Source organism: Callithrix jacchus, chromosome 1 (assembly GCF_049354715.1).
Source record: "Callithrix jacchus isolate 240 chromosome 1, calJac240_pri, whole genome shotgun sequence".
Classification (NCBI taxonomy): Eukaryota; Metazoa; Chordata; class Mammalia; order Primates; family Cebidae; genus Callithrix; species Callithrix jacchus.
Window position 1 is genome coordinate 5,289,887 of NC_133502.1, and position 72,089 is coordinate 5,361,975.

A 72,089-nucleotide genomic window follows, 5' to 3' on the forward strand; every position below is an offset into this window, starting at 1 on the left:
TTTTTAAAAGTCCCTGACAGATAGATGGATGGATGGATGGATAGATACATACATACATACATAAGTACATACATACATACATATGGGAGAGAGAGAGAAAGAGAGAGAGAGAGAGAGAGAGAGGAGATAGACGAGGTAGACAGAAAATGCTCCTAAAATGATAAATGGTCGAAATGCAGAACAAACTAGTAGTTGTCAGAAATTAAGTTGGAGGAATGTAGAAAGATGAGTGAATATGGCTATAAAAGGGAAAAGGAAACATTTTTGTGGTGATGAAAATGTTCTCTATCTTGACTATTTCAATGTCATGTCTTGATTGTGATATTGTACTACAGTTTACTAAGATGTTGTCATTATGGGAACCTGGAAAAAGGGTCCACAGGATCTCTGTGTTATATATAACAACTGCCCTACTAAATTATTTTTAAAAATATCTGTACCTTAACCATTTTTAAAAGAAAAAGCAAAGGAATGAAGAATACAAAGAAGGAAGAAATAGAAGCAAAGAAAGGCAAACTTACTACACCTCTCTGAAAAGCTTGTTGATGTTGAGCACTTGGACTTGACCCACAAATCAATTTCCCAGAGATACTTTCATAGCCACTTACTTTATTACATTTTCTTCTATCTATACACCCTCATAGCAGGCCGTTGCTGTCTTTCTTTACATTTGAAAAGAAATATTCTTACATATTTCTATATATCTAGCTTTTCCTTTAGAGTGCAAATTGTTTGAATGCAGGCACATATTGATTTTATGCTCTCTTATCTGATATCTAGAATGATATCTAGTTACAAAATAGATCAGTGTTGCTCTATAGAAATAAAATATTACTTTAAATTTTCCAAAATTAACATTTTTTCAAAAAGTAGAATAAAGACAGATGAAAATAATTTTAACAATACATGTTTTTTAATCTAATATGTCCAGAATATGAGTAGTTAAAAGTATTAATATTCTATTTCATTCCATTTTTTATATATCTTTGAAATGCAGTATGCATATTAGATTTATGACAGCTTGCAATCTGAGTAATCCACACTTGATGGGGTCAGTAGACATAAGTGGCCACTAGGTACTGTATTGGAGTGTATGGAAATAGATGCTTTGTGTATACTTATTGAAGAGACAATTGGAGAGTGGAGGGAAATGAAAGGGAGGATAAGAGAAAGAAAAGGAATATTTAGAAAGTGAAGGAGATAGCAGAGATTATAATTTAATACTTCTTCCTAAAAATACTGATCACAAGGATCAATTATAGGGCCTTTCAGAGACAAAAGATCTCGGTATTAAGGTGATTGCTTATGTGAATTTTAATTCTAATTTATATAATAATATAAATAATGCCAATTTTTTTTTTTGTTGTATGAATAGCATTTACAAAGAACCTAGCATAAGGATGTATAATATAATGACCTCTAAATTAATATTGACCATTATATATGAAAAGAATATATATTTATACTACTTTATTGCATTTTCTTTGCCATTCCTTCTCTCTATCCGTTAGAATGGGCAGATTTGCCTATATTTTTTTCTGTGACACAAAGGAACACGTATCAAGGAAAGAAAATATGTTGTGCCTTTACCCTGCACAAATTCACAGTCATATATTCATATGACCCACATTTCCAGTATTGAATTTTAAATTTACTGAGTTTTATTTGTTATTAAGCATAGGTTTAATGCCTTGAAAACATCTTTCTCTCAATATCTTCTAAATAATACCTTCATGTTTTTATGCTGTTCAATAAGCCAGATTGTGTGTTTATTTTGGATCAAACTTACCTGTTTGAATTACGGGTTAAAATGTACCAGTTCTACAATTTTTCTCAGTGTACTTCATCTTATTATCTCAGCTTTCCTAATAAGAGATGGTAACAATAGCAATGCAAAAACATCCCTAGCAAGACTCACAATCTAGTAGCAACATAAAAATTGATAGCTATTATAAATTGCATAATTGTTTTTCAAGTATCAATCTTAATTGAACTGCTTTATTATTCCATCGCTCTGTGTTCTTACAGTCTTTCTTCATGATGGATTCTTTCAGGGCTAGGTGGTGTGTGTGTGTGTGTGTGTGTGTGTGTGTGTGTGTGTGTGTGTGTTTAAGAGAGGGAGACAGTGAAAAAGGGTGTGAAAAAATAGATGTTTTCTGCTTTTGTTTAAAGTAGCTCTCTTCCTTCTACAGTCAAATGTATGTTAAATTTCATTTCCCTCTCACCACCATGCACATTGTTGATGGACATATTACTTATCACTTTTTGTTCATATTTATAAAATGAACAAAGTGTAGTTTATGAATACAGACTTTCTGAGACTGTCATAAATTGGTGTAGGAACTAACAGGATTCATTGATGAAAGGAATACAAAAGCATTGATTAAATAAAAATCCTAGTACTTGACTCTTCAGCAATCAATTTACAAGAGAGTGAGGTTATGTGCATTTTTTCAGCTTATAAAATGTGTTTATTAATGTCAGCAGTGATGCTCCCATTACAGATGAAAGAAGGTCAGAGCTAAAGTCCTGTGATGCTTTGAGTTAAAGTAGTCCAGGCACATCAAATCTTGCTCTTCACTAAACATGCTGAGTACCCATATCCAGAAAAAAATTAAAGGTTAAAGCTATTTATGTTACAATTTCAGCAAGTTACATTTTGCTGTCTTTGCTATGGGCTTGATATTGGCCATTTTAATTAACTTTGTATCTCTTTATTGCGCTTTCTGCCCATTGTTGTTAGAAGTATATGTTGCCAAATCATCTTGCATATTTAATGAGGAGGAATTATAAGTTCCTTAGAATATCAAAGTATTCAGTAGCTTTGAATTTTCAACATCACAATGTTTTCTTATCTTCTGCAAAATAAATTTAAAAAATTATTTGCAAACTATTATATATATGAGGTTTAATATTTTACAGTACACATCCATTTAGGTACACTCACGTACATGTAATAGGAAACATTTTAGTTCTCATAATCATACCTTTTAAGATTCTGCTACATGTTTCAGAAAAACTTTTGCATATTTGTTTTCTCTTGCTTTAGTTGTAATTAATATTTCAGTCATCACCTACAAATGAGAAAATAAAACAGAGATAAACAATATATACTGTTTTATGCAATCCCATTAAATACCAAGTAACTTCATAATAAGCTGTCCAAAGTCTTAGAGAAATTTCAATAGAGAAATGGAGTTGAAGAATTGATTCAGAAAAGAATACAGAAATGTAGAGGCATACTCCAATAATCTCTGCCATAGATAACATATTGCAATTATTTTGCAAACTATATATACAGACAGCTTGTACTGCATAATATATTGCATACTATATAAAATTATATATAGTGTTTACTATATATATAATTATATATGAAAATTGTATATACAAATTTTTTTTGGAGATGGAGTCCCGCTCTGTTGCCTTAGCTGGAGTGCAGTGGCATGATCTCAATTCACTGCAACCTTTGCCTCCTGGGTTCAAATGATTCTCCCACCTCAGCCTCCCAAGTATCTGGGACTACAGGTGCACACCACCATGTCTGGCTAATCACTATTTAAAAAATAATGATATATTACTTCGCATGAGCATTCTTAACTCATTTTTATATATGGTTTTATATTTGTTCATATTTAAGTTAGAATATACTAAAAATATTGGTCAACAAAGATTGGAAACCTCCCTGTGGTTTTAACGTGCTTGTCATGTAGCCCTGCTCAAGGTGAGACATATCTAGACAGCAGTGCATGCAAGTTAAAGGATGTCAGAAATATCATTCTAAGATGGAGGAGAAAATATTTATTATTTAAATATAAAATCTGAAGAAATCTGCAGATATAAGAAGTTAATTGAGAAAATTTCAGAACTGTTATTCTTAATTTTTCTTTGAAAGACAGATGACCAAGTGACAAAGGCAGAATGTAGCTTTTTTTGGTCAAGGATCAGACAATAAATATTTCAGTTACTGCGGGCCACAGATAGTATTTTGTTTTTTTACTTCAATTGTTTTAAAAATAAAAAATAATTCGTAAGAACCATAAGAAAAGCTAGTAGGCCAAATTTGGCCTGAGGACTATATTATACCTACCCCAGATTCTAGACATACAGAGTACAAAATAAATGTTTGGAACAGTTACTAAGGAGTAAGATTACAAATCTTTGATAATTTAACAAAAAGGATTAATGAAGAATAAGAGATTAAAAACATGAACTTGTGAGGATAGTTCAGTTACTGAAGCAGGAGGCCTCAAAATTTCTAATTCACCAGTGTAATTGTACTCACGTTTTATGGTATAGTAAACTCTATCTTAAATGCTTCTTTTAAAAAAAAAAAGCAGCCTTTAAAATTTGGGTAAAATTAGGACAGATCACAAAAGGTGACTTTCAAACAGTAAGATTCACATTTGTTGTAAATATTGATTTATCTTTATATAATAATTAGAGTTGATATTTGATGTGTGTGATTCATATGTAAGGAATTATATATTATTTTTGTTAACTATTAATATATAAATTATTGTACCGAAAGATGCATTAGCAGTTATCACATGAACAATAAATATGAAGAACAGATCAAAATTAATAAGAATTCATATTAAAATAAAGCCTCTAGAGAATTTGACTATCTACACAATCAAGAGTTAGGTAATAGATGTGTTCTCTTTTTTATGTATCTAAATGGTTAAAAAGCAATTTTTTTTAAATTACAAGAATAATGTACATATAAATATACTTACATGTACTATGTAAGTAAAGTAAATAATCTGGATGGGCAAATTGGTTGTTAAAAAATATCATTAATTATAAACTGTCACTGATCTTAGGTAGGTGTAGTTCTTTCCCTGGCCAAAAAAAAAAAAAAGGAAAAAAAAAAAGATTAACTCTTGTGTCTTAAATAAATTCAGGGACAGGAGTTTGGTTGTATAAATTCATTTTAGCTTCTATTGCATTCTTTCCGATTCTGCCCCTTTCTATTTTCATTTCTGTCACTTTGTTTGAACATATGTTTTTATCTGTACCAGGCAAAGCCTGATGATGTATGTTAGCATACAGGTTATTCTGTTCCTTTTCTACCAAAATGTTCCATTTCCCCAATGAACAAATACACAACCAGACTCCATAACTCTTACTAAGCTTGTTTTAAGTCATTAATCAAAAACCAAAAAGGAATTTACCAGAAATCTTCACAAATTTTCGGCTTTAAAATAAATGAAAATACAAAAATTAATGTGCTCTGCAGTCTAAGTAAACATTAATGAAAAGATCATATATCTAGTCCATATCATCACATATCTACAATCACTCATTTCTATAAAGATATCTCTATGGTTAATTTTTTTTGCAGTCAATTTACAATGCAATCATTTTTTAGCATTTTCTTACCATACTAGAAATACAAATCCTATTGTGCTTTGAAAGTGCCTTCCTTCTACATGATGTAGCAGTCATTTGGCATAATTCTCAACCAGTTTTGTAAAAGGAGAGATGTGAAACCTTGAGCACTCTTCCTCAATTTTTCTGGCATTAGACAAGGGGCCTTGGCCTCAGATGATTTTGAACCCTTCCATTTCCCTTGCCACAATCTCCTAACTTGTCACAGGATCTCTGCCTTTGACACGCCTTGTCTCCTGAACATCAGGTGCTGAGGAAGTCTAGCATGTTTTCAATTTTGATTGTCAGCAACCATGTTAAGGAAAGAAAACAGTGACAGTACAGCAAACAGAACAGCACTTATTTGTTTGTTTTTCATATGCTTCCATATGGAAGTTGTTAAATTTGCGTTAGTCGGAATGTCATCACTCCTAACCAAAAAAGGCCATGTCAAAAATGGGTGTGAACAGATCAAATAACTACTGTGAAAACTTCTGCCTCGCTCTTCATGATGGTGTAAACATTTAACTCACTCTGTGCTACATATACTGAGGTGTACCTGATGGTTAATCGTGTTTTCCTGTGGGAAGAAATCATTCACGGGAATACTTATTCCTGTATGATATTCTGAGCAGTAGCCATGTATCTTCTGCAGTTCCTCATTTAGTATCAGTTCACAGATTTTGAGCCTGTGATGTAAGGCAGGCTGTTATTCTTTGTCCAGTTTGAACATTGATTTCTTTTCTAAGCTTCCCTAATGAGAACTGAAAGAGACTGAGTCGAATAGATTGATGAGTAAAGAAAGACTTGTCTATTCCTTGCTTAAGTTGAACCCAGAATGGCGCTTTCACCAAAGTAACCCCTCCCTCCACACTGTACAAGCACACACTGCACATATAATGTTGATGAGAATCAAAAAAAATTAAATGAAGAATATTGTTCATTAAGAAATTTATTTCTCATTATGAAGATGCGATCTCTTTGAGATGTAAGTTTAAGGCCAGGTGTGGTGGTTCACACCTGTAATCCCAGAACTTTGGGAGGCAGAGGCAAGAGGATCATGAGGTCAGAAGATCCAGACTATCCTGGCTAACATGGTGAAACCCCATCTCTACTAAAAATACAAAAAATTAGCAAGGTGTGGTGGCACATGCCTGCAGTCCTAGCTACTTGGGAGGCTGAGGCAGGAGAATCGCTTGAAACCAGGAGGAGGAGGAGGTTTCAGTGAGCTGGAGATGGTGCCACTGCACTCTAGCCTGAGTGACAGAGCAAAACTCGGTTTAAAAAAAAGAGAGATGTAAATTTAAAACCCTCTTCATTTCAAGCTTTAAATTTTACTGAAATTTTCAAACTGATTTCAAGAAGGTGAATTTTTGGATCCATGGTTATTCTTAGAATTCAGAATTGCAATTGCTATGTATGTACCTATGCAACAATCCTGCATGTTCTTTACATGTACCCCAGAACAGAAAGTACAATAAAATATATGTTAAAAAAAGAATTCAGAATTATATATATATATATAGATATATATATATAATAAATTACATTTGATTATAATTATATATACATTTATCTATCTATCTTTTATGGAAGCTATTGATATCTTGCCTGACGAATGTATTAGCTTATCTACAAAATTAAATATGCATCCCTCTAGACTCCTCAGCAGAAACTATTATCCCAGCAGTCTTTGCAGTCCCTTTTTAAAATACTTTCCTACATATCTAGATGTCTATACAGAACTGGACTATTTGTTGTTCTCTAAATATGCCTGGAGGTACAATCCCTCTTAAAACTTTGCTTATGCTCTTTACTCTGCTCATGCTGTGTTTTGCATGCTTCGGTTTACTCCAGCTCTGAACTTATTTATATTTATTTTTCTGAAAGTTTTTCATAGCTGTGACTTCTGGTATTACTGGGAGACACTCCTCAGTAAAACAACAATAACCAGTAAAAATGAGAAAAATCAATCAACTAACAACCATTCGAATTTTTTTGGAAAGGGTCCTAAGACAATACAGCAAATGAGGAATTTATTGAAAATTTCTACTAAATCTCAGTAAGAACAATGAATGTCTATGGCAGTTGAGCCACGATCCCCCTACCTCAGGTCATTATGATGGAAGCCACATTCCAGGTGGTTGCAATGAGTCCAGAAGGATCTCCTTCTCCCCATAAATCCCAGGCAAAGTCAGTAGTACCGCACCAGGGGAAACAGGGTTCCAGCATTTCTCATTCCATCAACTCCATGTTTCAGGAACTAGATGACAGGCAAGAGTGCCTGAGGTCATGGTCTCCCTTCCCCATCCAATCTATATTCATAGGATGAAAGCTCCGTATCAGGCACAGCAGGCCAAAAAAATTAGAAACTGGGACCCCGTTCACCCTCATTTCAGCTCACTTATGGGGTGAAATGTTCACACCCCGAGAAGCAAGCCCAGAAGAATAGAGTCTACTGCTGCTGACCATAACATTGATTATAGGAGTGTTACTCTGAGAAAAGTGGGACCCTGTTTCTACACCTAGATCTAGAGTAGTGTCTTAGAGATTTTTCTTAGGGAGAAGGCCATAACAGACAGAGATCTAAAGCTGTCCCCAGCCCCTTGACTTTATTTGAAATAGAGGGAAGAAAATTCCAGCCTAATGTTGCTCTCAAAATAATAGAGATTTTGGTGGCAGGCAGTTAAGAAGAGGCCAGCAGATAGCTTCATGTCACAAGGCACAATGTCGGCCGATTAATGTAACAGGGAGAACCTGGGGAAAGACTAGTAAGAACAGATTTCCTGAGGTCAGAACAAATCTGAAAGACTGATCTTAACAACTACCAACTTTTCACATATTAAGTAATCAACAACCCATGTTCAGAAGTCCTAGAAGAAATAAATATTTTAACCAATTTAAGCCTCATCTTCTACACTTATACTTGTGTAATTGCCATTTCCTTAAAATCATAGACTTTAAACTTAGTCCCCTAATTACATTTTCTGCTGACAAGATAACACAGATTGTTTACATGTCCAGAAACCAACAAAAAGACATTCATTTGCAGTTACGTGTTAGATATAATAACAATATTTGAAAGGATTTTAAATGTTTGGGAAATAGAAAAAATGAAAACCCATAAATCTGAAATAAAGAATTTGCTTGGGTTTAAATATGAAATATAATAAAATCATTTAGGTTGAAAGTACATGTATAAACTATACTTGCTATGTATAATTAAATTATATTTGTTTTTAATTTATATAAATGAAATAATTTTCTCTATTTTTAGTCAAGGGTTTATAAATTGAAATGATGACACATAGATGTTTTAGTTTTCTAGTTGTTTATATATATATATATATATATATATATATATTTTTTTTTTTTTTTTTTTTTTTTTGAGACTGCATTTCCCTCTTGCGACCCAGGTTGGAGTGCAATGGTGCGATCTTGGCTCGCCACTACCTCCGCCTCCTGGGTTCAAGCAATTCTCTTGCCTTAGCCTCCTGAGGAGTGGGGACTACAGGTGCACACCACCATTCCCAGCTAATTTTTGTATTTTTAGTAGAGATGGGGTTTCACCTTGTTGACCAGGATGGTCTCGATCTCTTGACCTCGTGACCCACCCGCCTTGGCCTCCCAAAGTGGTGGGATTATAGGCGTGAGCCACAGCGTCTGGCCTGTTTATATTTCTAACACTAGAGGAAATATTTTCCAGGAGAAGTGATTGTAATCACATAGATATGCTATATTTAGCAAGGCATTATATGACGGTTTTTATCTGACGAAAAGCATCTGAAGACACAAATTAGCAAAACTTTCAGTTTACTACTTTAGATGATTATATATAAATCTTAATTCATATACCTTCAGCTTATTATGGGACAGAAAGAAATCAAACTACATAAGTAGTTTGTGCCTTTCAAAGGAGATGTGCCTTTGAAAAAGAGATAGTAAAGTAAGAATATTTTCAGGCCTCTTTAAAAGCATTTAAGATGCATTAAAGATACCCATTCTTTGAATTTAACATTTCTTGTTACTTAGAAAATATATGTAAAAATCAAATGTGAAAAAATACAGGTGGCATATGGAAATACAACACAACAGACATATTTAAGTCTGAAAATAAGTAGTAAAATGCATTAACTATTTTCTCAAATATTCTATTCAAAATCAGTACAATTACATTTATAAGTGTCTTGATTCCTCTTCTGTTGCTGATCTCAAACTCTACTTAGATGTGAATATTCATGTATCTCATGGGTAAAGACTGAGATATTCACCATAAGATGGTAATACCTTGGAAACAAAAGCTAATATCTTTTCTACCAGGATGCAAAACAATGTTAAGAGAAGACAAAAATCTCCCATCAACTGTGGTAGGATTGGGATTCAATAATAACCCATCTTCTGCTGAGTAGTCATAGTGAAAACAGACCCTTAGTAGTGGGCTTATGCATAGGCTCTCCTTGTAAGCTGTTGAATACACCAGTCCACATCCGTACTTGCTCCCTGCTGGTTAGGGTACATTGCTACTTTTAATGCATACTTCTTACTATTTTACTTAGATGTGAATATTTTTATATCTCATGGGTGAAGACTGAGATAATTATCATAGCGTAAGATCGTAACACCTTGGAGACAGTTAATGACATCTTTCTGTTGAAGTGAAAAACATTAATATCAGAAGACAAAAATATCCTATCCATTGTGGTAAGAATGGGATTAAGTGATAATGGGCCTTCTATTGTGTAGAGTCATAGTGATGACAGACACTTATTTGTTGGACTATGCACACTCTCTTCTTGTAGGCTAAGTATAGCACTCCATCTCCATATCCATTTTTACCCTCTGCTGTTAGAGAGCATTGCTACTTCTCAATGCATACAGGAGTCTCAGGAGCAAACTGTGAGACAAAATAGGAAACATAAGAATGCACATTTGGATTATAAATCATTCTATTACAAAGACACATGCACACATATGTTCATTGTGGCACTGTTTACAATAGCTAAGACCTGGAACCAACCCAAATGCCCGTCGACGAGACTGGACATGGAAAATGTGGCACAATACACCATGGAATACTATGCAGCCATAAAAAATGAGGAGTTTGTGTCCTTTGTAGGGACATGGATGAATCTGGAAACCATAATTCTCTGCAAACTGACACAAGAACAAAAAATAAAACCCGCATGTTCTCACTCATAGGCAGGTGTTGAACAATGAGAACAAATGGACATAAGGAGGGGAGCATCACATATTGGGGTCTGTTGGGCGGGGCTAGAGGAGGGACAGCAGGGTGTGGGGAGGTTGAGAAGAGGTAATATAGGGAGAAATGCCAGATATAGGTGACGGGGGGGATGGAGGCAGCAAACCATCTTGCCATGTATGTACCTATGCAACAGTCCTGCATGATCTGCACATGTACCACAGAACTTAAAGTACAATTAAAAAAAAAAGAATCTATGTTTGCTCGTTTCTGCTTGCCAGCATAATTTCATAAAGCCCTTACTTTGAGGATGTGTAACTCCCTGGAAAGATACTTTGAAGTCAAAACAGGATAGAGAACTATGCCCTCCCACATCTCTTGCCTGGATTACTATATTCCTTAAAAGACAAATGACACTGGCTCACTCTTTCCCTACACATAAGACAATGCCTGACAGAGTTGGTGATTATTCTTCTGCAATCTACATAACCAAATGTGCTTTAGTGATCTATAAGTAGATGCACTTTTATGCCCTAACTTTTATGTGATTTTGCACATACTGAATCTTCACCACCTGTATGTAAAGTGTGAATTCAAATACTTTGTTGGAATAGTCTTACAGAACTTTTCTTCAGTCTAGGCCTTGGTCTTTTGTCCTCCGTAAGACTTCTGAATAAAACTAGCTTTAATTTTTTAAAAGCTTGACTACTTTTGTTGGTCAACAACAAATAGTACTTGGCCAATACAACAAAGAGCGCTGCGTAAGAGCAAATTTTCCTACTTTGTGAAGGGAACTCCTGTAACTGTGGGTCACAATTTATGGGGTGGACAGTGGAAGAAAGGAATGCAGTGACTAGGGTTATCTGGAAACCACTGAGACACTCATCCAGGTTTTTCTAGTCAATGATCTATCTGCTGTTTGCTTTCTGCATCTCCAATAGATAAGACTTCATCTAACCCCAATTATTCAACAGAATGAGAAGTCCCTCCTTCATCAGGGAAAATGGTACCTTCTCATAGTTCTCAAGGTCCCAGACCAGTACCCGAAAATGCTGGCACACCAATTCTAGACAACCTGTATATGCACCACAGACAAAGCTTATACTATTAAAAAAAGTCATAAAAGGAAGGGGGTCTCCTACAGGGATTGGATTCAGACCTAGACTGGCCCAACAAAAGCCTGAACCCAACATCCTTGTATTCATTTTCTATGCTATAGATTGATTGGCTTAATGCAACCCATTTATTATCTCACAGTTTCCATTGATCAAAAGGCTGGTCATAGCTTAGCTGTGTTCTCTGCTTAAGGCCTCACAAGGGTGACACCAAGGTGTCCAAATAGGCTGCCTTCTCATTTGGAGGCTTCACTAGGGTAAGAGGCACTTCCAAGCTCTCTGAAGTTGTTGGCATAATTATTTTCCTTTGTGCTTTACTCCTAGAGACTACTCCTCTTCATAATTGTTTACAACATGCTGTTTGCTTCTTGAAAGCCACTATTAAAGTGCTTTTCCCTTTCCTCTTTAAAGGCATTACTCCTGATTAAGTCAGGTATACCACAAGCTTACTTTTTATTAACTCCAAAATCAACTTACTTGGGATCTTAATTACATGTGAAAATCCTCTCACCTTTGTCCTATAACACAACCTAATCACTAGAGCAAAAGCATTACATTCACAATCCCCTGGCTCCACCGAAAGTGGAGAGGATTATATGGGTTGTGAGTAGAAGGGAATCTTAGGAGCTGTCTTAAAGGTTGTTCTCCCTCAGTGCTTTCCTGTATATGATAGGTGGACTAGGAGTACTTATATCTTCTATTCTTTAGTTGCCTTTTGGTTTGTGTTTCTCCTTCTTCAATAAACCCTATTTGTTAACCTATTAATTTTAGAATTCAAACAGATGTATATATGCCAAATGGAGAACCATATGGGGCTCATATAGTATAACAAGTTGACAGCTTGCCCAACTGAGAGGTTTACAGTATCTCCCTACTTTGTTTCAAGAGGGGAATATGTATGTATATATGTGTGTGCTAAGAAAAATAATGTTTACAATAGTTTTCTCAACTCCATCTGGCATGTATGTTGGAGAGGTATTAAAGTATAACAAGGCCGATTGTAAATACTGGAATCTGACTGCTTGTATTTGACTGGTCCCTCTACAACTTACTAGTGGGGCAAGTTACTTATATCGTCTGTGTCTTTTTTCTCATTATACAGAAGATCCAGATGCAATACATCCCTCTTACACATGGTTTCACTTCTAGGGATTCATGGTCAACTGTGGTGCAAAAATAGGTGAATATAGTACCATGAAATGCTCTGAGATAGAGACCACATTTGCATAATTTTTATTATAGTACATTGTTGCAATTACTCTACTTTATTAAGTTATGTTTTTAATATCTTATTGTGCCTAACTGATAAATTAAACTTTATTATAGGTATGTATACATAAGAAAAATTGTAGTAAACATAGGGTTTGGTATTATCTACAGATTCAGGCATTCGCTGGGGTACTTGGAACATATCCCCCATGGATAAGTGAGAACAACTGTGGTATGTTCCTCAGACAGTGGTAATGATGCAAAATTGATTGATGTTTGTGTAAATGGAAGTGTTCATTTATGTCAGTGTTTCCATAAGTAGTTAGTTAGAAAAATTAGAAGAAAATGTTTCTAGGCTTGCTAACAGGGTAATTTGAAACAGGAAATTCCAGTTCAAAATATTTGAAAAAAAAAAAAAAAAAAAAAAAGCCTGGGCAACATAGCAAACCTGTTTCAACAACAAAAAAATAGAATTTTAAAAATTAACCAGGCATAGTGGCAAACAGCTATAGTCCTAGCTACTCAGGAGGTTGAGATGAAAGGATCATTTGAGCCCAGAAGTTCAGTGCTACAATGAGATATGGTTACATTACTGCACTCCAGCATGGGTGACAAAGTAACGCAGACAAGGTAAGTGCCTCTTACCCTAGTCTATCTCTAATAAAAAAAAAAAAAACAAAAACAGAACTATAATATTTTAGCTAAATTAAAATGATCATAAATACAATTCTATATTCTGTGCTTTATTTGAATACATCAGAATTTTCATGAACCCAGACTTTAATCTTTACTTAAAGTATCACTTTTCCATATTCCTTTACTCTTCTTCACTAAATTGTACTTTTCCATGAATTATCCTATTATATAAAGCATGTTTATATAAGAGGTTTGTCTAGGAGAAGCAAACTGCAGTTGTACCAGCGTCATTAATCAGAGAGCCTCATGTACTGGTCTTTAATACACTTTTATACAATGGAAGAGAACTTTATGTGAGATTAGCAGCGGTAGATCTTCATTAAAGATTATTGTTCTTCTTTTATTTATTTTACTTTAAGTTCTGGGGTACGTGTGCAGATCATGCAGGTTTGTTGCATAGGTATACATGTGCCATGGTGGTGCTTTGCTGCATCCATTGCCCTATCATCTACATTAGGTATTTTTTCAAATTTGTACACATATTGTTATGCTAGAAAAACAGCAGTGGTAAGGCATATTATCTTGTTTTGTTGATGGGTGTATGAAACTGTTGTAATTAAAAGAAGAAAATAATGTTTGGTCTCTTTTCAACAGTTAAGAGAGTTAAATACAAAAGTAATTTTTATAACTCTTGTCTTTTAATTAGTGTCTGTGATATTACTAGAGAATTTTAATAATGTTTTTAAGATTTTTGGATCTTACATTAAAAGTAATTTTAATTAACTGCTTTTCATAAAACCTCCTCAATGTGTCTTTCAAAATGTTATTGCAGTTTATTTTAAATCGTTTGAATTTTGTTTGGCAGGACTTCCAGACAAATCAGACAGCAGTCACTTTTCAATCCAAAAATGTTTATATATTCTACATAGTCAAAGTTTTCAAGCCATATTTTTTTACTCACATGGTCGTGTTATCAGTCATCAACTTCCTTTGGTCTAAAACTATCCTGAACCTACTTGTATCCGTACCAATGCCACTGCTGCTATTACTATTACCAACAATAAAAAATAATTTTTACAGTATTTTCAAATCTTACTCTGGCCATGACATATGCCCATGTACATTTGACCTGTACTTTTATATTTCATATTGATGATATGTTGTATGATAGATGTTTTTATTATTCATATTTTACATATGGGAAATTGTAACTGCCCACATTCACACAGATAATAAGTGATTTAAAATCAGTAGTTGCACTTATATTATCATGGAAATCACCTGTCTAGTGCTTGTATATTTGCCTTTTTCAGTATTTGTATGATTCCATTTTAAAAATGTAGATTCCTGATCCATTTCAGATTTAACTTTGCATTCAGCATGACATATGAATCCAATTTTATCTTTTCTCCCAAAGAACTTTCCAGTTATCTGAACATCATGTATTCTAGTTCATTATTTCTCCACTAATTTGAGATGCTACTTTTATCCCACATTAAATTTCCAAATGAAATGTTCCCACATCTACATTTTCTACTGTGTTTCAATGACTATTCATACTCTCATAATTTACTTTTTAAAATATACAAGTTTCATCATAAAGTTCAGTATCCAATAGGCCTGCATATCACACAGGATTCAATTGGAGAAGCAGAACTTTTATGTGTAATATCGCAAAGATTTGGCTTCATGTAACTATGAAAGATGAATTTAAAAACCCTAAACATATTTTTTATGCTAAACCTTGAAGTATGAAAGGCAGGTAATGAAGAAGAAAAGGTAGATATAAAATTGGAGAGAACAAAGGCAGATTGTGATAAACCACATAAAGATTGGAAGACATGTTAGTTTCTCACCACTTCCAACTTTGATCATGGTTTTGTCTCCTGAGGTAAGTTGGCAAACTTCACCATGAACCTAAACATGCATTTAGTTAAATTGTTGGAGAAGGTGGAATAGCTTCTGGCAAGCTGCTGCACCACGCCAACAAGGTGAGTCAGCAGATGAATATCAACGTGTGTGAGCTGAAACAGCACCTGGTGCTTCTTCACCAACCTTCTGATTATAAAATCAAGGTGGATGCTGCTTCATGCTCACATTCCAAATTTCACACAAAACATCTCTTATGGCCAACTTTAGCCAGAAAGTATGGACCAGGGAATGTTAGAAAACATAGAGCTAAATTGAATATAATTTAGAGCTAAATGACACATGTACTCTTTAAGACCCAATATATTTATTATATATGTAGTACATTGCTATATACTACATATATAATAAATTATATCTGTAGTGCATTGCTAAAATGCTAGGTGTTCTGTCTAGGCCCTGTTGCTCACAACAGAGAAAGCCAATCAGAGTGATAACAAGTATTTCCAGAGAAGAAAATGTTTTATTTTCAGCCAAGGCGAATGGGCGATCAATCTCATATCTGTCTCCCCAACTGACTAAATTAGGGAGTTTACATAGTAGGGAAGGGAGGTAGCTACATACAGGAAAACAGGAATTAGAGAAGAATAAGGAAGCAGTCATGATGAGTGAGAGGTCTGGCATCTCATTGACTGGATGAGGTGATCTGGTGAGTTTCAGTCCCTTGATTCAGGTTAACACTGTGATGGTTAACACTGAGTGTAACTTGATTAGACTGAAAGAAGCAAAGTGTAGTTCCTGGGTGCATCTGTGATGGTGTTGCTAAAGGAGATTAACATTTGAATCCGTGGACTGAGAGGAGCAGACCTACCCTCAATCTTGATGGTCTCCATCTAATCAGCTGCCAGTGCACCTAAAATAAAGCAGGCAGAAGAAAATGGAATGAGCTGACTCAGTCTTCTGGCCTCCATCTAAATTCCCGCCCTTGAACATCAGACCCCAAGTTCTTTAGCTTTTTGACTCCTGGACTTAACACCAGTGGTTTGCCAGGGACTCTCAGGCCTTCAGCCACAGACTGAAGACTGCACTAAAAGTCGGCTTTCCTACTTTTGAGGTTTTGGGACTTGGACTGATTTCCTTGCTCCTCAGCTTGCAGACAGCCTGTTGTGGAACTTATCGCTGTGACTGTGTGACTCCATTCTCCTAATGAATTCCCCTTTGTATATACATGTATCCTAATAGTTCTGCCCCTTTAGAGAACCCTGACTAATACAGCTTGTTTCCTGAAGAAGGAATTCATGAAAGAAATGTAAGTTCCAAGTTTTAAAACTTGGAAGGTCAGTTTCTATACTTATTCACAAACCAGTAAATAGCATTTTTATGGGGAAATTCAGCTGGCTATTTATATATGTGTGCACACACATACATTTATATGTATGCATACATATATGTATACATATGTATGTATATGTGTATGTATATATATGTGTGCACATAGATACCATGTGTGTATATATCATGTGTATGTACATGGGTATATGTGTATGAGTACATATATGTATATATACACACCATGTGTGTATGCATATATATATATATACACATTACACACACACATATGTGTGTGTGTGCACATAAACATCATGGTATATATACACTCATGGTTTTCAAGAATAAGTATCTATATGTATGTATAATAAAGCCACCTCAATAAAATTCTCATAAACTCTGCACCCAAACAGGACTCGAAAAACCCTATATAACTTCTAAATAGAGACAAAGACAATGATGTAGTCATGTTTCCACCAGACATGAGGCAGCTACTGCACATGCAACTGAAAACAAACTTACTCTTTCCCTAAAAAAAGATAATAAATACATTTTCTGTTTCTGCGTGATGTTCATTATTCTGCTACCTGAGTCATATTACACTCTTTATAATTTAAATCCTGAGATACAAAGTTAACTGCTATTAATGTGCTTTATTCTAGTTGGCACTAGAATAATAAAGGGGAAGTTCTTAAATATACATTCATACACAAGCAAAAATATTTACATTACAATAGGAAAAGAACTGTTCATAACTATTGCAGTTTTATTTCTGTAGCTTTTCTCATAGTTGTAGATGATATTTATAACTACCTCCCTTCACTACCTATTCTCTCTTTTACCTTAGGAAGTAGCTCAATTAGCTGTGGTTCATTGAGTAATTGTAGTCATTCACTGACTTCAGTCACAGAAAATAGGAGTACTAAGTAGCATCCTAAGAGATTTCCTGCATTACAGACATACTCCTCCTTACCCTTCCGGCATGTCAGTAACCCAAATTCTGCCTTACATTTCAAAATCAGTCACCAGTACAGTAACCTTTTCTTTGTCCATTGATTTACTAACATGGAAAACCCAAAGTGGCAGCGTCAACATTTGTATAAATGGAACGACAGTTGTGTACCATGGTGGAAATAAGAATTCCATACAACCGAAGCTCAAAGGATAGGAAACAAAAATTTTTCCAGTTGACTACACTAAGGGTAGTAGGGTGAAGAGGAACCCAATTTTGATCTCTTGACTTCCAGAACCATGAATTGTGGCTATGAGAGAATTACAATCTTACATTGGTCACTAATTTATAGCATATATTCCATCTTGCACAAAAATAACCCAAGATCCAAAGCTGTCACTTTTACTAAGTCTCCAAAGTGCCATTTCATAATTCTTTTGGGTAAGCTGCTTGAGGATGATGATCATGGTCCGACATGTGAATTCCATGAGTATGAGCCTATTTTCATAACTCATTTGCTGTGAAATGATCTCCATGGTCAGAAGCAATGCTGACAGGGAATAAGTTAGTCTGTATGTCCAGAAATAGTCATTTTGACAGAAGCGTTGGAGGCAAAGGAGGAACATTCATATCCAAAGTGTGTATTTCACATGACTCAAAAATGTGTCTAGAGTAGTTGCTACTTCCTGTTCATCAGATCCAATCAGCATCATTAGAAAATTGTGCTGACCCATGGTATAGAAAGGCAACCCATGCCCTATGGACTTGACTTTAACATAGGGCTAGATATTTGATATAGCTTTAGACATAGAACAGTGAAGGTATGTTTCTGGCCCTTTAAGATGCAAATTATTTGCTTTTGCTAGTCATTACTAGTAGGTAAAATTTTTACAAATGTATTTTCCAGATCAATAGTTGCAAAAGAGGTCCACTGGATATGGTGATGCATCCTATCACTTCTGAAAAATCAGATACAATAATTCACCATCTAACAGTTAAATTAATCCATAAGTTTCCAAGATCTGATTCAGCACAGGTCAAATAGGTGATTAAACAGGTATATAATAGGAGTCATCTTTCCTACATCTTCCAAGTTCTTGAGGCAGGCACTGATCCCTTGAATCCCTCTAAGAATCTCTCTAAGAATAATTGTTTTCTGTTTACTGTTTGAAAAGTATCAGCAGTTATGGTTGTTTCCATGTGGCTTTTGCTATTATAAAAATCCATGCATCCCTCACTCCATGGCTTAAAAAAGCAATATGGAAATGCTGCCAGTTTCTGCATATATGTATCTGAATATCTCTATCTGAATATATTTATCTGAATATATCTAATTATGCACTCTAAAACTGTGAAAAACCATGGGATAATTGGGAAACTCCTGGGCCAATAATAATACAAACCAGGGCAAAAAAAAACCCAGTGATCGTTTCTAATCCTTCTCTGATGTGTAGACCACAAAGACATTTGGAGCTTCAAGAATTATTGTAGCCCTGTCATATAGTTTGAAGTTCGATAACATGATACCTCTTGCTTTGTTCTTTTTGCTTAAGACTGACTTAGCTATTCAGGCTCCCTTTTTGTTTCCATATACATTTCAAAATAATTTTCTTTAGTTCTGTGAAGAATTTCAGTGATAGTTTAATGGGGATAGCATTGAATCTGTAAATTACTTTTGGCCGTTTTAATAATATTGATTCTTCCTATCCATGAGTATGTAATGTTTTTCCATTTATTTGTGGCATGTCTGATTTCTCAGAACAGTGGTTTATAGTTCTATCTTTCACCTCCCTTGTTAGCTGTATTCCTAGGTATTTTATTATTTTTGTACAGTAGCCGAAACAGCACAGTATTGGAACAAGTACAGACACATAGACCACTAGAACAGAGCAGAGTACCCAGAAACAAGACTGCACACATACAACTATCTGATCTTTGACTAACCTGACAAACAAGAAGCAATAGGGAAAGGTTCCCATATTCAATAAATTGTTCTGGGATAACTGGTTAGCCATATGCAGAAAATTGAAACTGGACCCTTCCTTCCTTACACCACATAAAAAACTAACTCAAGATGGATTAAAGACTTACGGGTAAAACCCAGAACTGGGAAACTGCTGGAAGGCAACCTAGGCAATACCATTCAGGACATAGGCACGGGCAAAGATTTTATAACCAAGATGCCAAAAGCAATTAGCAATAAGAGTGAAAATTGACAAACAGCATCTAATTAAACTAAAGAGCTTCTTTACTGTTAAAAAGAAACTATCAACAGAGTAAACAGACAACCTATAGAATGGCAGAAAATATTTGAAAACTATGCATCTGACAAAGGTCTAATATCCAGCACCTATAAGAAACTCAAATAAATATACAAGAAAAAAACAACCCCATTAAAAGTGGACAAAGGATATAAATGGACACTTCACAGAAGAAGACATTCATGCAGCCAACAATCATATGAGAAAAGTTCAACATTACTGATTATTAGAGAAATTCAAATCAAAACCACAATGAGATGCCATCTCACACCAGTAGGAATGGCTATTAAAAAGTTAAAAATAGCAGATGCTAGTGAGGTCATAAAGAAAAAAGAATACTTATACACTGTCAGTGGGACATAAATTTGTTCAATTACTGTGGAAGACCTTGTGGCATTTGCTCAAAGACCTAAATACAGAAATCCATCAACCCCATTACTGGGTATATACCCAAAGGAATATAAATTGTTCTATCATAAAGACACATGCATGTGTATGTTCATTGAAACACTATTCGCAATAGCAAAGACTTGGAATTAACCTAAATGCCCATCAATGATAGTCTGGATAAAGAAAATGTGGTACATATATGCCATGGAACACTATGCAGGCATAGAACCATGTGAGATCATGTCTTTTGGAAGAACATGGATGGAGCTGGAGGCCATTATCCTTAGCAAACTAATGCAGGAAGAGAAAACCAAATACCACATGTTCTCACTTATAAGTGGGAGCTAAATGATGAAAACACATGGACACATAGAGGGGAACAACACACACTGGGATCTATTGAAGTTTGGGAAGTAGAAGGAGGAAGAGGACCAGGAAAAATAACTAATGGATAGTGGGCTTAATACCTGGGTGATGAAATAATCTGTGTAACAAATCCTTATAACACGTTTACCTATGTAACAAAGCTGCACATACTGCACATGCAGGAAGAAGTAAAAAAAAAGAATTCAGAGTCAGTGCCCAGTTACCCTTCTCTAATTCATTGTCATCTTTAGCAAATGGTCCCAGGCACCTTGTGAATGACTGGGAGGAATATTAGCAATACAAGCCTTTTACACTGTAGCAGGCTCCTTCGGCAAGAAGTCTAAGCCTCCTCTTCATTCACAGGGCATATAATTTGTGAACTGGCTCAAGTTGAGAAATTGACTGAGGAACCCTGACTCTCTAATAAGGTCATTTGAGACATATGTGTGTTCTCTGGACCTACAAGTTTTTTGCTTATAAATATCAAGTAAGACTATCAGAAATAGCCATCTATTTCTCATCTAGGGATAGTATTATCAACTAGACAACACCGAAGATCTCTGAGTCAGATTACTCTGATTATGGCTGTGAAAGTGAAGTCCATTACAATGATGCTCACTTTTTGTTATCACTTGGCTCTGATATACTGAATTTGAGAGTGCAGTCCCATGGTAGCAATTCCCACTAACGTGCCTGGCCTACAGGCAGAGCACCGGTAAAACTCTTCAAGGATATTTGGGCGTCCTTCTTGAGTATGTTTCTCACAACAGTGGTGAAATGACCTTTCATCTTGACATAGTGAAGAGGCCTTACATGATCAATTAAATCTATTAATATAGTCTCCCGAGGCTGTTGGATACCTTCCTTTACAGTATTCAAGGTTTCAGCATAACAATTTCATTTAAATTAGACTATATTTGGATTTAAGTTTCAGCTAGCAAATGTTAGAACCATTTCCAGTCCAGATTGTTCGTTTCCAGTAAAAAAACTAACACTTTGATTTTAGCATTTTGGCTTAGTGAGTCCATGTAAATAAATTTGGCCTGATGCAAATTCACATTCTTGCCACCTGATCCCTCGCATGTTCCTAAGTTTTTATAGATATAATTTATGAAAGTTCTATAATATTTTGGTGTACATTACACATCCTTATGGGTCTCAGGTCTCAAAGCAATAGTGGAAATAGGTCCTGAGAAGAATCAATAGTTCCTTAAAACCACTGTGGTTGAGAACATTATTACTGCTTCAAGTGAAGGGGATAAAAGCCCAAATAGGGGTGGCAAAATTTCTTCTACTGTCAAGAAAGAATGTGCAGAAGTTAGTTTCAGGATTTTCAGCTACATTAGAATCTTCCATATGATCCCATCTTAAATTTTAGCGTGTCATTTCTTTCTAATAAATGTTGCTACTTTAATATTGTTATAAATCCTAATAATATGAGAGTTCAATTTGTACTATAATTCTGCTATCTACAGATTTGATTTTCTGTTTGATTTACAGAAATCTGGGCACTCCATCTGTAAGAGATAAGAATTTATTTTAGGCAGTAATAGACTATTTCAGGTCCCCTATGTGGACTTTAAGCTGGAATTTAAAGCCACAAACTCAGATTTTCATTGTCCCCAGCACTCCAGTGCACTTAGAAGCATTCGACCCACACGATTTCTCTTTATTTCATTGAAATATATAAAATATATATTTTATCCATATAAAAAGAATCTTGGTAGACTTCCATAGGTATTTTACTACAGCTAGCTACAGGTGATTATTTGCATAAATACTTATTATCTGTATACTGCTTTAGGAATGTGGTCAATAATGTCTTTAAATCTAGTAAACCAGAGAAACAACTCCAGATAACTAAAAACTGATTTACTGAAATTATCCATTAAGTTTTGTTGTCTGGAACCACTTTTAGTACCAAAATCTCTTTCAGTTAGTCTTCTATCCAAACAGAATAACCACTGGAAGGGAGGTGCTGAAAATACTTTTAAGGATATTGTCTGTGTCTGAGGCTGGAGTTTGAAATCTGTTAGAGCAGCAGTCTGTCAGGAAGGAAAACGGTACACTTCCTTTTTCTAAAAAAAAAAAAGTAATAACATTGATATGGGGGCAAAGCTACATCTTTCTTTGTCTTCTTAAATATCTACATGCAATTATTTTATATTCATTCTGTAAATTATTCAACTATTTTAATTTTAAATAGAATAAATCCATATCAAGATGGATTTAATTACTTCTTTTTTTTACTTTTTAAAAGCTTCTTATTTTTTTCTTTTGTGATTTACTTTTTTTCTGATCAATAAACTTATCTGGAGTTGAATTCATCTGCCATCTTTGACTCTTTCCTCATTTTTCCAGATTAGTTAGTTTTGAATATGCATGCCTCCATGCAGCTCCCATGGTCTGTAATACTGAACAAAATTACTGTATTTATAACTCACAGCTCCTGTCCTATGGAAAAGGAGAATAGCATAGATCTAATTATCAACCCAGAAGATTTTCTTTGCTCCCTGCAGCATTCATTGTTGTGTTGTTGTTGTTGTTATGTGTACATGTGTATGTGTGTTTGGGGGAAGGAGGGAAAGTTTTATTTTTACATAAGCACATTCCCAGCCAGGCAACACATAGGTTGGAGAACCAAACTATCATCTCCAGTCTCTGAAAGAACTCAAGCCTCCTGACTTGCCATCTCTTTAGGTCCTTTTATTTGACTTAAGGATTATATCAGAGATTATAGTGTTTCTAACTGTGTTAGGTTAAAAAAAGTCATTACATACTTCAAAAATTTTGTAAAATTTGCCTTCAAATTTTGCAATCCATAGGTGAATTTTTAGGAAAGTTATATGTGCAGAAACGACCTTGAATTGTTTATAAGGAATATTCAGAGCTAAAGAGAATATACAGTGCCATTTCAAGAGGTTTGCTTACTGAGAAAAGCAAAAAGCAAGGTTGTTAGTGTAAGAAGGAAGAATGGCTAAAATATGGACTTTATATGACAGAAGGTATTTCATAATATGCAGAGGAAAAGGATGCAGTACACCTAGTAATAACCGTTATTAAGCATTGACCAAATATCAGAATTTTATGTTAAATTACTATCTTAGTCTGTTAGACTAGGTAATTTATAAAGGAAAGTTATTTAATTGCCTCACAGTTCAGCATAGCTGGGGAGGTCTCATGACACTAACAATCATGGAAGAAGGCCAAGAGGAAGCAGGGGAACCTTCTTCACAAGGTGGTGGGAAGGAGAAGTGCAGAGCAAAGCAGGAAGACTGCTTATAAAACTATCAGATCTTGTGAGGACTCACTCACTATCATAACGACAGCATGGGGGAAACCCCCCCAACCCCGTGATTCACTTACCAAGTGAAGGCAAATGAATCATGGAGGTAATCTCCCTTGCCAGGTGGGGATTTATGGGTATTACAATTCAAAATGAGATTTGGGTGAGGAGACAAAGCCTAACCATATCAATTACTAATGTAAATTATTAATTCAATCTTCATTTATAGATTAAATGTGATTATTATTGTTATATATTACAATTATAATCACATTTCATCTGTAAAATGAAATATAAATTTGACAAAATAAGGAATTAGATTACACAACTTTTCAAAGACTACATAGCTAATAAATTAATATAAATATAGGCCCTTTGACAACCAAACACCTGAAATCTTAACTGCATCCAATAGAGAGAGAGAGATGAAAGAGTATCATATGCTGATAGAGACATTCATTTTCATCACTCACATACATAATGCATGCATATTGAGCAGACAGGTCAAAGATCATGACCAATTTGAGCAGCAAGACTGTGGGATAAAAAGTTGAAGCTAGTTTATGCAAGTCTTGCATCCAAAAGGTGTGAGATAACAATCTTATTCTTTCTTATTCTAATCTTCTATTATAACTTCTTGGAAATGTTTTAGCAGGAAACAATGGGCAAAACAAAAACACCATAAAATGGATTTTAAAATTGTTAGAGAAAAAAATGACAAAGATTTGTATCTTGCTTTCATTATAGTCCCTTTAGAACATATATCAAAATCCAAGGTTTTACATATATACCTATAACTGTGTGTGTGTGTGTGTGTGTGCACGTGTGTATGAGTTATCCAAGGTTTTACATATATACCTATAACTGTGTGTGTGTGTGTGTGTGTGCGCACGTGTGTATGAGTTATGATTATGTCTTTATTAATGAATGAATGTGAAGGATTGCCTCTAGGTTGCTTTCTATTGTAGTTATTCCACTGGCATCAAAGATGCCCTTGAAACAGCCGAGCTGGGTTGGCTGTGGGAAAAGAAAGAGTAATAGTACAAAACCACAGAAAGATGAAAGTGAGACTGATGCAAGCAAGGAGTCTCTCCTTGAAGAAAAGTACTAAGGACTCAGAAAAGCACAGTGGGAAGCGCTGTAACATAACTCCCTATTGATGAGAACTGAGACTGTTCAACAGCCCTTGCAGTCGTGCTGGTGTCTGAGATGGAGCAACTCAATATGAACAAAAACCCCATGCTGTAAGTGAGGAAAAGTAGTGTTGCCAAAAAAGACGCTGTGAGCCATGATCAGAGCGGTTATTAAGCCTACTATCACGGTCTCTCTCTCTCTCTCCCTCTCCCCCCATTTATAGGTGTGTGTGTGTGTGTGTGTGTGTACACATACTTATATATGTGTATATATATACATGCACACATATATTTTATATAAACAGTGAGAGAACAAAGCAAACACGATGATATGTGAAAGATTACATTTAAAATTATTTATAATTAATACATGTTAGTAGTATCATTAAAAAGAGATAATAGTCTCTTTAAGTTTGACTTTATTTTTTCTTTTCTCTGTAGTCTCACATATTCTGATGTCTATTTCTCATGGCCACTTTTGCTACTTTTCCCTTTACCAAAAATAATGTGTTGAAATGCATATATCCATTTATGTGAATTCACTTTGCCATTTAAAATGCTTGACATATCTGTATATATATGTATATATTGATATATAGATACACATATATATGTAAAGAGTGATTCCATAAAATCCAGTCTCACTCACTTTTATCCAATTCACTTTAAGACTGCATGCTCTTTTTTTGTCTTTTTTCTATCTTTCTACTCCCTCATGTTCATGTTCTTCTCAGCTTTTGTATGAAAATATTTCCATTTATTTAAATGTAATGCCATATTTATGTGACGGAATATTCCCTAAACCCTCAGGAGTGTATAAGACAACTTCTATTACAGATATCAATCTCACATTTTACAGGAGCAATGATAAAGTCATTCTTTGCTTCCTCTGCTCTTTGACAGCCACACTCCTCTGTGAGGCATGGATAATTAATAACTCACTTTAAAGCCTCTCTTACTGTATAAAAGAAATCTCACATTGCTTGTTATGACCAGACAATATCCCTCCAGAGACATGAATTTTCAGTGTTTTTTATATAGTTTGGTACAAAAGTCATTGTGATTTTTTTTTCTCTCTCTCTCTCTCTCTCCCTCCCTCCCTCTCTCTCTCTCTCTCTCTCCACCCCAATAAACCAAAACACCAGGGATTTTGTCCAGGTTCTACTACTCATAACACAGTAAGCCAATCACTGAGACAATGGTTATTGCCAGGGAAGAAGACTTGAAGACTTCGTTTGGGAGCTGCAGCCCCAGAGATGAACAATGAGTCTCAAATCTGTCACCCAACCAACTGAAATTAGGAGCAGAAATTTAGGTACATGTGGGGAAAACAGAAATTGGGGAGATTAAGAAAGAAGGGTTGGTAAGCAGGAATTAGAAAGTGTGAGAAAACCACTACAAATGAGGGGTTTGGTGTCTCATTGTCTGGATACAATGATCTGGTAAACTACAGTTCCTTGTCTAAGTGTTGTTCTCCTAAGAAAGAAACTCAGATAAGACGAATGTAAGTTTCAAGTTTTAAGACCAGAAGCATTAATTTCTATGTTTTTTCAAAAAGCTGAAAATGTCAGTTCTATAGGACAGTTGGGCCAGTTTCATGTGTATTGTGAACCCTGAAAATCTGAGACAAGTCTCAGTTAATTTAGAAAGTTTATTTTGCCAAAGTTGAGGATGACTGCCTGTGACACAGCCTTGAAAGGTTCTGACATGTGCCTTTCCTCCAACCAAAGAGGAAACGTTGGTTCCTCTTTGTAAGTCTGAAAAGGTGGGACAACTAGAAGCAAAGGCAGGAAGACTAGAAGTGGGGTGGGGGCTTCCAGATCATAAGTAGATAAAAGACAAATGGTTGCATTCTTTTGAGTTTCTAATTGGCCTCTCCAAAGGTGGTAATCAGATACGCATTTATCTCAGTGAGCAGAGGGGTGACTTTGAATAGAATGAGAGGCAAGTTGGCCCTAAGCAGTCCCAGCTTTATTTTTCCTGTTAGCTTAGTGATTTAGGGGCCCCAAGATTTATTTTCCTTTCACAATATATAAATGTGTGAAAGGAAACACAGACACACACATATATATATAAATAATTTCAAACTTTCGTACTTGGGAAGACTCACTTTCATTCTTCAGAATCTGTGCTTCCTGAGTCAGCTTATCTTCAACTTTGCACTTGAATAAACTCTCTTAACTAGATTCTGTTCCTTGTAATTATTTTAGGTTGGCAAGAGAATATTTAATATGACAATGATCATAGATGTAGAACCATAGCAAAATATAATTTTCTGTCTAACTGGGGCTTTCTGAGCAAATTTTAGTGACATTTGAGACCTGGGCTAAATATTGAGCCTAGGTGATGTATTATGACTGCCCCAGGATCCAGAGAGATTTATCTCCCTGAAGGTATGTGTTTACCTTTTAAGGAAGATTAAGACCTGAGCCTATGAAGACACCCCAGACTTTTAAAACTGAATAATTTATTTTCCTCTTTCTGGAGGAAAAATTTATTTACATTCCTAAGAGTAAAGGATCTAGACCCTTCCCCTTTAGGTTCCCCAGGATAATTTGCTTTTACTAGGGAGCAAAAGATCTCTTTTCTCAGGAGGAAAAAAAGGAATAGCTATTCCCTATATAACCATCCATCTTTAGTTTTTTGTAAGTTCCTCACCTACAGTAGATAGAGTCCATTATGTACAAAATAATATCTGGTTCTCATAAATTGGTTAAGGGGCTAGCACTGGGAAAAAGGGATGCTGGCATGGTGATTACTGTATGTAAGTAATCATAATTTGCTCTCTTCCAGAACGCTTTTGTTGACATTTAGGATAATATTTAGTAAGTATAGATTAGAAACACCAGAATATATTAGTAAATGAAAACCTTATTTACCTTGTGATTCCAGTTCCAGAGCTCTGGTTTATGACTTGTGTTTAATCACAATTAGCATCCATAAACATAGAAATGCAGATCAAAGGCTAAACCTTTTTTTTTTGAAATAGAGTTTCCCTCGAGTTCTCTGGACTAGAGTACAATGGGCACAATCTTGGCTCATCACACCTCTGCCTCCCAGGTTTAAGTGATTCTTCTGCCTCAGCCTCCCAAGTAGCTGGGATTACAGGCATGTGCCACCACGCCTGTATTTTGTATTTTTAGTAGAGACAATGTTTCTCTGTGTTGGTCAGGCTGGTCTCAAACACCCAACCTCAGGTGATCCACCCGCCTATAGATCATACTCTAGTGCCTGCTTTTTTTATTTGTTTGTTTGTTTGTTGGATGTATGCTTTTATGACAATTTCCACATAAATGGAAATTTCCAGTTACAAGTATTTTATTGAGCAGAGACAGTAAAGTTTCTTATGCTGTTATTTCAAAAGTGTTTCCTGATTTCTTTTTAATTAATGTTTAAAATATAAGCAACCAGGACCCTTTAAATAAAGCAGTATGTTCACAACCCAAAATAACTTTCTGCTGGCACCAGTTGATGCAACATCAACATGTAGTGTCCAGAATAAATAACCAGTTCTTTAATAGCTATTTAAATATATTCCAGAAGTGAAGAGTGTTTATAATTCATTTACAAGTGCAGTATTGCACCAGTAAATGTTACTTGACCTGTTGTATAAATAATGCCAATTAATTAGTCCTGGAATAGTTTCTGAATTTCTAACTCTGTAGATCAAAAACACAATTGTGAATGGTATAAAGATGTGTGAATCTTATTGTGATAAAGTCAATCTCAAAAATAGAGAATCCAGACTCGTTCCAGATAATTTAAGAATGAAGACGTTTTCCTCAACTTAAACATGTTGGCCACACAGAAAATAGTAAAGATACCTTTCAATGTGATACAACTGTATAAAACTCGAGAATATGAATATTTAGATGACTAATGTATAGACATTAATAGAATTTAGAAAACACATTTAAATCTGAAGCAGAAGGAAAAAGACAGTTTACAAAGATTTAATGAGCTCTAATCATCATCAGAGTCTGAATCATATTTCTTTCCTCAGATAGTTTTCTTTTCCAGCTTTGTGAAGTTTGTTCGAAATTTCTTTTGGCTCTGAAATAGTGGCTCCATTAAATTTCCACTGTAATTAAGAATGTCAGAACAACCGAGCCTCCATTCTAAAATTTCTGTGGTGAAGTAATCTGTATTTCCTAGGTCAGTAAACCCAACAACATAATCTCGTGTTTTCCCATCTTTTACCAGTGCTAGTGTGGGAATGATTTCGATACGCAGTCTCTCACAGAGGAAAGGTGCTTTTTCCACATTCACTTTCAAAAATTTGGTCTCGAGGACAATATCACCAGATGTCTGTCTAGTGTTTTACACCTGAATGTGGAGTCTCTATAGAAATGGCAAACCACTTTTTTGCTTTCCTTGACTTCTTCAAAAAAGTCTCTTTCACTAGGGATTTCTCTGTATTCCCCATGTCCTTTAGAAAGCCATTCTTGTTTCTGTTGTTGAGCTTTCCTTAGTGCCTCAAGTCTCTTTTCTTTAAGCCATTCCAATTCATCCTCATCCATCTGATCCAGTTTCTGAATTTCAGAATCCAAATGTTCTTTCACTAGTTTGGTAGTCTGAAGCAGCTGATTCTCTAGGACTTTGGAAAACATATCAACGGATGCATCAGCTTCCATTCTTCCAAATGGTACAGAGTTGAGCCTGGGTGCTGAGCTCTAGGTGATGCCTACGAAGTGAGAGAGCAGCAGTTTCAAAAGAGAGGTCCACTCTGCCTTTAGTAGCTGCCGGCGGCTACAAACCAACCGGCTGTCACTTCCTTTTTTGTTTTTTTTTTAATAAACTTTACCAAGATGTAATTTATATAAAAAATGCATTTAACTCACAATTATATAAATATAATTATACAGTATGCAGTGTTTTGTGTCTGACTTTTCTCACTTAGCATAATCTTTTACAGATTCATTCTTTTTTGTGGTCTTTTATTGTTTCTTTTTAAATATCACTAATTTTAGTATGTTATATATCAGTAATTTATACTCTTCTTATTGCTATTATTCCACTGGATATATCACAAATTGCTTCTTCATCTGTTGATTGAATTGCTTCTAATTTGGACCGCTTTTGAAGAAATCACTATGAGCATTCATGCAGAAGTATTTATGTGAGCATATGTCTTTGTTTTTCTTGAGTAATTACAAAAGTGTAGTATTGCTGAGTGATTTGTCAGGTTTATTTTTCATGTCATTAGATAATAACAAATAATTTTCCAAAATGATTGTACTATTTTACATTTGTAGCTGCAGTGTGTGAAAATTCCAGTTGCTCAACATATTAGCTGTAGTCAGTCTAATTTTTGCTTTTCTAATAGATATGAAGGAGTATGTCCTATTGTATTTAATTTGCATATCCCTGATAACTAATTAGCATTTTAAATTGTGTTTATTAGCCATCAATTAGGTTGGTGCAAAAGTAATTGTGGGGTTCATCATTAATAATAATTTCACCATTATTATTAATGGCAAAAACCTCAATTAGTTTTGCACCAACCTAGTACATTCTCTTTGGTAAAGTGTCTCTTTAAATTTCTTTTCCAGTTTTGGATTGAAATTCTTTTGTTTTTCTTATTGAGTTACAAGTTTAATTTTTATATTTTATATAGAAATTTTTCAAGTATATGGACTGGAAATATATTCTCTCCATCTGTAGTTTGCCTTTATATTTTCATAGTGATGGCCTCCATGGAATTTGTATGTTTGATGAATTCCAATCTTTTCTTTTAATGACTCGTCTTTTCTCTGTTATAGCTAAGTAATCTTTATCTACCCTAAGGTTACAAAGATGTTCTACTATGTTTTTAAAAAGAAGTTGTATAATTTTAATGCTATGTATAAATACATTATCCATCCATATGCTATTCTTTTCTAAATAGCTTTCAGGAATGGTTTGAAGTAAGTTTAGAGATAGTTTTTTTCCCCAATTTTTTAAAGCATTCTTTATTTTAAAAGTTTTCTTTTCTGTATAGAAATACTTTGTCATTAATTTGTCGTATATGTAGATCTATTTTGAATCCTTCACTCTGTTTTATCATTCCAAATATTTTTATAACTGTGGATTCCTGCCTAGTGTCAAAGCCAGGTAGTATAGTTCTATAAAGGTTTTATTTTTCAGAACTGTTTAGTTTATCATATATCCTTTGCACTTTAACATATATCTTAATCTTGTCTTATCAATTTCATAAAAAAATAAAACTAATATTTTTGATAAGGGTTGCCTTGAAGGTACAAATCAATATAGTGAGAATTTTCACAGTGTTAAAACTGATAATTAACGAACATATCTCTTCCTTTATTTAAATCCTTAATTTCTCTTAGTAATGTTTCATAGTTTTCACTGCATAGACACTGCACTTATTTTGTTAAGTTTCTAAATGTTTATTCCATGTTTTACACTACTATTGGAAACAAAAATAGTTTCTCAATTTCATTTTCTAAATATTCCTTAAAAGTTTATATAAATCCATTTTATTTTTATATAGACTTTTCTTATATGACCTGGTAAATTCACTTAAAATGTGTTTTTGTCCTTGGAAAATGTATTGGAATTTTCGTTATAGAGTATTATGATGTGTTTCTTTCAAAACTGTGTGGCTTCTAATATTCTTTCTATCTGGAACCTTAAATATAACATGAATAGAAGTAAATATTAAGTAGAAATAAAAATTAAATAGAAGTATACATAATTTATTAGAATAAGCATACTATGTTATCATAAAAGTAAATTTAACTTGCCTATAACAGATCTTCAAATGCCTTTAGTTAAATAATATTAAAGTTATCTGAGTATAAATTTTAATCTAAAAATAGAGATATGCAAATATATGTTTGAGATTGTCTTTCTGCCTATAGCTGCATCTGTAATAGTACAGACTTTGGTTTTCAAACACTATATCCAATAATAAATAATTTAAGCAATATGGCCCTGGAGAGCCTGTTTGTGTCTACATATTTATTAGTTTTAAAATGTGCTTATACTAGTTGAAGAATATGTAATGATAAGTATTTTACAGTTATAGTTTTATCTGAGGACTTTTATCCAATACTGTTCATTACTATTTTGGGGAAATCTGAAAGCAGTAATTTCACCCCAATTCTTCCAAACAGCTAAAATTTGAAGTCTATCTAAGTGAATATCATCTTAGGTAATTAAAGCATGATACTGAATAAAAATACCTCATAATCTCTTCTTTTGTGAAGAAATAAAATATAAGGGACGGTGCATATTATGTCTGTTATTTTACAAAAGAAGATTTTGTAGTTTGCATTGTTGTATTAAGAATGATTTATTCTTATGCACAGAATTTTCAGATTTACTTTAGATATCTAGAAAACTGCAGGAATAGCTTCATAATTTTATATAGTTATTATAAAAATGTTTATACATTACTAGTAGCTACTGAAGCTTTTACAAATGACTAAATCTGTCAGTACATGGTATAAAAATAAAGTAAAATAATTAATAACACAGTGTTTCTTATTTTGAGAAGGATTCATAAAAATCCTTATTCTTTTTTACTTATAAAGTTGAAATATGACATTCTTATCTCTTCTAAATCATGAATAATAATAAAAAAGTGTGCCTCAAATTTTTTAATGTAATATGTTTATTTTTATTGTTTTAACTTTTATTTTAAGTTCAAGGGTACATATGAATGCTTGTTACATAGGTAAACTTGTGTCCCGGGGGTTGGTTGTACAGATTATTTCATCACCCAGTTATTATGCCTAAGTTATTTTTCCTGATCTTCTCCCTCTTCCCACCCTTCACTTTCTGATAAGCTCCACTGTCTGTCTGTTGTTACCCTCTAAGTGTTCTCATCATTTAGCTTCTACTTGTAAGTGAGAATATTAGGTATTTGGTTTTCTTTTCCTGCATTAGTTTGATAAGGATAATGACCTCCAGCTCCATCCATGTTCCTGCAAAGACATGCTCTCATTTTTTTTTCTATGGCTGAATAGTATTCCATGGTATATATGTACCACATTCTCTCTATCCAGTCTATTACAAATGGACATTTAGGTTGATTGCATGTCTTTGCTATTGTGAATAGTGCTGCAATTAATATACCCATGGGTGTGTCTTTGTGGAAGCATGATTTAAATTCCTCTGGGTATGTACCCAGTATTGTGATTGCTGGGTCAAATAGTATTTCTCTTTTTAGGTCTTTGAGCAATTGCCACTCTATCTTCCACAATGACTGAGCTAATTTACACTCCCCCCGCAACAGTGTATAAGCATTCATTTTTCTATGCAATGTCAGCTTCTGTTATTTTTTGACTATTTAATGGTCATTCTAACTGATATGAGATGGTATCTCATGGTGGTTTTGATTTGCATTTCTCTGATGTTTAGTGATGTTGAGCTCTTTTTACTATGATAATTGGCCACATGTATGTCTTATTTTAAAAAGCATTTGTTCATGTCCTTTGTCCACTTTTACTGGAGTTGCATGATTTTTCTTTTAAATATTTTTAAGTTCCTTACAGATGCTGGATATTAGACCTTTGTCAATGCAGTTTTCAAATATTTTCTCCCCCTCTGTAGGTTGTCTGTTTACTCTCTTGATAGTTTTTGTTTGTTTGCTTTCATTTTCATTTTTGTTTTTGCTGTGTAAAGCTCTTTAATAAGAACCCATTTGTCAATTTTCGCTTTTGCTGCAATTGCTTTTGGTGACTTCACCATGAAATCTTTGCCAGTTCCTATATTCTAAATGGATGCTTATGCTGTCTTCCAGGGTATTTCTAGTTTGGGGTTTTGCACTGAAGTCATTAATACATCATAAGTTAATTTTTTATGTAGCGTAACAAAGCAGTTCAATTTTCATCTTCTGCATAAGGCTAGTCAGTTATCCTAGCACTATTACTGAATAGAAAATTCTTTCTCCATTTCTTGTCTTTGTCAGGTTTGTTGAAGATCATATAGTTCTAAGTGTGCTACCTAATTTCTGGGTTCTCTTTTCTGTTTCATTGGTCTATGTGTCTGTTTTTGTACCAATACCATGCTGTTTTTGTTACTGTAAACCTGTAGTAGTTTGAAGCCAGGTAGTATGATGCTTCCATCTTTTTTCTTTTTGCTTTGGATTGATTGCCTTGGCTATTCAAGCTCTGAACTGTTTTTGTTTCATATGAATTTTGAAATAATATTTTCTACTTCTGTGAAGAATTTCAATGGTAGTTTAATAGGAATAGCATGAAGCTATAAAGTTATTTGAGCAGTGTGGCCATTTATATGATATTGGTTTCTCCTATCCATGAGCATGGACCGTTTCTCCATTTGTTTGTATTGTCTCTAATTTCTTTGAGCAATGATTTGTAGTTCTTCTTTTTTTTTTTTTTAATTGCATTTTAGGTTTGGGGGTACATGTGCAGAACATGCAAGATAGTTGCATAGTACACACGTGGCAGTGTGTTTTGCTGCCTTCCTCCCCTTCACCCATATCTGGCATTTCTCCCCATGCTATCTCTCCCCCACTCCCCCCCCGCCCACTGTCCCTCCCCTATTCCCCCCAATAGACCCCAGAGTGTAGTGCTCCCCTCCCTGTGTCCATGTGTTCTCATTGTTCATCACCCACCTATGAGTGAGAACATGTGGTATTTCATTTTCTGTTCTTGTATCAGTTTGCTGAGAATGACGTTCTCCAGATTCATTCACGTCTCTACAAAGGACATGAACTCATCATTTTTGATGGCTGCATAATATTCCATGGTGTATATGTGCCAGATTTTCTCTGTCCTGTCTATCATCGATGGGCATTTGGGTTGGTTCCCAGTCTTTGCTATTATAAACAGTGCCGCAATGAACATTCGTGTGCATGTGTCCTTATAGTAGAACAATTTATAGTCCTTTGGATCTCTTTACCCAGTAATGGGATTGCTGGGTCAAATGGAATTTCTATTTCTAGTTCCTTGAGGAATCGCCACACTGTCTTCCACAATGGTTGAACTAATTTACACTCCCACCAGCAGTGTAAAAATGTTCCTATTTCTCCACATCCTCTCCAGCATCTGTTGTCTCCAGATTTTTTAATGATTGCCATTCTAACTGGCGTGAGATGGTATCTCAGTGTTGTTTTGATTTGCATTTTTCTAATAACCAGTGATGATGAGCATTTTTTTATATGTTTGTTGGCCTCATGTATGTCTTCTTTTGTAAAATGTCTGTTCATATCCTTTTCCCATTTTTGAATGGGCTTGTTTTTTTCTTGTAAATCTGTTTGAGTTCTTTGTAAATTCTGGATATCAGCCCTTTGTCAGATGGGTAAACTGCAAAAATTTCTTCCCATTCTGTTGGTCGCTGATTCACTCTAATGACTGTTTCTTTTGCCGTGCAGAAGCTGTGGAATTTCATTAGGTCCTATTTGTCTATTTTGGCTTTTGTTGCCAATGCTTTTGGTGTTTTGTTCATGAAGTCCTTGCCTAGTCCTATGTCCTGAATGGTTTTGCCTAGATTTCCTTCTAGGGTTTTTATGGTGCCTGGTCTGATGTTTAAGTCTTTAATCGATGTGGAGTTAATTTTAGTGTAAGGTGTCAGGAAGCGGTCCAGTTTCTGCTTTCTGCACATGGCTAGCCAGTTTTTCCAACACCATTTATTCAACAGGGAATCCTTTCCCCATTGCTGGTTTTTGTCAGGTTTATCAAAGATTGTATAGTTGTAGATATGTTGTGTTGGCTCTGATGCCTCTGTTCTGTTCCATTGGTCTATATCTCTGTTTTGGTACCAGTACCATGCTGTTTTGATTACTGTAGCCTTGTAGTATAGTTTGAAGTTCGGTTGTGTGATGCCTCCTGCTCTGTTCTTTTTGCTTAGAATTGACTTGGCTATGCGGGCTCTCTTTTGGTTCCATATGAAGTTCATGGTGGTTTTTTCCAGTTCTGTGAAGAAAGTCAATGGTAGCTTGATGGGGATAGTGTTGAGTCTGTGAATTACTTTGGGCAGTATGGCCATTTTCACAATATTGATTCTTCCTAACTATGAACATGGAATGTTTCTCCATCTGTTTGTGTCCTCTCTTATTTCATTGAGCAGTGGTTTGTAGTTCTCCTTGAAGAGGTCCTTTACATTCCTTGTTAGTTGTATTCCTAGGTATTTTATTCTCTTTGTAGCAATTCTGAATGGCAGTTTGTTCTTGATTTGGCTCTCTATAAGTCTGTTATTGGTGTATAGGAATGCTTGTGATTGTAGTTCTTCTTTAAAGATCTTTCACCACCCTGGCTAGTTGGACTTCTAAGTAGTCTATTCTTTTTGTGACAATTGTGAATTAGATTGCCTTTCTGATTTGTTTCTCAGCTTGACTGTTGCTGATATATAGGAATGTTTGATGTTTGTATGTTTTTTTGTATTCTGAGACTTTGCTGGAGTTGTTTATCAGCTTAAGAAGCTTTTCCCCTGACTATGTAGTTTTCTAGATACAGGATTATTGTCTGCAAACAGGGATATTTTGACTTCCTCTCTATTTGGATTCCCTTTATTTTTTTCTCTTGTCGATTGTTCTGGCCAGGAATTCCAATATGGTTTCATCAGGGTGGTGAGAGAAAGCGTCCTTGTCTTGTGCTGGTTTTCGGCAATATTGCCAGCTTTTGCACATTCTGTATGATGTTGTTTGTGGGTTTGTTATATAGGGCTCTTATTATTTTGAGATATGTTCCTTCAATACCTAGTTTATTGAGATTTATTTCACATGAAATAGTAATGAATTTTATCAACAGCCTTTTTTTCTACATCGGTTGAGATAATTGTGTAGTTTTTGTCTTTAGTTCTGTTATGTGATGAATCACATTTATTGATTTACATATGGTGAACCAACATTGCAGCCCAGGTAAAGCCTACTAGATTGTGTAAAATAAGCTGTTTGATGGGCTACTGAATTCAAGTCACCCATATTTTATTGAGGATTTTGTGCATCTATGTTCATCAAAGAAATTGGCCTGAAGTTTTCTATTTTTGTTTTTTCACTGCCAGGCTTTAGTATCAGTGTAATGCAGGCTTCACGGAATGAGTTAGGGAGATATCCCTCTTCCTTAACTTTTTAGAATAGTTTCAGCAGAAATTGTACCAGCTGTTCTTTGCACATCTGGAAGAATTCAGTTGTAAATTCATATGGTCCCAGGCTTTTGCTGGTTGATAGGTTATTTATTGCTACCTCAATTTCAGAGCTTACTATTGATCTTTTAAAGGATCAATTTCTTCCTGGTTCAGTCTTAGAAAGATGTATATGTCCAGGAATGTATCCATTTATTCTAGGTTTTTTTAGTTTATATACATACAGTTGTTCATAATATTCTCTGATGGTTGTTTCTATTTCTGTGAGTTCAGTGGTAATATCCTCTTTGTTGTTTCTAGTTGTGTTGTTTGAATTTTCTCTCTTTTCTTATTAGTCTATTTAATGGTCTATTCAATATTTTTTTTTTTTTTTCAAAAAACAAGCTCCTGGATTTGTAGAGCTTTTGAATTTTTTTGTGTGTTAATCTCCTTTAGTTCAGCTCTGGTTTTGGTTGTTTCTTGTTTTCTGCTTTGGGATTTACTTGCTGCCGCCTCTGTAGTCCCTTTTCATTGTGATGTCCGATTGTTAACTTGAGATCTTTCTAAATTTTGATGTGGCATTTGGTGCCATAAAGTTCCCTCTTAACACCATGTTAGCTGTGTCCCAGAGATTCTTGTACATTGTATCTTTCTTCCCATTAGTTTCAGATAAGTTGTTGATTGTTGCGTTAATTTCATTATTTACTTGAAATTAATTCAGGAGCAGCTTGTTCAATTTCTATGTAATTGTATGTTTTTCAATAAATTTATTTTTTTAGTATATATTTTATTGCACTTTTGGTTTAGGGGTACATGTGCAGATCATGCAGGATTGTTGCATAGGTACATACATGGCAATGTGGTTTGCTGCCTCCATCCCCCTGTCACCTGCATGTGGCATTTCCCCCAATATGATCCCTCCCTACTGTTCCTCTTCTGTTTCCCCCCAACAGACCCCAGTGTTTGATGCTCCCCTCCCTGTTTCCATGTGTTCTTATTGTTCAGCACCTGCCTATGAGTGAGAACAGGCAGTGTTTGATTTTCTCTTCTTGTGTCAGTTTGCTGAGAATAATGGTTTCCAGATTCATCCATGTCCCTACAAAGGACTCAAATTCATCATTTTTATGGCTGCATAGTATTCCATGGTGTATATGTGCCACATTTTCCTTGTCCAGTCTATCATCAGTGGGCATTGTTTCCAGGTCTTTGCTATCGTAAACAGTGCTGCAGTGAACATATGTGTGCATATTTCTTTATAAAAGAATGATTTATGATCCTTTGGATATATACCCAGTAATGAGATTGCTGGGTCAAATGGAATTTCTATTTCTAAATCCTTGAGGAATCACCTCACTGTCTTCCACAATGGTCGAATTTACACTCCCACCAACAGTGTAAAAGTGTTCCTATTTCTCCACATCCTCTCCAGCGTCTATTGCCTCCTGATTTTTTTATGATTGGCATTCTAACTGGGGTGAGATGATATCTCAAATGGTTTTGATTTGCATTTCTCTAATGACCAGTGATGATGAGCATTTTTCATGTGTTTGTTGGCCTCATGTATGACTTCTTTTGAAAAGTGTCTGTTCATATCCTTTGCCCACTTTTGAATGGGTTTGTTTATTTTTTCTTGTAAATCTGTTTTAGTTCTTTGTAGTTTCTGGATATTAGACCTTTGTCAAATGGATAGATTGCAAAAAATTTCTCCCATTTTGGCTTTTGTTGCCATTGCTTTTGGTGTTTTATTCATGAAGTGCTTGCCTATGCCTATGTCCTGAATGGTTTTGTCTAGCTTTTCTTCTAGGGTTTTTATGGTGTTAGGTCTTATGTTTAAGTCTTTAATCCATCTGGAGTTAATTTTAGTGTAAGGTGTCACTTACACTTTCTGCTTTCTGCACATGGCTAGTCAGTTATCCCCTCACCATTTATTAAACAGGGAATCTTTTCCCCATTGTTTGTTTTTGTTAGGTTTGTCAGTGATCAGATAGTTGTAGATGTGTGGCATTGCCTCTGAGGCCTCTGTTCTGTTACATTGGTCTATATATTTGTTTTGGTACCAGTACCATGCTGTTTTGATTACTGTAGCCTTGTAGTATAGTTTGAAGTCCAGTAGTGTGATGCCTCCTGCTGTGTTCTTTTTGCTTAGAATTGACTTGGCTATGTGGGCTCTCTTTTGGTTTCATATGAAGTTTAAGGTGGTTTTTTCCAGTTCTGTGAAGAAGGTCATTGGTAGCTTGATGGGGATAGCATTGATTCTGTAAATTCCTTTAGGCAGTAAGGCCATTTTCACGATATTGATTCTTCCTAACCATGAGCATGAATGTTTTCCATCTGTTTGTATCCTCTCTTATTTCCTTGAGCAGTGGTTTGTAGTTCTCCTTGAATAGGTCCTTCACATCCTTTGTTCGTTGTATTTCTAGGTATTTTATTCTCTTTGCAGCATTTGTGAATGGGAATTCTTTCTTCATTTAGCTCTCTTTAAGGTTGTTATTGGTGTATAGGAATGCTTGTGATTTTTACACATTGATTTTGTATCCTGAGATTTTGCTGAAGTTGCCTGTGATTTCTAATTTGATTTTGCTGTGGTCTCAGAGATTGTTATGATTTTCAGCTCTTTTGCCTTTGTTGAGGGGTATTTTATTTCTGATTATATAATCATTTTTATATTATGTGCTGTATAGCAATGAGATAAATGTATTCTGTTGTTTTTGGGTGGAGAGTTTTGTCGATACATAAGATTTCCATTTGATCAGGTTCAGGTTTACTCTGTGTCTTTTAATTGGGGAATTTGGTGCATTTAGTTTAAAGATCAGTATTGTTATGTGTAGATTTGATCCTATCATCATGATTTTAGCTGATTATTTTGCAGACTTGTTTATATGGGTACTTTATAGTGTCATTTGTCTGTCTTTGTTAATTTTCTGTCTCAATAATCTGTCTAATATTGTCAGTGGTGTGTTAAATTCTCCCACTATTATTATATGGGAATCTAAATCTCTTTGACAGTCTTTAAGAACTTATGAATCTGGCTGCTCCTGGGTGCATATATATTTAGGATAGATCTTCTTATTGAATTTAACTTTTACTGTTAGGTTGTTTTTTACCATTGTCTTTTTTGATCTTTGTTTGTTTAAATTCTGTTTTGTCAGATACTATGATTACAACCTCTGCTTTTTCTCTGTTTTCCATTTGCTTGGTAGAATTTTTTTATCTCTTTATTTTTAGCCTATATGTGTCATTGTATGTAAGATGAGTCTCTTGAAGACAGCATACCAAAGGGTCTTAGTTCTTTTTCCAGTTTGTCACTCTGTGTCTTTAATTGGGAGATTTGGCCCATTTACTTTTAAAGTCAATATTGTTATGCATAGATTTGATCCTATCATCATGATTTTAGCTGATTATTTTGCAGACTTGTTTATATGGCTGCTTTATAGTGTCACTTGTCTGTGTACTTCAGGGTGTTTTTGTATTGGCTGGTAACAAGTTTTCCATTCAATATTTAGTGCTTCCTTCAGGAGTCATTTTAAGAAGGTCTGATGGTAAATAATTCTCTCAGCCTTTGCTTGTCTGAAAAGAATATTATTTCTCCTTTGCTTATGAAGCTTAGTTTTGCCAGATATAAATTCTGGATTAAAATTTCTTTTATTTAAGAGTGTAGAATATTGGCCCCAAATCTCTTCTGGTTTGAAGGGTTTCTACAGAGATATTCACTGTTAGTCTAATGGGCTTTCTTTTGTAAGTAACCTGACGTTTCCCTCTAGCTGTCTAAATTTTTTTTCATTTCAACCTTGAAAAATATGATTATGTGTCTTGGAGATGATCTTCTTGTGAAGTATGTTACTGGAGTTTTCTGCATTTCCTGCATTTAAATGTATGCCTCTCTAGCTAGGTTAGAAAGTTCTCATGGATAATGTTCATAAATATATTTTCCAAGTTGCTGCCATTCTCCCCATACTTTTCAGGGACACAAATGAGTCATAGATTTGGTCTCTTCATATAAACCTATATTTCTGAGATATTTTCTTTATTCATTTTTATTCTTTTTTCTTTGTTCTTGACAGACTGTCATATTTCAGAAAGGCAGTAAGCAAGCTCTGAGATTCTTTCTTCCTCTTCGTCTACTCTGCTATTAATACTTGTGATTGCATTATGAAACTCTTGCAGTGTTTTTTTTCAGCTCTATTGGGATGGTTACATTATTTTCTATAGTGGCTGTTTTGCCTGTCAGCTCATGCATTGTTTTATCAAGATATTTAGCTTCCTTGCATTGGGTTTCAATGGTCTTTGTTCCTATCCATATCCTGAATTCTTCTTCTGTCATTTCAGCCACCTCAGCCTGGTTCAGAACCCTTGGTGGAGAGATGATTGCTGGAGTGGTGATGCAGTCATTTGAAGGATAAAAGATATTCTAACTTTTAGAGATTTTTAAGGTTTTTGTGCCAATTCTCATCTTTGTGAGTTTATCTCCCTTCAATCTTTGCGTTTCTGACCTTTGGATGTTTTTTATTTCTTTTATCCTATTTGATGACTGTGAAGGATTGGTTTTGGTATAAGATGGTTTCAGCAGAGTGGCTTCATTTCTGGAAGACTTTAGGGGGCCCAAATTCAGCTCTCAATTTCTATACTTTGTGTTCTAACTCTGCAGGTCACTTATTGTGCCCCAACTTTGCTCTCTGACTCCTCAAGCTTGGAATTTACTGCACAGGGGGAGTTGAGGTATGTCAGGTGTGGCAGATTATTAACGGATACTGGAGTGCCCGTCTCCTGCAGACTTGCACCATAGTGGCACAAGCAACACAGCTGAGGGGTGCAGTAGGCCCCTCCTAGAGACTGTGTGCATGGTTCTGCTTGGGGTGGGGTTGGCTTGTGGGCACGGCTTGTGGGCACAATGCTGGCAAGCACAGGTCTGGGTGTCTCCTCTGTGCCCCACAAGCAGGAGCAATCACTCTGGGTGGGGCTGGAAGAAGCTGCAGTATGGGGAAGGAGTAGGTGGGCTTGTGTTTGGCCATAAGAACCACCTCACTGGAGATCTCCAGTTAGTCAGCAAGTCCAAAATCCGTAGTGTGCATCCCTAGGGCACCCAGACTTCTTTGCAAACAGGCATGTCCAGGCTGAGGCCCCAAGAAAGGCCAGCAGACCAAGCATTCCTCAGGTCAGACCAGCTCCATCTGATTGGCCAACCACCCTTCAGAAATCAGTGTGACAGTTTCCATAGGGCTAAAGTCTCCGATGGCAACAAGTCAAGTCTAAAAAAATGGCCATCCCTGTCCATGTTCCACTTCAGATGCTCCTGCATCAAACCTTTTGGACTTACATCAGCTGGCTACCACTTTCGGAAGTAGCTCTTTCTGCCAGCTGATGTCCATGTTGTTTGAGGGGTCTCTTCCTATGGGGTTCCAGAGGCCCATGGCAAGACAAGGTTGTTGCTTGTCAGTTTAACTCACCCATTCTTCTGGAACTGTTGTGGTCCAAAACTGAGTCCCCATGTGCCATAGCCTCAGTCAGGGTTCCCAGCTTTATCCCTTTCAGCTCAGCTTCTGTGCCTTCCCTCCATCTTCTCTTGGCATCTTTCCTCTGAAGATCTGTTAGAAGCACTCCAGTCATTTTAGTCCCTCAGTGGGAGCTGTTCCACCTGGCTGCATTAGCTGGCCATCTTCCATTTACTGATGCATTCATTTTTAAAGCATATTTATTGTAACACACACTAATAATTAATTAAATAATGAATGGGGAGGCCGAGGCAGGTGGATCACGAGGTCAGGAGTTTGGGACTGGCCTGGCCAACATGGTGAAACTCTGCCTCTACTAAAGATACAAAAAATTAGATGGCCATGATATGCACACCTGTAATCCCAGCTACTAGAGAGGCTAAGGCAGGAAAATTGCTTGAACACAGGAGGCAGAGGTTGCAGTGAGCTGAGATCATGCCATTGCATTCCAGCCTGGGTGACAGGGCAAGACTCCATCTCAAAAAGAAAAAAATTAAATAAGTAATTAATAAGTAATAAGTAATTGATTACTTATTTAGATTTTAGTAATGTAAGTAATAAGTAATTAGTTACTTATTTAATTTTTGATGGAACTAATATAGCATATTCTTACTTTTACTGAGTGTCATTGAACTCCAGGTCACTTAAAACACATGTTTTGATGAATTTTAATGAGTATTTTGTTTAGCTGAAATTTAGTTTTTCACTTATTCATTCATTCAGTCACTGAATGCCAAAAATATTTACATCAATCATAAATCATAAGATGCTGTAGAAAGTGAAAGTCATTGCAGAGAACCTTAGTTCTCAAGGAGTATGGCATCTAATCATCTGCTAACAAGCAATGAGTAGTATAAGAATTTATTATTCATGAAATTATACTTGATCAATAAAAACAAAATATTTAACTGAATAGCAAAGAAATGTTAAATAAAATGACTGAAGTCTGTTCATGAAATCATTACCAATTGAAGTTAATTGAAAGTGATTCATGAAAAGGTCAGTTAGTTGAAACTAGGATAAATAGATGACAGATAAAGAATAAGAAATTATCTGGTTATTAGACAACACAGAAAAATAAAATTTTCCATCATTTATTTACTTGATGTTCCTTAAGGACACATTTTCACCTGTTGTGCAAGTTACACACAGAACAAAGCAGATGTTTCTACCTTCACTGTTTAGGGGTCAGCTAACCTTTTCTATAAAGGGTCAGATGATAAATATATAGTAGCTTATCCACCTGTGTGGACCAAGTAGCAATATCAAAGATAACATGGATATGCTTGTATAATAATAAATAAAGTAAATATCCATATTTTGCATGGTCTATATTTAAACTGTGATAAGAATAACTGAGTGAACTAAATTAAAAACTAATACAGTTTGGCTGAAATAGAAAGTAGTAAGAGGGCAGCAGCAAGGATGTGGCTGGCAGGGGAAGTGAAGCAGAGATTGCCCTTTGGGAGGGAAGATAAGGCTCATCATGTCTCCAGCAGAAAGGGACTCTTCTGTATGCTGCTATGCTCAGAGACCAAGGGCAGGATCCAAAAGCTCGTGATCAATAGAAGTGAGCTGAAGGCAGTCCGGATGAAAATTAAGACCTGTGAATGAGAAAATTTGGGGTGAAAGGTTTCAAGACATGTCCCGACTCCTGTTGAAACTACTCAGCTGTTGCAGCTTGAAAACAGTCACAAATAACACCTAGTAGAAGAGCAAACTATGTTCCTATACAACTTTTTTATGGGCACTAAAACTTGAATTTTGCATCGTTTTAAAACATGACAAAATATTATTCTTTTTAAATTTTGTTTAGTCATTTAAAAATATAAGAAACATTCATGGCATATACGCAAATTGGTAGTCGGATCACAGGGCTCACATTTGACTCACAGGCCATAGTTGACTCACTCATGGTGTATGAAGAAATAAAGAATATGTAGTTTTTCAAACTATGTACATGCGCTAGTTAAACTATAGTTTATTCACTTGGTTATCACCAAATATTAAAGTAAAATTTTATAAAAATACATAATTTCATAATAAAACAAAGCTTAAATCTTTATAGTTTAGTAAATACTAGTAACTTATAAAATAGAAAATAAATATATAAATTGGTATCAGTCACAAGGGGTCTATACCTAACTCAATGAAGTAAGACTATGCTTCACATTAATTTCTTTTTACTTACTCATGATTAATACTAGTTAATAATCCAAATTCACATTATTAATGTTCTGACTATTTGGTATGCCAATGTCCACATCATTCTAAAAAAGCTTCAAGATTGAATATATCATTCTGGGAAATACTAATGGGAAGATTTCAACTCCACTCTCTTAAGTTCAAAGGAGTTCTCAGCAAAATAAGCAGTGTACAGATATCAGAGTGAAGTTCTTAAAAACGTGAGATACAGAGATGGGAAGCATTTAATTTACTATAACAAGCAGTTTGTCTCTCATGCCATTAGGGATTTAGAGTCCATGCTAAGAGGAACCTGCTAAAGGCATGAGGGGAGGACATTGTTCCCCAATAAATTCAACTCACTTTGAGTACCACTCATACTTCTCTATATTCACAGGGAATTCTTGCAGTAAATAATATACCTCTGATTTTGATTGAAAGCATGAAAACTAATATATGCTGTGTCTTGGTTCACATAACCCAGCTTTAAACTTTACAACTCTGGCACTGCTAATTACAGGATTGGATATTTTCTGAATTATTTTTAAAAACTAATCTTTATATCTGCTGTGGCACCCTCAGGGTACAAAGACTTAAGGTTCTTATTATATCAATGTTTTTTATTCTTATACTTAAAGACATATAACCTGATAAGGCAGAAATTTGAAGTTAATCAGATGCAATACAGTATCCTTCAAAAGGCAGCACATATGTTACACCTGTCAACTCATCAGTGTTTGGTCTAGTACTCTACAAATTACTATGTATATCATTTTTGACACCTAAACTAAGGTAGAGAATAAAACACAACTCACAAATTTTGTAAAACTCACAGACAACACATATGCAGTGAAGAATCTGTTCTTAATTGTTTGATCTTTAACCCCATTAGACAAATGAAAAGCAGTAACAGCTCAAATGACTTTTATTTGAGATATATTATGCATATATATACACACACACATAAATTAAAACTGGAAAATTTAAAGACATGAATACACAAGCCCACATTTTGTTAAGTTGTCAGAATGATGTCATCACAACATTAGCATCTAGAAAACTTAACTGTACATTCATAAATGAATGACAGTGGAAAAGATAACTTCTTAGTAATAGTTTTAAAATCGTTTTTACTTTATGGACACCCTGAAAGATATTTGATAACCTTCATAGCTTCTTGGACCATACCTTGACAACTATTTCAGTGAATGAAGACAAAAACAGCAATAATTCTTTGTGTGTGTGTGTGGTTAAAAAATTAATCATTTACACTTTGAGAAATTGAATAGGGAATAGAATATAGAGACTCCTTTGCTATCAGGAATTATATGAACTAATAATTTTTTTATCTTTTGTTGATGAGAAGAGTCCACAGGTTTCTCTTTATTGATGGAAAAATATAAGAGATAGGAAGGTTGGAAGAGGGACTCTGTGGAGGTTAGAGTATATGAGGTAGGGTTTCTTCTTTGATCCCTGTGTAATCCAAGGGCATGAAAACAAGGAAGCTGATTGTGTTGCCAGGAGGCTAAGTAAAAACGAGGATTCAGAATGAGTAAATATAGCCAATGAAACAATAATATAATAAGTTAGAATGCAGTGGCTGGGTGTGAAAGACAGTAATATAAGCAGGTCACACTGGATCAGTCAATTAAACAAGACAGCTGTCTAAGGAAAATGCATCGAGAAATGTGTGGCCAGGAGCTTCTATGCTTTCCAGTGCTCAGTTTCAAAGTTCAGAGGCAAAATTGAACACCTGACTATCAAAAATGATAGTGATTCAGTTGTAGCTATATTTTAAGATATAGAATTATGTCCATTGAGAATTTTCTGGAAGTTCAGTGACTGTATCTTGCAATTTTGACTATAAGCCCTTTTAAATGCTTGCAGCATTTCAGCTCTATAAACTCTAGGTCAGAACATCTAATACATACATGATAATATTTTTGGCAATCTGTTGTCAGAAATTATCTGATCCACATATTTTTCCTCTTTATTCTTGAGTATTTGCACATGTACTTGATTCTATTTTTAAGTAAATCTCTAGTAATTAAATACTAAAAATTTAATGTTAAAATGTTATTTTAAAGCGACGTTTATTGAAATTTCAATATTAAAAATATATTTCCAATATTCTTTTTCATATTATTAATTAAAATTAAATGTAAAATCCAGAGTATATATATTAGAATGAAAAAAAGTAAAATGAATTATAATGTGATTTGATTTGACCAAAATATTAAAAATGGCCAACTCCTTTGGTAATTAAATATGAATTGGTAATTAAATATTGGTGATTAAGTATACATTTAAACAATGACAGAGTGTTATTTTTTTCTAAATGTAGGCTGTGATAAATAATGGTTAATAATACTCAACTAGTACATTCGTACTCTCTTTCATAAAGGTTAATAGATGCAGCTTGGTTCATTTATAATATTCATTAAGCATTCAAAATCATTTAATGAAGATTTGAATTAAAATTTAAATGATAAGGTAACATTATTCATATGCACTGTAAAAAGTGAAAATATTAAACATGTTTTAGTTTTTAATTTTTAGTGAAGGGAGACTGACTTGGAGAAATGCATTTTATGAATGTTTATTAAGTAACATTTACTATATTTTCTAGCATATTTTTTAGCTTATTTACAACTCTATCCATTAATATAATTTATAATATATTATTTGGGTAGTATTTTTAATGGAATTTGGATGACATATTTCCTAATATCAATGTGTAGAAGCCTTAACAGTTACTTTTTTTTTTTTGAGGCAGGGTTTTACTCTGTCACCCAGGCTGGAGTGCAGTGGCATGATCTTGGCTCATTGCAGACTCCACCTTCAGGACTCAAGTAACCCTCCCACTTCAGCCTCCCTAGTAGCTTGGGCTACAGGCATGCACCATAAAGTCTGGCTTTTTTTTTTTTTTTTTTTTTTTTTTGCAAAGGTGGGGTATCACCATGTTGTCCAGTCTGGTCTTGAACTCCTAGACTTAAGTGATCCACCCACCTCAGCCTTCCAACTCCTGGATTACAGGTGTGAGCCACTACACTCAGCTTTTAACAGTGATTTTAACATAAATTGTTCAGGGCTTAATATGACTTACTATAAGAAGCAAAGAACTTCTAAGAGCCGAAGATTGAAGAAATGTTTACCGCTAGCCGCAGGAAAATAGAACATTTTACACCCAAAACACCTGACTCTTTTGCAGGTGAGAGGCAAATTTGAAAGCATATTTTTTAGTTAGTAATAATAATCTATAAACTTAGAATTGTATATGCCTAATTCATTTATTTAAAATAATAATATCAAGCCATTGATAATAAAAAGAAGTTTCAATGTGAAGTTTCTACATATATGATAATATTAGGTTTGGGAATATATGAACCTACAATTTAAACTACATCTTTACAAACTTCTAGTTAGTTACCTGTCTCTTCTAATATAACTCCATTTAGATTGCTATTTTATTAAACTTCTATTAAAATGCACTGCCACTGTAACACATTTTATATTGGATTTTGTTTTCTTACACAGATTGATTTTTCCATGAAACGCTATTCTATTCTAATCTCCTGTAAGAATACCAACTAGCCTTTTGTTTCCCAATTCAAGCAAGACTTGTATAAATCCTAGTTTTTGTTTTTTGCTATAATCATGTTATTTTCTAGATGAATTTTCATTTTACCAGATAATTTTAGAAAGTAATAAATGTCATGAAGACAATAAATTGGGATTATCTGATAATCAGTAAATGCAGCCAGTGGTTAATTTACATATGGTTAGGAAATCCTTTTTACATTAAGACCTGCACCATACAGAGATGGGGACATTATTCGAGCAAACATGGAAACACCTTTGAGGTAGAGGGAAGAGCAAGTGTGAAGTCCCTGAGGTCCTAACACTTTGAAGGCCATGGTAAATGTTCTTGTAGAATCTCTTTATTGAGTTAATACTATGAAATAAATTCTCAAAGCAGACTTCAACTGATTAGATTGTGATATGTAAAATATCCCCTCAGGATGCCCATGGCCTCATCCCTGGCCTTTGTAAATAAATTATATTACATGAATAAACAATTTTTCCCAATGGAATTTGATTATGGACTTTAAAATAGGAAGATTAGTGAAATTAACTGGATGGGACCAAGAAAATCATACGGGCTCTTAGAAATGAAAGAGGAGGGCAGAAAAAAGGTAAGAGAGATGTGATGACAGAAGAGAAGGAGAGATTCTAAGTGTGAGAGAGACTCCCGAATTCCACTCACTGTTGCTGGCTTTGAAAATGTAGGCAGAGGCCGTGAATCAGGGAATATGGGTGGTCTCTGAAAGCTGTAAACAGTTCTCAGCAAACAGACAGAAATTAGGAATCTCAATTCTACAACTGCCAAAAGCCTCCTAAAGTGTTGAGATTACAGATGTGAGCCACTGTACTCAGCTTTACTCTTTCTTTTAATTAGCATTAAATATTTCACTTTAGATTTCAAGTACTAATGACACAAGGATATTAAATGTCCAACTTATTGATTGATACTGGAGTTTCTCCTATCTTAATTTTTTACAAAAGATGATTTGAATATTAAAATTATTCTCAAATATTTAAAACCCTGAAATGTTATTTCAAAACAGAGACAAAAAGGAAATATATCAAAAGAATTAATTCACACCAAAAAAATCCTGCTAAAATGACTAACTTTATTAAAGATCACTAACCAGCCACATTACAGAATGATCACATCAGCGTTAAGAGCATGACATGTCTATGAAGCAGCCATGGTAGTCTTTTTCTATCTGACATTCTTGTACTCTCCATGATAAAGTTCTACCAAGAGATATCACATAGTCTCACCGCAGGCTAATCCTCCAATAACATAAGATATTCTCAAAGAACAGTGATGTTTCAGGTGCTTCAAATGGGAAGAAACTATCCTTTGCCAAATGACAATAAAATAGCTACTTTTCAGTGAATCTGCTGGAGAAAATAACAATCAACTTAATCTATGTGTGAACATGCTTTAATAATCATACTTATTTATTTTCTAAAAAAGAAATTGTGATGTATGGTAAATATTACAAATTCTTATTTTAAAAATGTAAACAATACAAAATATTTATGTCTAGTAGGCCAAATATATCTGAAAACACATTTTTCAGCCAACTTCACATTTAGGAGGGACCTAAATGGAGGTAATTAAATCATAGGGGCCAGTCTTTCCTGTGCTGTTATCATAATAGAGAATAAGTCTCAGGATATCTGATTGATTTATCAGGGGTTTCCATTTTTGCTTCTTCCTAATTTTTCTTTTGCTGCCACCATGTAAAAAGTACCTTTCATCTCCAGTCATGATTCTGAGGCCTCTCCAGCCATGTTGTAAGTCCAATTAAACCTCTTTTTTTTCCCAGTTTTGGGTATGTCTCTACAAGCAGCATGGAAATGGACTTACACAACTATAAAGTCATGAAATTGTGTTTTATATTTATTCAATATAAGCATATATTTTATGTTTTATATTATTTCATCTAATGTTCCATGTGCCAGAGAAACTTGATTTGTAAAGGTATAGTGTCTATTTTAATAAAAATAAGCCTCTGCCAAATCAGCAAAACATTTTTTTGCTATTAAACCCATATTTTATATTCTTGGATCATACATTGCCTTGATAGCTTATGCAATGATACACTAATATTCTGTAATGTGCATTTTTATGGCCAATTCATTAGTCTATTAATATTTATTATATGTAGAAATATAATTGGGAGACATCTGTTGCATATAAAACTATTTCACACTAATTTTTGAAGAATCCATTCAGCACATTTAAAAAGTATTTTAGTAATGTTTAAGAATTTCTTGAATTTTATAAATATTATAGTTCATTCTCTATTTCATATAACACATCAGTGTGCATTTATTAACCATGTAATTACTTTTTGTTTATTTAGATATGTTAGTGGCAAATTTATTTTTATAATAAGTGTAAGAGAGAGTCAGCTAAGTATGTGTACACACACAGAGAGAGTTTAGTTTTTACAAAGATAGTGCAATTATTTACATCTTAAATCAAAATCCTCACCTTCCTTATACAAACATGTTTTAGGGCTAAATGAACTAAATCATTTTACTGAAATATATAAAGTTATCAATTTGGTAAAAAAAAAAATGATACTAGAAATTTCATTTGGCTTAATATAATATAACATTCTCTAACAAATATATTCTGTCAATTCCATGGTTGCATTCTTGCTGGTAAAGTTTACATAACTGAATGATTAAACAATAGTTTACAGTTAATTTGAAAAAATTAAAGAGCTCAACTGTAATTAAAAATTAGAATACTTTAATAATTAATCATAAATACCACTTTTATTCTACCTGAGTGGTCTCTTGATTCATACACTTCTTGTGGTCACTAGTATGTAAATAGTTCCTTTTTGTACTTTATGTAATTAAAGGTAATTTTAATAAAGTACTTGTTTTAGCAAAAAGATTTGTTATTATTACATGTTTTTAATAAAATACAGTTGTGATAAATTTTAAACAAAGATCAAATAAATTAAAATATATGATTTATATATACATATATAAATATTTATAAACACACATATATATTTATGCATAGATAATTATAAAAAATAAAAATAAATATTTCCATACTTACCAGTCAACTTATATATACCATGGAGTACAATTTCCAAAACTGCATTGCTTTTTATCAACATATTCAACTATGTATGTTGATGGTAACAATGAGGGAAAAGAAACAGGTTCAGTTGCAGTGGCTAACATTTGTAATCCCAGCACTTTGGGAGGTCAAGGAGATGGATCATTTGAGGTCAGGAGTTCAAGACCAGACTGGAAAACATGATGAGACCCCATCTCTACTAAACATACAAAACTTAGTCCATGCGCTGGTGTGCAATGCTAATCCCAACTACTCAGGAGGCTAAGGCAGGAGAATCGCTCCAATCCAGGAGACAAAGGCTGCAGTGAGCCAAGATTGTGCCATTATACTCCAGCCGGGGCAACAGAGTGAGACTGTCTCAATAAAATAAAATAAAGAAACAATTCTAGAATTTGTTATTCACTAATATTTCATGAACACCACAGTAGTAATTAATTTTTCTATTATAAGCAAGTAGTTAATTGGATATTATCTTAATTTGTCCACGGTAATATAACAAAGTACCATAAACCAAGTAGCTTATAAACAACAGAAATGTGTTACTGAGAGATCTGGTGGCTGGGAATACTTAAGACAAAGACTCAGGCATATTTTGTGTCTGATGAAATCCTGCTTTCTGGTTCATGTAAACACCACCTTCTCCTGAGGAAATAACTGTGTTTTCATGTGCTGAAATGTATTTTCATGTTCAGAGACAGCTTTCAGAAGCATGTTTTTTAGGAGCACTAATCTTAAAGGCCTCATGACCTAATTACTTCCCACAGGACCCACCTCCTAATGACTTCACATTGGTAATTAGGTTTTTAATATTTGAATTTTAGGAAACATGATGCAGTTTGGATGTTTGTTCCCTCCAAATCACATGTTAAAATGTGATCTTCAATGTTAAAGACATGCCTAAAAGGAGGTGTTTGGGTCATGGGGGCAGATCCCTTATGAATGGCCTGGTGATCTCCCCACAGTAGTGAATTCACTGAGATGTGGTTATTAAAATGAGTCTAGTATTGACCTTCTCTTTCTTGTTCCCTCTCTTATTATGTTAAACAGATCCCCCTACACCTGCCATGCCTTCTACCATGAGTAAAGGCTTCCTCAGGCCCTCACCAAAAGCAGATGCTGATGCCATGTGAAACAGTCCATTTTCTGGCTGCTGATTAAGACATACCCAAGCCTGGGAAGCAAAAGAGGTTTAATGGACTTACAGTTCCACATGACTGGAGAGGCTTCAGAATCATGGTGGAAGGCAAGGAGGAGCAAGTCATATCTTAAATGGATAGTGGCAGGCAAGAGAGAGAGCTAGTGCAAAGAGACTCTTGTTTTTAAAGCTATCAGAGCTCATGAGACTCATTCACTATCATGAGAACAGCACAGGAAAGACCTACCTCCACAATTTAATCACCTTTTATTGGGTTCCTTCCACAACACATGGGAATTGAGGGAGTTGCAGTTCGAGATGAGATTTGGGTGGGGACACAGCCAAACCATATCACTCTGCCTCTGGCCCCTCCCAAATCTCTTGTCCTCACATTTTTAAACCAATCCTGCCTTCCGAACATTCCCTCAAAGTCTCAATTCATTTTAGCATTAAATCAAAAATCCACCATTCAAAGTCTCATCTGAGACAAGGCAAGTCCCTTCCACCTATGAGCCCGTAAAATCAAAAGCAAATTAGTTACTTCCTAGATAAAATGAGGAACAGGCATTGGGTAAATACAGCCATTCAACATGGGACAAATTGGCCAAAGTAAAGGGGCTACACACCCCATGCAAGTCCAAAGTCCAGCAGGGCAGTAAAATCTTAAATCTCCAAAACGATCACTTTTGACTCCATGTCTCACATCTGGGTCACACTAATGCACTAGGTAGGTTCCCATAGTCTTAGCAGTTCTGCTCCCTGTGAATTTGCAGCGTACAACTTCCCTCTCGGCTTTTTTCATAGGTTGGTGTTGAGTGTCTACATCTTTTCCAGGCACATGGTGCAAGCTGTTGGTGGGTCTACCATTCTGATGTCTGGAAGATGGTGATCCTCTTCTCACAACTCCATTATGCAGTGCCCAGTAAGGACTCTGTGTGGGGACTCCAACCTGACATTTTCTTTCAACACAGCCCTAGCAGAGGTTCTCCATGAGAACCCCACCCCTGCAGCAAACTGCCTGGACATCCAGGCATTTCCTTACATCCAGTGAAATTTAGGTGGAGGTTTCCAAACGTCAGTTCTTGACTTCTATGTACCACAGGCTTAACACCACTTGGAAGCTGTGAAGGCTTGAGGCTGGCACCCTCTGAACCCATGGCCCAACCTGTACCTTGGCCCATTTTAGTAATGGCTGGAGCAGCTGGGATGCAAGGCACCAAGTCCCTAGACTGCACACAGCAAAGAGACCCTGGACCTGGCCTATGAAATTATTTTTCCTCCTAGGCCTCTGGGCCTGTAGTGGGAGGGGCTGCCATGAAGACCACTGACATGCCCTGGAGACATATTCCCTATTGTCTTGGGGATTAACATTTGGCTCCTTGTTACTTATGCAAATTTCGGCAGTTGGCTTGAATTTCTCCTCAGAAAATGAGATTGTCTTATTTACTGCATTGACAGATTGCAAATTTTCTAAACTTTTATGCTCTGCTTTCCTTATAAAACTGAATGCCTATAACAGCACCCAGGTTTCCTCTTGAATGCTTTGCTGCTTAGCAATTTCCTTTGCCAGATACCCTAAATCATCTCTCTCAAGTTCAAAGTTCCACAAATCTCCAGAGCAGAGACAAAATGCCACCAGTCTCTTTGCTAAAACATAACAAGAGTCACTTTTGCTCCAATTCCCAACAAGTTCCTCTTCTGAATCTAAGACCACCTCAGCATGGACCTCATTGTTTATATCACTATCAGCATTTTTGTTAAAGCCATTTATCCAATCTCCAGGAAGTTCCAAACTTTCCCACATTTTCCTGTCTTCTTCTGAGCCCTCCAAACTGTTCCAGCCTCTGCTTGTTACCCAGTTCCAATGCTGCTTCTAAATCTTCAGGTATCTTCATAGCATCACTCTACTCCCAGTAACAATTTTCTGTAATAGTCCATTTTGTGTTGCATTGGAACTGGGCATTGGGCAAAGTTTGGAAAAGTTTGGAGATCTCAGAAGACAGGAAGATGAAGGGAAAGATATTTTAGCCCATAGCAATCACCAAGAGTTTTAAGCCAAAGGAAATTTTGTTTAGCTCCCATAATTTAAGTGTTCAAGGCATGTGTGACTTATTCTAATTGTGTAATCATAAGCTATCACTTGACTGTAAATTGGTTTCATATCCAGGGTCTATATAGAGAGCTCTTCAAAGCAGAACACTCTCCCTTATGTTTCCGTGAGTTCCTGGCCCCATAATTCCATGCTGTCACTATAAATATTCTTTATCATTATGTGGTACAAAACTTTAGAAAGTCATAAAAGTTGGAATAGATAATTGATAGTTTTTACTTTGTGTATTACTTTAAAAAAAACCCTACATAATCTTATTTTAGACTTGTGGGGGGTCCTAGTTGTCATTAATACATGATAAGAGATCAAAAATTTGTATAATAGACATTAGTATTACTGTGACTACTCTTTTGTAATTGCTGCTAAAAATGAATTATAAATATATTTTCAATTTAATAAATCAGTATATGTGTGTGCGTGTGTGTGTGTGTGTATATAGTACTGCTTATATATGTATGTAATACATACATGATTCCAAGGGTGTGGTATTGTATTACATGGTTCCCAGAGTGTGGTATAAACCAGGAATATGTTGAATTTATATACTCTAGTGAATAAAGTGGGTGTGATCTCCTATCAGCAAGCAGTCTTTAATTCCAGCTGTCTTATTTAAGATGCATACCTTTTGTCATACTTATTAAGAAAATTAAGCTGTTAACAAATTGCATAGATTAAATATCTAAAATTTATTATTAATTTATTTATTTATTATGCTTTAAGTTCTGAGATGCATGTGCAGATCATGCAGGTTTGTTACATAGATATAAATGTACCATGGTAGTGGTTTGCTACATCCATGGCCCCGTCATCTACATTAGGTATTTCTCTTAATGCTATGCCTCCCCAATCCCCCACCCCTGCTATTCCTCCCATAGCTCCCCAACCCCCCAGCCCTAGTGTGTGATGTTCCCCTCCTTGTGTTCATGTGTTCTCATTGTTCAACACCCATTATGAGTGAGACATGGGGTGTTTGGTTTTCTGTTCTTGTGTCAGTTTGCTGAGAATGATGGTTTCCAGTTTCATCCATGTCTCTGAAAAGGACTGAAACACCAAAAGCAATGGCAACAAAAGTCAAAATAGACAAATGGGATCTAATTAAACTTAAGAGCTTCTGCACAGCAAATGAAACTATCAATAGAGTGAACCAGCAACCAAAAGAATGAGAAAAAAATTTTCAATATACCCATCTAACAACACGCTAATATCTAGAACCTATGAAGAACTTAAATATATTTACAAGAAAAAACAAACCACCTCATTAAAAAGTAGGCAAAGTAAATGAACAGAAACTTTTCAAAAGAAGCATTTATGCAGCAAAATAACATGAAAAAAGCTCATCATCACCGGTCATTAGAGAAATGCAAATCAAAACCACATTGAGATACCACCTCAGGCCACTTACAATGTCGATCATTATAAAATCTGGAGACAACAGATGCTGGAGAGGATGTGGAGAAATACGAACATTTTTACACTATTAGTGGGAATGTAAATTAATTCAATGATTGTGGAAGACAGTGTGGAAATTCTTCAAGGATCTAGAAATAGAAATACCATTTGACCCAGCAATCCCATTACTGGGTATATACCGAAAGGATTTTAAATTATTCTGTTATAAAGACGCATGCACATGTATGTTTATTGTGATACTGTTCACAATAGCAAAGACTTGGAACCAACTCAAATGCCCATCAGTGATAGATGGGATGAAGAAAATATGGCACATATACACAATGGAATACTATGCAGCCATAAAATAACTAAAATTTAGAATAAATCCTGTGTTTTATTTCTAATGTAAGATATTGTTTATGTTTTTTTCTGATTTTGAAAAATAAAATAATTGTATATGCAATATCATTATAGATTGTTATAGAAGTATCTTAGCTGCACTTTTTAAAGTTTTGGAATATAATACATTCTCTCCCCATTGATATTGGTTAAATTGGAAGTTATCAGAGTTACATTTTCTTTTCTTTTTTTTTTTTTTTGAGACGGAGTTTCGCTCTTATTACCCAGGCTGGAGTGCAATGGCGCGATCTCGGCTCACCGCAACCTCCGCCTCCTGGGTTCAAGTAATTCTCTGGCCTCAGCCTCCTGAGTAGCTGGGATTACAGGCACGCGCCACCATGCCCAGCTAATTTTTTGTATTTTTAGTAGAGACGGGGTTTCACCATGTTGACCAGGATGGTCTCCATCTCTTGACCTCGTGATCCACCCACCTTGGCCTCCCAAAGTGCTGGGATTACAGGCGTGAGCCACTGTGCCTGGCCACATTTTTTTTTAAAAACACAGACACTCCAGCAGTAAGAACAATTCTAAATATTGTTTCTTACTTATATATAACAAAATACTTTCAAAATAATTACTGAGTTTCTCAACGTTCACTTTATTTTTTCTTGCATAATAGATTTATGATATACATACAATTTTCAATGTACCAAATATTAAATAAAAAAGGAAAAGATAAATACAGGTTCAAAAATCATCTCAAGAAAAGCAGTTTTGAATTGTTTGAGCAGTAGCAGATTGAATGGATACAGCTTATGACACATTTATTTCTGCTTGCCAAAATTCCTATTAATTCAAATGAAAATTATGAAATAGGCTATTAGAGGAGTAAAATTATATTTACTCAAATAGTTTATACCTTAACGTTGTGCTTTAATTATAGCACTATATTTTGATATGTTAGAAAAAGATAAAGATTTCTTTCTTTATTATTTTAATATAAACTATCTTTGTTTTGTGGTCTTAAAAATGATTTTTGTGTGTCCAAAGCTGTGAGATTTCTAAAAATTGGGTATATTACCACTTCAAAGATCATTTAGGAAGAAGTTAGGTTATAAATGAGATAATTAAGATATGAAAATGAACATATGAACGTCTGTTCAGCAACATGTACATCAAATAAAAGACTTAATTTCAGTTTAATAGCTTCCTACAAGGGCCAGGTGCAGTGGCTCAAGCCTGTAATCCCAGCACTTTGGGAGACCGAGGCAGGAGGATCACAAGGTCAACAGATTGAGACCATCCTGGTCAATATGGTGAAACCCCGTCTCTACTAAAAATACAAAAAATTAGCTGGGCATGGTGGTGCGTGCCTGTAATCCCAGCTACTCAGGAGGCTCAGGCCAGAGAATTGCCTGAACCCAGGAGGCGGGGGTTGTGGTGAGCTAAGATCGCGCCATTGCACTCCAGCCTGGGTAACAAGAGTGAAACTCCATCTCCAAAAAAAAAAAAAAAAAAAAAAGTAGCTTCCTACAAAAACTTTTTATTTTTAAATTAAGTTAATTAAAACTTCACATAAACTGTAATATTTAAATATGAACAAGAGTAGTACTACGTTTAGATACCTTAAGTGTTTTGGAAAAGTGTTTCAATTTAGTCATCTGAAATATTAAGCCTTTGTAATGTTGGTATTTCTTCTAAAAATAAGTTTTTCTCCAGAATTTGGAAGTTGTGGGGGGGAAAAAAAACAATCAAGGAATATCTTTGTAGTTGCCCTGTCTGATAGTGGATAGAATAAAATTTCATTCTTTAGTCAAAGTCAGAGTGTTGCTGCAGCTAGATAAAGAAGCTATTATCCTCTAAAGACAGCTTCTTTGGGTGAATGGTTTTGTGTTTTGTTTATCATAACAATGGGTGATAAAGCTAATAAGAAGTTGTGCACTGCTAATGGTGGTGATAAGAAACGACAGGACATTACTCTTATCTAGATATGATCAAATGTTGAATTGGCTCACTGCTGCCAAGTAAGCTGTCCACTTTAATCACAACAACAAAAAAAAGAAAATATCTTTAATATAGAACACCTTTAGGAAGAATAACTTGGGAGTCTGAATATCTCTAGTTCTTAGTTTACTTTTCTACATTGAAACATTATTTTCATAATTTAGTTTTTGATCATTTAAGTGTGTCTTGTGAATATGACAGCAAGATCCTATTAAAAGCTGTTTGTGTTTATGTGGGAATGTAAAGAACTCAGCCTAGAAAGGAAACGATAGAAATTACAGAAAAAGCTTGGTGTAGGGGCTCATGTCTTAATCCCAGTACTTTGCGAGGCTTAGGTGGTAAGAATGCTTGAAGCCAGAAGTTTGAAACCATCTTGGGCAACATAGTGAAACCCTGTCTCTGGGAAAAATAAAAAAACAAAAATTAGCTGGGCATGGTGGTGTGTGCCTGTAGTCCCTACTACTCAGGAGACTGAGGTAGGAGGATCAGTTGAGCCCAGAAATGTGAGGCTGCAGGGACCTATGATCATGCCTCTACCCTCCAGTCTGGGCAACAAGATGAAATCCTGTCTCTCTAAAACAAAAGAAAGGAAGGGAGGGAGGGAGGGAATTATAGAACAGGTTGAGCACAATAATTGCCATTCATCTGTGACTCAAATGTCAGAGGTGACATTTGAGTTGATATTGAAAATGGAGTAGGTTCACTAGGTAGGTAAGGAAAGACTATTTCAGTACAGGGAATAAATAGGGCAAAGGACTGATGTGAGAATGAATGGATGTGAATGAACTGCACACTACAGGTTACTTGGGTAGGGTGATTCACAGGAGTGTCTATTGCACAGGTAGACATGGTACCCTTCATTTGGCCCCTATATCAGGGTATAGTGTATAAACTATCCCAAGAGACAAGGTTTGCCTCCCATAACCATTTGCTTTCATTGTGTGGGATTTATCACAGATTAGAAATACTAGATTAAATTGTGTTCTGTCTTGTTTTTATCTTGTTTTAATGTAATTTACATTCAAGCCTATGGAACCACATTTTTGTGAGCTATTTTATCTATGAAAACCACTGAAATAAATATCGAGCAAATTTACTTTCACAATCCTTTAAATTGCTGAAACAATAATTTTCAAGAGGCAAATGTGTATTTATTATTAGTACAAGTTTATACATTAAAATGATTGAATTCAATTTTACTATTAATCTAGAACATATTTGGGGTATCAGATCTCTCTTTCTAAAAAGGAAGTGTCCATTGGCAGCGTAAGAAAGAACTCTGACATAAATAAATCTTCTAAAATATAAGTTATTATCTTGCTCAAGAATTTTAATAACTTTTATTGCTTATGGCAGTGACCTTCAAACTTTTTTTATAACATAATTCATAAAAAGTGGTCACAAGCCCAGTGATTGTTTACTATAATATTCCTTTACTGTTTCATCCTACACTGTTCTATTGTAACCTTAACAAAAATATTTCAAAATTGTAAATAAAATGAAGAAATAAATAATAAAAAGTATTTTTTAAAAACATGGTACAGATAGTACCAACTCCTTAAGTTAGTTTTCAGTATTAAGTAGAGCTTGCATGTGGAAAATCAGTGTAATGGTTGGCATCTAGTAAGCACTTGGTAACGGTTAGTTTGTATTATCATTGCTGCTACTGGTAGTGAACTCCTTGCTAGCTGAAATGTCTGCTTTTTGTGTTGGATAGCCCAGCAAATTCTTTTTTTTTTTTTTCACTCTCAGCATTTCCTTAAGTCTGGACTTCTGATTTTGTGAGAAAATAACTGCTATTACAAAATAATTTTATACTGTAAACAGTGCTATGATGTAAAGAATGGTTATATTCTAAATTGATGTATTTGATATATGTTAAGTCACTGGTAGAGATGAATAGATACAAGATTAATTTAGAAATATTATGTTTACTTTGTTATTATATACATTGTATCTGAATGTAGTTTTTCCTACCCCAGCACTTCGTTTCAAAGTATAAAAGAAAGTTCTGATTCTGTCGAGTTCAGCTTACCTAAATTCAGGGTTTATGCCACAAGGTAGATTAAGCTGCGTTTGTTATTTTCCTTGAAAAGAAAGTTATGTTGTGTTTTGCTTCTTTCCCAGAGATTACATTTACTGTCTTTGCTATTCAGAAGATTTTCTTTGGAAAAATGGAGACACAGTTTCTATATTCTTGTTATTTGGTAGTATTAAAATATATCTCTGAATAGGTACTGAAACATAGTGATGACACAAACATACATTTTACAATAAAAGTGTGCATATGTAATGGCACTTGTGTAATATATTAGATAAGATACTCAATATATTTTTGCATGTAATTTATAAATTCTTGTGTGTATACTTTATGGTAACACAATGACATAGTGTTATTGTTTATAGTTTGTAGTATATACAGATATATATAAACATACTCAGATATGGAATTTTCATACCTATTGCTTACTTTTAAAAATAGCAGTTGATAAATGAAAATAAAATAATTTATTCACATTACTATAGCAATAACGCCTGCTAAATATTTAAAATACTTTTTAGATTTTATTGTACTACAAAATTACATACATGATGAAGTCCATATTATGTTTTATATCCTATATTTCTTTTAAAATTATATTCATTTTAAGCCACAATGTCATTGAAAATTCCTATTATAAATAATTTCAAAGGATGTCAAATATTCTGTTACATGTGTATTTTGCTTAGGTTACTAGGAGGTCATCCATCGTTCTTTGCATTTTGCTACCCCATAGCCAATCTACTGGCAAATTCTGTTTATTAAACCTTCAAAATACATTCAGAATCAGAACATTTCAACTCTGTTTTTTACAAATAAAATAATATCCTAAATTAGACAATGTCAATTTCTCAATAAAAAAATCTGTGGTTTCACATTGCTCAAAGAGGCATATACTGTACAAGTATATATAAATCCGTAAAAACTTACTCAAAAGTAACGTTGAGCCATTCATTATCAATTAGGCACACATAAAATGTATATTAAAAAGCCTATGACAAAGGTCATTAAAAATTTCAAATTAATCATCTAATAGTAAGAGTATAAAAATATAAAATCAAGAAAATATCAGAAATGGGCTTATCTGTGTGTGGGTGTATATATATAACATATATATACATATATTAGCATGTATTTGTCAGGGTTCTCTAGAGAGACAGAACTAATAGGATAGATGTATATATAAAAGAGAGTTTATTAAGGCATATTGACACACATGATCACAAGGTGAGGTCCCACAATTGTCTGCATGCTGAGCAAAGAAGCGAGTCTGAATCCCAAAGCTGAAGAATTTGGAGTCCAGTGTTCAAGGGCAGGAAGCATTCAGCATGGGAGAAAGATGTAGGCTGAGAGGTTAAGCCAGTCTAGTCTTTTCATGTTTTTTTGCCTACTTTTTATTTTGTTAATACTGGTAGCTGATAAGACTGTGCTCACCCAAATTAAGCATGGGTCTGCCTTTCCCAGCCCACTGACTCAAATGTTAATCTCCTTTGGCAAAACCCTCACAGACACACTCAGGATCAATACTTTGCATCCTTCAATCCAATCAAGTTGACACCAAGTATTAAGCATCACATACCATATAGAGAAAACATGTTTAAGCCTAGAAAAAATTAAATGCAGTAATGGAAAGAAGTATTTGAAGTCAAATTCTACATAAAGTTAAATTGGTGATAAAGAAGATTTCAGGTTAAAAATATTAAAGGAATTGTTTGGTCTTCTGCAAAGTTGACCAATGAAAGCACAAAATGAAAATGTGGCATGCTGTGTGCAAATATGGTAAAATGCATTTTTCACAGAAATAAGGGAGAGTTTCAACCCCAAGCCAAGTTAAACAACAGCTTTGGTGGAGGAATATTTCAGACACCAAAATTCTAATATAATTGCTGATTAAGCTTTTCCATTATCATCTCCTCCTAGACTATATTTCAAGGTTAAATAGTAGTAAAATAAATAGTAAAACAACAACAACATAAAAGATCAGTATCAGCAGTCTAACTTATATAGAGTATAAAACAGTGAATAGGAGTATGTTAAATAAGTGGTCCTAGAAAATAACTGAATTCAAATAGAGAGATCTCCATTGCTTAAAAGATTACAAACTTTGTCTCCAGCAGAGTTTAGAATCCAATGTAGGTAAAAATAAAATACAGAAACAGAAACTATATTAAAACAAACAAAAATAGAATAAACATGATATAAAAACCACAAAAGGTAAAGGAAATAGTTTTAAAGAAATCATCAAGAGAAACATAAGAAGAACAAAATTGTAAAGCTGATTATAGAAAAGATGGGAGATAAGAGAAAGATGTAGGCTGTCCCGAGTATGAGTAATTCATGGCTTGGAGTAGCAAAGAGCACAATTGAAATAGAAAAGTATCCTCAAAGACAGGAGAAGCAAATCTAAGACGTAAAGACTATCACTGCTGATGAGAAGGAAAAATGATATTCAAATAGAACTTGTTTCAAATCAATTATCACAAAAACATTCCCAATGAATTTACTAATGCAGCAAATGGGTGTCATCTATGATATGGACATTAAACATAAAGAGGAAGTGATATGCTAACTTGTGAGTAGCATGGTTAAATTCATAGTCATAGTTGAGGATCCAACTTTTTGCACTTTAAGAATTCCAAACCCAGGCTTCTGTTGCTAATTTGGCCTCTGTGAACAGCTTCTCTATCTACCCAAAATTAAGCGTTCTCCAAGGTATTGTACACAAACCTTAACGAACTTTGCAGGAGTAGAGCATCTATATTATTTCAGGCTTTCAAGAGAAAGAATAAATAAGGCAAAACAATGGGTATTAGATAAACTTTTCACAAAACAATATAAATATGAACCCACAATCTGAAATAGACAAGGTAACAGGAGTTGTCAAGTATTAAATTCATTAAAATAGCATGAATTCACTGTAGGGTTTTTGTTAAAAAATTATATATAAATATCATAAAAGTTTACATTAGAATCTTAAAGATAGAATTATTTTTAGCATTAATTAATGGAAGATGAGAGGACTGATATAGTACTAAGTTTTTGGAGCAGGGAGTCACTAGATACTTATGAATTACATTTAAAATCCAAAAGTACTCTAACCATTTAATATTTTTTCATACTTTTTAATTAAATTTAAATGGATTTTTACAATTATAATTTTTTGTCATGAAGAAATACTTATTAGAAATTCACAGATACCTTTTGCTTTGTGTATCTTTCTCCTCTGATAAATTTAAGTTCAATTTAATGTAATAAATTCTATTTTGATATAATAAAAATTGAATACACTTTGGAAAATCTGTTTATGAACTCCATATTATCATTACAACTTCTACATTTACTTGTACATAGAGACAGATATAGGATATTGTTAACATTGATGCTTTGTGGGTGATGAAATTTGTGGTGATTTTCTTTTTTTGAAAAAAAGTTTCTTGATTTCTTGGAATCTTGTGAAGTGCATATATCATACTCTGTTGTGCACATGTTCTATATTATAGCTATAAGATTCATCCGTAGTGTACTGCATATTATTTCATTACACGATTATAACACAATTTACTTATATATCCTGCTTTTGATGAATAATTGAGATTTCATTAATTAAGTTGGCTTTCCTTACTTTGCATAATGCTGCATTAAAACCAGAAAAATCTCAGTGGCTTTTAGTACAAATCTTTATGCCACATTTTTGTGTCTCTAGTTTGGGGCTGAAATTTGGGAAATACTGTAATGAGCACAAAAACTTCATTTAGGATTGTTTCCTGTGTCATTCAGGGACTAAAGCTGAAGGAGCAGATAATTCCTGTGGATTATTCTTTTTACCATAAAGTGTAAAAGTTCAGGTGGGCTGGAAGTTACTTAATTTATAACCCCAGCTTCGACTTGGTACACTGGCAATATACCTTTATGACATTAGTAAAGTCATGTAGGCAAGTTGAAAGTCAACAGAGAGGGAATAGATAGACTGCCTTTTATTCTGGCAGTGCTGGCAGCTGATTAGACTGTGCCCACCCAGATCAAGGGTAGGTCAGCCTTTCTCAACCCACTGACTCGAAAGTTAATCTCCTTTGGCAACATCCACCCTCACAGACACACCCTGGGAAGAACTAGAATGATAGATCATAAAGGAAGTGGTTATGTAATTTCATTTCATAGGAAGGAAGGAAAAAGTTAGAAGTAATAATATGCTCTATCACTGGGTTATTTCCAACCTTTGGTTATTAGGAATAATGTTACTGTAAACATTCTTGAGAAGATCTCTTGATACAAAATGTAAATGTCTTTCTGTTCAATATGTAAGTATTAGGTTAGTGCCAACATAATTGTGGTTTTGCCTTTATTTTTAATGCCATTACTTATTACTTAGTTGTTGAGTAATAAATTATGCATACATTCAGATATAATTCATGTCAAGTAGTAGTCCAAAACCCTTTTACCAATTTATATCCACAATTAGAGTTGCTAATATTTTATTTAGAATATTTTTGTTTAATTCAGAAATGAGATTGGTTTACACTTTGTTCCTTCTGAGGAATTTGCAAAATAAGGTTTTGTTTTGTATTGTTAATCAAAGTTAGGTTGAGATCATTAAAATAGTAAAGAAGATCTTCTCTGAAATAATTTGTGTAATATTAGTCATATTTCCAATCTTCTACCTTATGTGATTCCTTTATTATCTTTATCATGTGTGAATATGTATTGATTGTTTTTATTTTTGGTTTTATGGTTCTTGTATACCTGGTAATTGTTAAATAAATGCTATATATTGTTTATGAAAAAATGTAAATTATTGGTGTTTATTTTCCTCCAGTTAGGATTTGACTTTTTTTATGGCTAGCAGTCAGAGAATTTCCACGCATCTTTGATTCCGTCAGGTGTCTTTATATTCATGACTAGAAGTCAAGCTTCGCGAAGGCTAATCCCTTCTAGTGCACCTTTATTCCAACTGTGTAGTCCCTCTGTATTTTCAACACAAAGTTTGGAATGGTTTCCTGAAGTCCTCCTTTTTGGTGGGTAGTATATGTGTGTGTGTCTGTGTGTAAGTGTGTGTGTGTGTCTGTGTGAGCTTCCTGAAATTTTTTAGAAGCTTTTTACCATCCTAACTGCTACTTTTGATTTTTCACTTTTCTAGTCAGTTCAGGCATTAACAAAATCCTTAGGGGAAGTTGGCACATGAATTTCAGGTTCTCCTCTCTGAGGTTTCTTTTACTCATGGGTGTTGATCTCTCAAGTCCTGGATAGCTGGAAATACAAAAACATGACTGTGGATCCTGCCCAGAACTAAGGCTTTTTACTTGGCCTTCATGCCCAGTGCTTAGGATTTGCACATAATCTAAGGGAGACAAAAGCCAAAAGACGAACTACCCAACACGTGTCTCTTCTTTTTCTCTTCCCTCTGGAAGATCGTCTACACAAAGCCTTAATTGTCTTAATTGCCCTCTGATAATACATATAGTTTTGTTTAGTTTTTCTGTCTATGCATATAATTTTGTTTAGTTTTTCTGTCTATGTACTTGCTCTTAGCAGGAGAGTTTTTATTATACAAATTAATCAGACAAATTTAAAGTAAAAATTAGAAAATAATAAAATTTAAGTTACAAACTATTAATATTTAACAGCCTATAAATTACCTGCTACCTATGTGTGAGAAAACAAACCAAAAAAAGATCATCCAAATTCTCCAAAGCAGAATAAGATGTAAATTTTTAAAATTCTTATTTACTTATAATTTCATATAGTACTAGTTTATTTATGTGTATATATTTATATAATATTGTGGATTATGGTATATTTTGAGTAATTTTTCATTATATTATATAGGCAATTGAGTTATCAAATGTGAAAAACATATTCTCTGATATAACCTAATGATATTTTAAACATTTCATTTCCTTTTTTTAACATTTTATAAGTATCTCTAGAATATAGTTTTTTCTAAAGCAAAAATGAACTGATATGTTAGTAAGAAAAATCTACGGCTTCTCTCTGACTTTCTTTTCTTTTTTTGAAAGAAAGGTCTCGCTCTATTGTCTAGGTTGGAGTGCAGTGGCACAATCATAGCTCACTGCAACCTCAAACACCTGAGCTCAGAGGATCAAGGTATATACTACTATGTTTGGGTAATTTTCAATTTTTTTTTTTTGGTAGAGATGTGGTCTCAATATGTCCCCAGGCTGAACTTCTGTCTTCAAGCAATTCTCCCTCCTTAGCTTTTCAAATTTTGAAATTATAAGCCTGAGTAACCAAGCCTAGCCTACAGTTTTAAAATCATTTAATAAGCAATTTCTTTACCACTAATATTTCAAATCCCTGCCTAAGTCACAATATTAGCTGTTCTTGCCTTGCTATAAAGAACTACCTGAGAATGGGCAATTTATAAAGAAAAGAAGTTTAATTGACTCACAGTTCCTCAGATTGTGCAGGAAACATGACTGGCAGGAGAGCGAGAGTTAAGGAGGAAGTGCCACACACTTTCAAACAACCAGCTTTCATGAGAACTCCGTTGAGAACAGCAAGTCTGCCCCCATGATTCAATCACCTCCCACCAGGCGCCTCTTCCAACTCTGGAGATTGCAGTTCAACATGAGATTTGGGTGGGGACACACAGCCAAACCATATTAATCACATAAAAATACAGTATCCATTATATATCTATTTATGTTTTTAAGATTTTTTTTCTGTGAATACTGAATTACTATATTCTACACACTATGTGAGGTATATATTACTAACAAAAATTAGTTAACAGAAATCTCTACCATCTACTATTTATTCAGTGTCATCTGCTATGAAAAATCCTTTATAAACCTGATATGGTTTTCTTCCAAAACTTTCAATTTGAAAAATTATAAACCTTGCAAGCCAACTTTATCTTCTAAATCCCATTCTTCACTGTAACAAACTAGTGTTCTTTGGAGAGAGAGTTGATTCTAGAAACAAGACAGATAAAAGTAAAAGTGAGACTAAAAATACTTGTACCAAAAAAGAAATGTAGGGTTCAGAAATGTGATTTGATTTTCTTCATGGATTAACTCTATAAAAGTGATTATTCCCATTAATGAAACAGGTTTAAATGCCTTCCCTAATGACTGATTTAATCCCTGTTCCCATTTAAACTTTAGCCTTTTCTCCCCATCCATTTATTCAATGAAATTTATTGAGTATTTTTTGTGTGCCAGAAATGACATTATGCTTTAAAAATACAGAAGGCTAGGCTACTCTAGAGATATTCAGAGGCAAGCTGTTCATTTTGAAATTTCTTACAATATATCACTGTGGAGATTTCAGTCACTAGACAAGACACAGGCCATACATAATATCAAGATGTCAACAAATTTTTTTATGTTTGTTGCAACATTATAGGGTTATATTGTCTTGGTTTTTAATGTGTAGGAAGATATTTTATTAGTGAATATATTTTGTATGAAGAAAACATTGTATGTTTCATGTGGGTTCAAATAAATCAACACAAAAGCTAAAATCCAAAATAATGAAGTATACTATTGTTTTTATTTTAATTTGAAATCTAAGAACATTGAAACTGTTCTGTTTTAAAGCATATGGCATAGAAATGTCTTGAAAGCTAAGGCCCTTTCGTTGATAGATCATTTTAAAATACGTTGTTTAACAGCCAAAGGCCTCAATGATAACATTTTTATTAAAAGTTAAAAGGTGATACTGAAATATGTTTAGAAATAGGAGATAAACTGGCAACCCTTTAAGAATTTTTTATATTCTCTATCAACTCTGAGAATACATTAATTTAACATTTGACAATTTTACAGTGTTAATACTAGGCTGCATTTAAAATAAATCCAGCCTCAATTAAAAACAACTCCTATTAGTTATATGTAATACAGAATATACTAATACATATTTGTTTAATATAAATCACAAAACTTTTCTTCCTTGTACTCTTTAAAGTCAATTATGCCAATTAAGCATTGAGTAGTTGGTTCTTATAAACATAAGTATTTCAAAAATTAAATTTACAAGAAATAGTTAATGCATTCTCTGTGTGTTTTATACCACGCTACTCAAAGAATGGACAAAGACTTACCCATTTATATTATAAGATCCAAACCCCAGACTGTGGTTGACTGTACTAAGGAACATTGACCCAGATTAGGTCAAATTCTTTTGGTCAGATTTTTGTATTGGAAGCATAATTCATTTTAATCATTTTGGTTTACTTGAATTGGGGACTTGGTTTACTTAAACTGAGGACTTGAGAAATCTGGAATGCTGAAATGAATGTGTTTTCTACAGGAATACCAGCAAAGTAAAATTCAGTTTACAGAAAGAGAGAAATGAAGTAGAGTCATACAGAAAAGCAAAGGTGTCAGCTTCTGCAAGTTACAATCACAGGAAGTCAAACAAAGGTCTCTCATGTCCCTAAAAGTTCTCCTTCTACAGATGCCAGCCCATATGAACCCTAGTGGCGTTTTCTGGCCTTCAGTTTTGTAAGATAGTTCTGAAGTTCTGTGATCAATTTCATTTTCTGCTTCAGCTCTTTGAAAATGATCTGCTATTACACAGAACAAAGCATTTTCTTCATACAACCAAAGACTAGTAAAAAATATGAAATTGCTATCTAATAAGGAATTTGAAAATTGAATATGTATAAATAAATGAATACATATAAACAATATAAAAGTATCTATAGATACTTGTCTTTGACTGGAATTATTAATTATTCAATGCCAAATAATATACTGTTACTTAATTTCAAAATCGTTATCCAAATAGTTTCAATCACATCAACTGTTTATGGACAAGAACATTTACTAAATAAACTTATCCAGATAAAATATTAATGTACTAATACATTTATAATGAAAATCTGTATTCAAATAAATAACACCATGAAATAAATTCCAGAGGTACAAAGTTGCCCAGTATCATACAAATGTATTTTCATTTCTCTGCATAATTAATACAATCCAATATAAAACAAGATGAATTAGGTAACTTCCAAGATATTAAAGTAAAATGAAGTATATATTTAGAAGGAACCAATACATATTAATACTCATGGAAAACATTGCATTGATTAAATGAAGTATATGATTTGTACATTTCCTTTGAGTGTTTTGAATAAAGCTTTCTTTCATTTTTTTAAATAAAATCATTGCTTGAATAATTTCTTCATATTTTGGCTGCTTATCAAACTCTCCATTTTAATTAGTGTTCTGTAACCATTTATACTATATCCTAATTAAGAAATCCATTAAGTGTCTATAATAGTTGCTTTAGAGATAACATTAAATTTACTGGAGTTTTAAATAATAAATTCATGAGATGGGATTTTAATGTGCAATTCAAGAAGTTATTAATGTCTGAAAGATGCAGTCATTGCCTCTGTGTTCAATCAATAAGCACTACATAGATTTTTTCCTTAATACTTAGTTATCAGCTTTACCATTTCTAAATTTCATGAATACTCTAAAGTGTTCTTCATGGAGGGAGACAACTTATTTTAGTGAAATGTCTCTGCTTTAGAAATTTTTATAGCCATTTATCTCAATAAAAATGCTTCTGACATAGATTAGTAGTATCAATTTAAGTGTTACTGTGACTTTTATTTTTTCACTAATTTCTGAGACACAAAATACACAATCTGCAGAACAAATAGTTTTCTCTTGTAAGGAAGATCCTTTTTTATTTTTATTTTTTAAAGCTTCAGGAACTGTGAATAGTAAACTAGCATGACAATCCCGGAAGCTAAAGATAAGTTCTGAGACTCCCGTAAGTCACCTGTGCTATATTATCCATCCTTGCCGCAAACTATTTTGGCATCTTCCGCTTTATCAATAAAATAAAAGCCCCTTGTAGACTGAGCTAGCTTTCATCCATAAAGCATCTATTTTAAATCATCCAGGTGAGTACAATTTATTGAAAAAGCTGTAAGAAAATGAATATATAATTATATTTTGAACTAATTTGTTTTGTAAGCCATTACTACTTATGTCTTAACTTTATAATTGAAAACAATATATTTTCATTAAATTTATTATGTCCTAGGTTTGCATGCAAATGAGAAGTTAGGAAAGATAATGTAGTATCAATATAACAAGGTATCTAATTAAATGTTAAATTTCAGTTTATTGGTTTTATAATTTTGTCACTTAGAATTGAAACTAGGCTGAAGGAATAGGAAAGGAAATAAATATATAATCATAAGCCAAGGTACTCACAAGATAATTTTTATTCAAGAGTAGGAATTTTAAAAGCTTTAAGCCTGGGAAAAACAGCAAGAAAATCCTTGAAACCCAGGTAGAGCGAGCAAGTCAGGTAACAAGAGAAGAGATCACTTCTGCCAACCAAAGGCCTATATGAAAAGTTTGGAAGCCACTGTGATTGTGGTGGGACACTACGGAAGGGTTTCTGCAGGAAACATTTTAATGATAGTAACTATTACTGTTAACATCATTATTATATTAACTTTTTTTTTTTTTTTTTTTTTTAGAGACGGAGTTTCGCGCTTGTTACCCAGGCTGGAGTGCAATGGCGCGATCTCGGCTCACGGCAACCTCCGCCTCCTGGGTTCAGGCAATTCTCCTGCCTCAGCCTCCCGAGTAGCTGGGATTACAGGCACGCGCCACCATGCCCAGCTGATTTTTTGTATATTTTTTAGTAGAGACGGGGTTTCACCAGGTTGACCAGGATGGTCTCGATATCCTGACCTCGTGATCCACCCGCCTCGGCCTCCCAAAGTGCTGGGATTACAGGCTTGAGCCACCGCGCCCGGCCTATATTAACTTTTTATTTATAATATTTGATATACTTTAAAGTGATGAAAGTGATTCAGAAAGTTTGCATTTATTCTTCCCCTGGTCTCCCCTAATAATATTTTACTTTACCATGTTATTTCAAATGAAAACTAAGAAACACTGCTCCAATACTGTTAATTGATTTTTCAGAATTCACTGGTTTTTTCTACTTATCTCCTTTTCTATTTAAGTTTTCAATTCAAGATACCACGTCACCATGTCTCCAAGTCTTTTCTAATCGGTGACAGTTTCTTTTTCTTCCCTGCTGTTAATGACTGTTCAGATACCTTGTAAAATGTTCCTGAGTTGGGGTTATCTGATGTTTTCTTGCATGGTATAGTTTGAATATTTGTCCCTGCCCAAAATCTCATGTTGCATTGTAATCCCCAATGTTGTACATGAGGTCTAGTGAGAGGTGATTTCATTATGGGGGTGGTTTCTCATGAATGGTTTAGCACTATCCCCTTGGTGCTGTACTTGTGATAATGAGGTTTCCTGAGATCTGGCCTTGTAAAGGTGTGTAAGTAAGATGACTGTAGACGAGTAGTAAGATGACTGCTCCTCTTTTGCCTTCCAGCATGATCGGAAGCTTCCTGAGGTCTCCCCCAAAGCAGAAGCTGCTGTGTTTCCTGTACAGCCAGGAGAACTGTAAGCCAATTAAATTTCTTTGCTTCACAAATTACATGGTCAAACTAATATATCATGATTACGCTGGAGTTATTTATTTTGGGAAAGAATGTAAAAGAAATATCCCTCTCCACTTTCCATATACTAGTTGTTAAAAGC

General features: G+C 34.5%; 1 pseudogene; it reads right to left on the minus strand.

The window, feature by feature from the left end:
- Positions 1–29,074: 29,074 nt before the first annotated feature.
- LOC100399002 (thioredoxin domain-containing protein 9 pseudogene) lies at positions 29,075–29,753 on the minus strand (annotated as a pseudogene).
- Positions 29,754–72,089: the final 42,336 nt, after the last annotated feature.